The 53,567-nt window shown below is 38.1% G+C and overlaps 1 protein-coding gene across 1 annotated transcript; it reads left to right on the forward strand.

Moving 5' to 3' along the window:
- Positions 1 to 3,276: 3,276 nt before the first annotated feature.
- On the forward strand, positions 3,277 to 31,661 carry hdac3 (histone deacetylase 3). Its single transcript, XM_056472348.1, has 15 exons — positions 3,277 to 3,461; positions 13,274 to 13,356; positions 13,460 to 13,602; positions 13,748 to 13,829; positions 15,457 to 15,513; positions 15,676 to 15,731; positions 17,552 to 17,685; positions 17,878 to 17,958; positions 22,938 to 23,011; positions 23,084 to 23,148; positions 23,268 to 23,357; positions 24,081 to 24,139; positions 25,907 to 25,986; positions 28,682 to 28,839; positions 30,928 to 31,661. Exons 1-15 carry the CDS (start codon positions 3,407 to 3,409, stop codon positions 30,995 to 30,997), a joined length of 1,287 nt encoding a protein of 428 aa, XP_056328323.1. The 5' UTR covers positions 3,277 to 3,406; the 3' UTR covers positions 30,998 to 31,661.
- Positions 31,662 to 53,567: the final 21,906 nt, after the last annotated feature.

Here is a 53,567-nt window from a genome sequence, read left to right on the forward strand (position 1 = left end):
GAGTGGCACCTGGTGTGGTCTTCTGCTGCTGCCCATCTGCCTCAAAGTTTGATGTGTTGTGCATTCAGAGATGCTGTTCTGGATACCTCGGTTGTAACAAGCTTTATTTAAGTTACTGTTGCCTCTCTATCAGCTTGAACCAGTCTGGCCATTCTCCTCTGACCTCTGGGATCAACATCTCTGTAAACCTTAAAGATGGTTGTGCGTGAAAATCCCAGTATATCAGCAGTTTCTAAAATACTCAAACCAACCCGTCTGGCACCAACAACCATGCCACATTCAAAGTCACCTTGATCACCTTTCTTCCCCATTCTGATCCTCTGTTTGAACGGCATCGTCTTGAATGTCTACATGCTTAAATGCATTGAGTTGCTGCCATGTGATTTGCTGATTAGAAATTTGCGTTAATGAGCAGTTGGATAGCTGTACCTAATAAAGTGGCCAGAGAGTGTGTACTGTATATGAATAGAAATGCGTCATTTAAATATATTTGTTTTGGATGGGGAGGGATTTTATTTTTACTATAAACCAGGGGTAATATTTTTCTACTTTACACGATAAATATGAGGGTAAATGTTGTCTGTCATGTTACCTGACAAACTGGCCGCTGTATTTCAGTATCAGAGTTTTCGAAATATGGGATGCCTCTCCATGTTGTTAACATCATGTTGTAAGTGACTACATTGATCGTGGTCAAAGTAATTGTTGTAGGCAGTTGATGAACTGCAGCTATTTATGGGGTTATAATGTGTTATTTTACTCCATGTAACGAGATCTTTTTGTGCTTTTATAACTGGAAGTTGCTGTTAAACGTGCTAAACTGACACCAGCAGTGTGAAAACCAATGCTGTGGAAACCTGTGATTTTAAAATTTATAACTGATTGCCATTTTTTTTATATTGCCTTGCATTTGAAAACTTTTAGCTTTTTAAAATTATCTGCCAAAGTGCCTTAAGATATAGAGATTTATTGTGCGTGTTCATGTTTGAATCACACCTTCTATGATTTACAGTAATGTTTGTTTCTGATGACTAATTCCTGTTTTGATTTAAATTACATGTTACTGAACTTGCTGTGGTGTTTGCTAAGATGAAAAAATGGAAGGGAAATGATCTTGGTAATGAAATCTGTGCTAATGCTGATATCATTATCGGTGGGACTGTGTGCAGTAAATGATGGGTGAACTATTTTATATAATATATAATATACTGTTTTATAGTTGGTTTCATCTTTTTAAACTTGCATGCTATTATTTACAGGCAGTTGGCTTCACAAATCATATTGGGATGTGGTACTTCATTTGCACTGTGCTACATTCTTGCACTGGGATCTCAATTTGATCGAAATTTCCATTTTTATTACAAATTGTTTGAACTAACCTTGAAATAATTTCAAACTAATGCCAAATAAATGTTATGTATAATATACAATACTGGTGTGATTCATGTGCTCAGTGGTAATACTAAGTCAAACACTTGCACAAATAAATCACACCTAGGTTTCAAATGGTTCGATATCAACCTAACATCCTGACAGAAAGCAGAGGCAGCATTGCTGTTGACGTGTCAAAGTGAAGAGCACATATTTCTCGATTTCCGTTGCTGCTGCTGTGCACAAGCCACAACACAGTGCTGATGTTATCAAGACTTGCAATTGCACATTGCACAATTTATTACACAACTACATATGGTAGGACAGTGGGACACATTGCCTTGTAGTTGCATCTGAAAAGCGTCCTGTTTTAGTTAAATGATTTAGGTTCTATTTTTACACTTGAGTTGCAAATGTTTATTTATTGTATTCACAATATAAGAATTAAACTGAGGTTATTTAAACTTTCAATTGCTTATTTAATTATCCCATACAATGGATATGCTGTATTTAAGACATTTTTAAATCAGTTTCTTCTATACATTTCTTGAATGAATCTCTGCAAATTTGTACAAACCACCACAAAATGGATTACATGCAAAAACCTGTAACTTAATATCTTTAGTTCATATATCATCGGTGTTTGTGTCAATAAACAAATTGGTTCAATCATAGTGACAAGTAGTCCTTGTGTCAACATAAAGAACAAATGTGAAGTCATGTTAGTTTAATCATGTTACAGTGTAGGCCTAATGTCAACTACTGTCAACATTTCTTGATGAAACTCGTTAGGGCTTTAATGACAGTTTGCCTGGCGTAATAACCAAGCAGTTATTAAATTATATGGCAACAAAAATGAATTGGTAAAAAAAGGAGTTAAACATCTCTAATTAAAAAGAAAGTAGAACTGCAAAATAATGAGACTGCAATGACTTAATAGAAGAAGAAAAACAACACGACTAGGATCAAGACATTTTAATAAATTGAATTATGTGGTTAAAAATAAAACAATAGAACATACGATCACCGGCCACTTTATTAGGTACCCCTTACTAGTGCCTGGTTGGACCCCCTTTTTGTCTTCAGAACTGCCTTAATCCTTCGTGGTGTAGATTCAGCAAGGTACTGGAAATATTCCTCAAAGATTTTGATCTATATTGACATGCTGCAGATTTGTCGGCTGCACATCCATGATGTGAATCTCCCGTTCTACCACATCCCAAAGGTGCTCTATTGGATTGAGACCTGGTGACTGTGGAGACCATTTGAGTACAGTGAACTCATTGTCATGTTCAAGAAACCAGTCTGAGATGATTCGCGCTTTATGACATGGCATGATATCCTGCTGAAAGTAGCCATCAGAATATGGGTGCACTGTGGTCATAAAGGGATATGACATGGTCAGCAACAATACTCAGGTAGGCTGTGGCATTGACACGATGCTTAATTGATAATAATGGTTGATACAAGGCAGGATGGATCCATGACGCCAAATTTTTAACCTATCTTCCCTTTCTTCCCTATTGATGGTCGGTTTGAACTGCAGCAGATGTCAGCACCATGTCTACATGCCTAAATGCATTGAGTTGCTGGCCTGTGATTGTCTGATTAGAAATTGGCGTTAAGGAGCAGTTGTACCTAAAAAAGTGGCCGGTGAGCATTACAGTGTAGATCATAATAAAGAGAAACACATGCTGGAAACAAAGATACAACGATAATGTTAAAAAATATGACATTATAACCAATAGGCAATAGAACAATAAGAGGAATGGTTGTAAATAAAATTAGTAATGGACACGGTAAACTTAAGAGGATTTCCCCTCTCCTTCCCATTGCCACTCCACACTCCAGTTCAGTTGATGGCGGTAATGCACCTAAAGTTGGATTTGACACCGTCAAGAAGAAGAAGCGGATGTGAGTTTTTTTTCTGGTTTTAGAGAAAATGGCGGCGGCGTTGAACAGAAATTAGAATAATTAAAACATTTTTGTTTTCTCGTGCCAGAAATAACGGCCTTTATTCACACTCTACAGCAACATGACCAATCGAACTGCGTACTTTTACGATCCAGACGTGGGAAACTTTCACTATGGTAAGATTCTACAGTATCTTATAGCATAGGTTGCTAATGGATGATAACACTTAAGATACTGTTTACTCCTGTATGCGACGATCCCCAGATAAAATAAATGCTATAAAAATGTATAGTAAGAACTGTAGTATTTTAGAAACATAATTTAGTAAAGTTACTGTATATAGTGGCCTATAGTATTTACATCATTTTGTTAATGAATTGGACTTCGTACTGTAACACTGCATCATTTGAGGTTTTTACAACAATAAGCTGCTCTATTATAGTATCATTTACCCTTAGTTGTGGAGAATAGTGTAAGGGATTTTACTATGTGTACTTATTGTATTACAAAAGCTACTATTGAGGTAAAGTAGGTTTTATATTCGCACATTCAGACTTTCTTCTTATTAATATCATTTCAGCAAAGTATTATTAAAAAATTCTAAATATAGAAATAATATTAGCAGCCACTGAATATTAAAGTACAACGGTGTTCACAGTCAATTAAATAGTGCTAACATTGTTTTCAAGTCATACAGGTGATTTCAGACCCTATATTTAAATTAGCGTAGTAAATAATAACAGTTATAGGGAACGTTAAATGAAGGAATGTGTGAATATAAAACCAACTTTACATCAATAAAGCTACCGTTGAATTACCCCAAACTATTAATTCAAATGTTAATGTATTACTTATTATTGAATAAAATGCATTATTATTATTATTGTTATTAAATTAACTACAATTAATTTGCCCAGCTGTTTACATCAACATTGCCTAACCAATGCACACAGACTTCAGCACTACAAACATTTAAATTGAAAATTAGAGTACTCCAGAATAGAAGATTGCAAGATAAACATATTGACCTATATTTAAAATTTCACATTACAATTTCTTTTTTTTGTTGCTTTGGAAATTAACATTAAATTTGACTGTTGCATAAAACTAATAAATAACAAAATGGGTTTCAAATAACAAACAAGTTAAATATACTGATTAATTTTTTTTTAATGATAACGAAAATGAATTGATTATTAAAAAACAAGTTAATAGAATATAAAAAGAAAATGAAAAAACTAAGAACTGAAACCATCTCAAATGTTCTCTAATAATTCTCGTATTGCGGTAATGCACAAATGCTTATAGAGGTAAAGTTGGTTTTATGTTCGCACATTCGTTCATTTAGAAGTCTCTATATTGTTTACCATGTTACTTTGAATATTCGATCGGAATTAGCATGCGAGTATGACTTCGAAACAACATTAACGCTGTCTTATTGACTGTGAACAATGTTGTACTTTGACAGTCATTGGCTGCTTATTTGATTTACCTATTTAGAATTTGCAAAGAATACTTTTCTGAAATTATGTTTTTAAGGAGAATGTCTAAATATCTGAAAATAAAACCAACTTTACCTCCATCAAATGCTTGTTATTTGAGACATTTTTACTGACACTGCTCCTGCAAGATTCTGTCCTGCTTCCACAAATTTTTTTATTAATCTTTCATTTATATCTGTAATTAACGTTTTTCCCCGCTCCTGTTCGCTAAGCCTGCAGGTAAACTCGCAAGTAGCATATAGCCCAATGATTGTTTTGTCAAACACACATAATATTAATGTTTTAACTTAATGTATTTAAATTTATAAATTTATATTATGTCATATTTTTATGAAATCACCGAAACTGGTATTGGTATTATAGAGCTCAATATTGAGCTCATGTACTCGAATATGTGAAAACACACCGATAGCCAGGTGACGTCACTGGCAGAACTTTTTCAGTACACACAGAGGCTCCAGTAGCAGGAATACAATGTCACACAGCATTGTAGAAATATTTTAAACATGTATGACGACACTTAGGGTTTGGTGCGCCTTATTTCAGTGCCATTTAAATGCCTTAACACACATAATCGCTTGTTACTGCATCGTTGGGCTGTCAGAATCATCATGTTGTATATATCTTGCAGTCTCTACTGGACAGTTCTGGAACAACAGGATTTAAACCAGGGTCCTACAAACTGGTTCAAGGCTCTACGGTTGTGTGAACATACTATTGAGCTGCTCAAAGCATTTCACATGGCATGATTCTGAATAGCAGACAGCTTCAGATATTTAGCATGCCAAATATCTCATGGGTGTCGGTGACTCATCTGTGATTGTCTCAGATCATGTCTTTGATAGTTCACACTGTGTGATTGTTACTCACATGAACCAGTACCGATTTGCCTGTGATTTCAGCCATTTGTCGGCAATTGCTCAACCTGTCAGGGCTGAAATCATGCAGTCTGAACTCAGCATTAGAAGGAATATTCTAAATCAGGGGTGTCAAACTGAATTCCTGCAGGGCCACAGCTCTGCACAGTTTAGTTCCAACCCAGCTTCAGCACACCTATTTGTAAATATCAAACAAGCATACCGCACTCAGTTAGTTTTATTAGGTGTGTTTAATTTGGGTTGGAACTAAACTGTGCAGAGCTGCAGCCCTCCAGGAATTGAGTTTGAGACCATTGTTCTAAATGGTTTTTCCACTTGTTCAGGGCTTCTATTCGTTTAGGAGTGCAACTGTGCAATATATCAGTTTCATTTAGGGTGCATTCATATCTGTAGTTCGCTTCATTTGGTCTGAATCAAGGGCAATAAATGATACATTGTAGCATTTTCTGCCGTCTTTGGGTCGTTTTCAGACCACACTGATTGCTTTGGTCTGAACCAGTTGAAAAGAACCAAAATGCAGTCATCTGACAAAATCCACATCACTCATTGGCCAGATGTAGTTGATTGTTATTCCTAAAGTGCTTTTCAATTGGTCAGAATTCATGTGCGGGAAAATGCCAATAGAACTTCCACAAGTAAACAACGGGCAGACACAAAATGTTGCATTTGACTATGGAGGTACGACTGCGCTGGCCGATTGTTTCCCTTGCTACATTCACACCTACCCAAACGAACCGCACCAAGAGGGAAAACAAACTCTTGTGCGATTCAACCAAACTAAATAAGGCAGGTGTGAAAGAACCATTAATCCCCATCAAGCTGGGTTTTTCGCATTAAATAAATGTAATGATTAGAGTCCACTAAAATCAAGAACTAAAAGTACTCTTAGAAATATGTAAACGACAGTTTTAAACTTCCATTATAATGACAAATACAAAAACAAAAAAACAGAGCACTTCAATAGTAAAATTCCAAATGAAATTCAAATTCTTTTTAAAAGGAGAAAGAAAATTCTTTTCACTGTCCTAATTGCTGAAATCATAGGTTAGTATTGTGATGTAAGAATGTCAACATAGTAGGGCTGGACGATTAATCAAAAATAAACTGAAACACAAATTCACAACCAATAACCAGCGGTTATTTCCTTTTTAAAATCCTGTTAATACTTCCCTTTTAAAAACACAGTACATCATGTGGACAAACTGAGTGCTTTGAGTTTCTCTGACATTGCAGTGAGTGCATTGTTTAAAAAAAAAAAAGATAGCGTATTCAAGTCTCTCATATATAAGGTAAATCATAATCTTTGTTGCTGGTGTATTTGGTATTGGCTGCTCAGCGCTGAGCATAAACACTCATTCAGAGCCTGGCTACTCCTGTGGCATATCTGCAGTGCATAAATTTTATGGAAAGAATACGTTCTTTTCATGGGCTTTAAAATGAAATAACTCATTGATGAAACTCTGACACATTTCTAACTGGCATGCAACTCACGGTGATCGTTCTGCGCAGATTTCGCCCATCTCAAACGAGCCTATTTCGTTAGCAAATGGAAATGAGGTTGACGTCAGAACCCAATGTCAGGTCTACGTCCAACCTAAAAACAACAAAATATCAACTTCTAATAATGTTAAAGCTTGACATTGTGTGGACGTTACCACTATGACGTTTATCAGACGTTGGATTTTGTTGCCATACCTGAGGAATAAATGTCAGTATTTGACATTCAATATGACGTGGTTTAAGATGTTGCGTCAGAGTTGGATTTTGGTCACTCTCTAACACAACCTAAAATCAACCAAATATCTATGTCATTTGATGTTGTTATTGGACATCAAAATAATGTTGTCCTGAGATGCTAGCTAGACTTGAATTTTGGTCATCTGACATCACAACCTAAATCTAACCTAATATTAACGTCTTATGATGTTGTGTGCCTGCTGAGCAAATACTAAGTGCACTACAGAATGTTACGTTTACACACATCCACAAATTACATGTAAATGCATCAGCTTTTTACAGTTTAATACTCACTACTCTTGAGTACTTTTGAAAGCGCTACTTTTTACTCATACTTTGAGTAAGATTTATAAAAGATACTTTTACTCTACTTGCACTACTTTTTTAGGCAAGTAATGGTACTTTTACTTGAGTATGATTTTTCAGTACTCTTTCCACCACTGCATAAGCATAGGAGTCTGAGAAAAATGCAAATTTTCTATTGGAATTTCAGACGCCACATGCATCTGAACTCTTCATTACTTTCCCCGCAACTAACCCAACCAACGAAATCTGGTTGACTATTGACTATTGAGCTATTAGATGTCAGCCCTGGAATATACAGATAATAAAAATATTCAGCTCCAACCCGAAGAGGCATATGGTGTATTTATTTCTATCTTTTAAGTTATGTTAATTGGGAAATCTGTTGATGTTACGTTATCTAATTTTGCATGGTTCCACAAAGCAAGTCAGTTCGCTGGATATGTTTGTATTTTGAGTATTGTGTTTAATGCATGTTTAAGCATTGTGTCGTTTCACATTTACTGAGGTCGAACACAGATACAGAGGGACACTGGAGAATTTTAAAGCCATTAAGGTCAGTGGATTCATCAGTGGATCGATCGTATGTTATCTCATAGGCAGACCAGCTGATCTTTGTGGCTTTAAAACACTCCAGTGTTCCTGTATCTGTGTTTGCACTCTGTAAATGGTGAAGTGCAGTGAACCGATGACCTTCACTGTCAATGACAATAATTTCTGTTGAGCACGTGAAAACAATGACAAATCTGTGGTGTTTAAGAACGCACTCAACAGTACTTAAATGTTAGGAGGAAATGGACATTTTAAAAATTTCAGTACCAATCGGTACTGAAATTCCAGTATCATGACAATAATAATACCTACTATGAAGATATCAAAGAACAATTTATTGAATCAATGTAGTATACGCCAGTTTTAAGGATTAAAGTGTGTTAAACCTTGCATCCATGGAACCATCTGGGGTCATCTCAGTCTCCCACCTTTTTGAGATTTCACAACGATTATTGAAGTGCTTCTGACATCCGATTCTTTCAGAAAAGGACAAACACAAGAGTGAAGCATAAAAAAACAAAGGAGAAAATGATTCTTTCAGCAACCTAAAACATGAACAAGCTGTCATGTTTGACTATTATCATCGCCTTTTGGACAATTATAAACTGGGAATGACGGAATTACTTTTTAACAAGAGGTTGCATGTGCTGGCAAAGATTAAAGAGACAGATAAGAGGTTTTTGAACCCAAATAAGGACTAAATGTATGTTGTGTGTAGTTTTTCTGTAATTGATAACTTATCGGAGACTGGAAGGGTCTGTATGTGTTCATATAGGTTGCATTTATTTTATATAATTGCAGAGATTGATCTGCTGTTATAATCAAATCCTGTTCATTGAAAGGTCAGTAATGAACATTTATACACAAGTATTTGTCTATAAAGCCTCTGTTTTATGAGAAGTGCTTCTCATATGATATGTGCATGACCCAAATAGCTTTACTTTGACATTTCCTCAAGCGAGAATGATGTCGTCTGAAACTTTCTGCCGTACACCATGCCCACCAAAAGGGACATCCAGTCATTGAGTGATGCCAATCAGCTGTGATACTTATCACCACAATAAGCGGTCAGGGAACCAGAGCATATTACAGTGTCTGAGTTCATTCTTGAAAGATAACACACCTCTTTAACATTATTTTTAGATCTCTGACTGATGTGGCCGGACATCATTACCCCTGACATGGATTATGATCTTACTGAACTTATGTTCATATTCAATCAGCACTTTTAAATTTGGCATGGTATCAGGTGCTCCGGCTTCCAGCAGACATTTGACTATAGTGGCTGGTGTCTCAGTTTGTTAATTCCGTACTATAGAATGGGGTCGGAAATTAGTATGGAACTTTCATCAGGTGTTTCAGTGGGTGTGTCACTGAGGGGGCTAAACCTCATGCAGTGTTTTCTCCCACTTCTAGTGCCACTAACAGTAACCCGTCCGTCCCGCTGCAAAGAAGCAAAAAACTTAGCTGAAAAATGTACAGGGCATTACAGCTGCATGATTAATCAAAAAAAGATCTCAATTCGACCCACTAGATGATCTTAATCCAGCATTTCTACTATTCTGACATTCATATTCTCATGTTCAGGAGAGAAGCATAAAGGCAGACGCCCAAGTCCTCACGTTGTTTTACATGCGTTGCTCAGCGACATGGACACCTCCAAATGGTGTTGAAAGAGTCACATACTGTATTTATAAGGTGTAATTCTACTATAATACTTTAGTGAACAGAACCTGCATAGGCTGTAAATAACAGGCAATAAAGTTGTAAATAACATTCAGTTTGTGGCTCAGGGTGATCGTTTGGGAGCTGCGCGGGAAGTAAGAACAGCACTTAGCAGTGAAAATGAAACCAAAAACATGCACATCGTTTAAAGGATCATATCGCATTTTAGAGTTATGATTGCGACAAGCATTTAATGTTTTTTTTAATGGCAAACACAAAGAGTTGTGCATGTCTATTCAAAATTTAGCATTTTAACCAACAGTAGACCTACACAAATTATTATTATTGCTGTTTTACCATATGTTTGAGAAATAACAATAATGATAGCCTGCTCATTTTAACCTTTTGTTTACATCTACAGAATCGTGAGAATATCATGATCTTGATTTTAAGTAAACAATCTTGATTCTCATTTTAGCCAGAATCGTGCAGCGCTACAGGCCATGCTGGGCACATCCAAAACCTTATCTAGAGACCCAACTCTCTTACTATCCTCAATTCAAGTTTGAATGTGTGACTCTAATTCGGAGATCTTCTCTGTCGGCCTGACTATTTCTCTACATTTATGACATGTAAACCTCATTGCTGAATATAAAAGGGTACAATCAGGCACCAGTAAGTAAATAAACTGTATGGTGCATGTACAAGAGAACAGATGCGAGTCAGCAAACAAACTTGACAGATTTTAATCACAATGACTAATAATTAAATTTAGAACAAAAATAGAAGTTCAAGCAGAGCAAGGCAAGCTAAGCTAGAGCTACATTCAGCCAGAAGTAAAGTGATCAGACAGCAGCAGTTAGTGAGCAAGACAGCAGCCATCAAGCAAGACCATCCATTTAAACTAATTTTTGAAGTACTATTCATTACGCAAACCTTGCAAACTTAGTCAGATCCAGCTGTGAGATATAAAAAAAAGTGGTCATTTGTATCTCACACGAACAAGTGTTCAAACTTCCCAGAACACTGAGTGATAATGAGAATATTTACACACATTATTTTTACAGGTATGTCCATGAATATTTGGACATTGACACACTTCTAACATTTCTGGCTCTATACACCAACACAATGGAATTGAAATGAAATAAACAATTTCCATGTTCCATGGCCAGGTGTGTGTGTTCACTCATTATCCCAATTACAATGAGCAGGTCCAGAGGTCCAGAGTTTATTTCAAGTGTGCTATTTGCATTTGGAATCTGTTACTGTCAATTCTAAATGAGATCCAAAGAGCTGTCACTATCAGTAAAGCAAGCCTTCATTAGGCTGAAAAAACAAAACAAACCCACCAGAGAGATGGCAAAAACAATAGGAGTGGCCAAAACAACTGTTTGGAACATTCTTAAAAAGAAAGAACGCACCAGTGAGCTCAGCAACACCAAAAGACCTGAAAGACTACAAAAATAATTGTGGTGGACGACCAAAGAATTATTTCCCTGGTGAAGAAAACGCCCTTTACAACAGTTGGACAGATCAAGAACACTCTCCAGGGGGTAGATGTTTGTGTGTCAGAGTCAACAATCAAGACAAGACTACAACAGAGTGAATATAGAGGATTCACCACAAGATGTAAACTATTGGTGAGCCTTAAAAACAGGAAGGCCAGATTAGAGTTTTTAAAAAGCCTTCACAGTGCTGTAATAACTACCTATGGACCGATGAGATCAAGATCAACTTGTACCGGAGTGATTGAAAGAGTATGGAGAAGGAAAGGAACTGCTCATGATCCTAAGCAGTGAAGCATGGTGGTAGTAGTGACATGGTGTGGGCATGTATGGTTGTCAATAGAACTGGTTCTTTTGTATTTATTGATGATGTGACTGCTGACAAAAGCAGCAGGATGAATTCCGAAGTGTTTCAGGCAATATTTTCTGCTCCTATTAAGCCAAATGCTTAATAAATCGTTGGACGACATGTCACAGTGCGGATGGATTATGACTCAAAGCACACTGCAAAAGCAACCAAAGAGTTTTTGAATGAAAAGAAAGTGGAATGTCATGCAGTGGCCAAGTCAACCACCTGATCGGTATCTTATTGAGTTTCCACTTCATTTGCTAAAGACAAAACTAAAAGGAAAATGCCCCAAGAACAAGCAGGAACTGAAGAAAGTTGCTGTAGAGGCCTGGCAGAGCACCACCAGGAATGAAGCACAGTGTCTGGTGATGTCTGTGCGTTCCAGACTTCAGGCTGTAATTGACTGCAAAGGATTTGCAACCAAGTATTAAAAAGTGAAAGTTTGATTTATGATTATTATTCTGTCCAATTACTTTTGGACCCTTAACAAGTGGGAGGCACATGCAAACTGTTGTAATTCCTATACCGTTCACCTTATTTGGATGTAAATACCCTCATATTAAAGCTGACAGTCTGCAGTTAAAGTACATCTTGTTAGTTTCATTTCAAATCTGTTGTGTTGGTTTATGGAGCCAAAATGTTAGAATTGTTTCGATGTCCAAATATTTATGGACCTAACTGTATATTTACAACCAAATCATGCTCAGGTAGACCAACTATAATTTCAGCCTCAACTGCCAGGAAAATGGTTCAGCATGCAAAGAAGTATGCCAAGTATGCTTATGTCATTGATGATGATTGTAAAAGCGCTCTCGCTCTCTACAATGGAGATTGCTTTAGATATGTTGTTTTGTGTTATTTTGATTGATTTGAGATGCAGTGACAAACAGTCAAGTCTTTTGCTGAACAGATTCAGCAATTTTAATGCTCATAAATGAAAGTCACTGTTCTACACGCATAAGAAGGTTTGTTGAAGGTACGAGCTGACATGCAGCGAGGAGTTTGCATGTTTGATAAACTATTACAGCTCGCGTTCATTGATAAGTACGAATGTTTTAATGAATCCATATGAAATAGTCCTTTAAAAGTGCATCTTCAGTTTCGTGCTCAGGCTTTGCACTCATACTACAAGTGTACTGCGCCAAAGCCCAACCAATCCGTCCTCTGGCACACCTCTTCCAACCAGGCCAGGGCCAGCCAACTAAACTGCCTTTGCACAATTCTAAGCACTCACTTGTCAAACCAACCGGGAAATGGAGTCAAACGCTTTAACATATCTGCCATCTAGTGGCCATCTAGTTTAAAGAGTAACAACACGATCAATTGTTTTCATCACAGTAAAGAAGCTTTTTTTTGTCTAAAATCATGAGACTTTGGCAGTTTGATGTGTACTCACACAGAACATGAGGTGAACTACAAAACTGGCTTTTGTTTTTCATTCTTTCTTATTTGTTTTTCTGTTGGTGTTTTTTTTTTTTTATATATATACTCCAGGTGCTGGGCATCCAATGAAACCTCATAGACTATCACTCACACATAGTCTTGTACTTCATTATGGACTATACAAGAAGATGATGGTAGGAAAAATCTGCTGAAAAATCTGTTTGTTTGTTTTTTTGTTCAATCTCATTTCATTTTTTAAATCATTCACGTCCTTATGAGCAAAGCATTTCCTTTTAGGTTTTCAAACCATACAAAGCGTCCCAGCATGACATGTGCAGGTTCCACTCTGAAGATTACATAGACTTTCTGCAGAAGGTCAGTCCAAACAACATGCAGGGCTTCACAAAGAGTCTCAACACTTTCAATGTAGGAGATGACTGGTAAGTTTCCTTCCAGTTTTACAAATGCTTTTAAAGTAAATATTTAAGGTAACATTTTAACACCATGATTTATGTCAGTCTTTTTAAACATTGATAAAAAGTTTTTGGTTAAAAAAAGTAAGTAGCAACTCTGTTTTGTTCTTAGTCCTGTCTTTCCAGGTCTGTTTGAGTTTTGTTCAAGATACACTGGTGCCTCATTACAAGGAGCAACTCAGTTAAACCATAAGGTTTGTAGAATGTAGAATTGTTGTCCTTACACATTAATTGTAAACATTTTTCTTTAAATCTGACCAAAATTAAATAAACAGCATTTGCATAATTAAGGTGGGGAAAATAATTGCAGATGTAATAACATGGCCTTTTTTACACAATTGTTTTCTGTGGGCCAGATTCACTCTCATTTTGATTCTGTTTTGTATCTCTTTTGTATCTGTATCTATATTACAGAATAAAGAAAAGGTGCCATATTAAGCTGCTTTTTTAGGAACCATGCTTACCGAGCCACTGTGCTTCTCTGACATCCTGTAATCTACTTGTTTTTCACTGTTAAATTAAAGGTGCAGGAGGTGATCTCCTAAAATGCTATCCTGCTGTCCAAAGCCATGCCCTCTGAAATCATGAACGCATACCTTAAAAATGACAGTAGACAACCCGCTAGGTCATGTCATTTGCCAGTTAAAAAACTTGATAATACTTTATAATACTATAATTCCCAATGAAAAACTATCTAGCACGTTTTCAGATGTGTAGCAAGCAAAACTTGTCATAATGTTCAAAATTTCAAACCCACCCAACTCGCAAGGATTGCAGTAGTTACACTTATTACTGTGCCATACTTGCATGCTATTTCAGACGGAATATTCAAAGTAGCATGGTAAACAATATAGGGAGCACGTCACAGGTTGTCATTGTTCAAAAATGAACCAATGTGAATAGAACACTTAACATCCCCTCAGCAAAGCAGGCTAGGAAGAATATTGCTATTTACTTGTATTTTGTTGTTAATCTAAATAAAATTTACATTATCGATGCTGTAAAACTTACTAAATTAAAAATAGGCACATCAATCTTTTGCAGCGAGGTTTCAGTGGCTGAACAACACTTCTGTGCATATAACCCATTCATAAAAAATCTGCATAAGCTTTGCGTAACTAAAATAGTTTTAAAACATAACCTTAGCCATCTAAAAAATACTTCAGCCATGGTATTAACTTTCCTCCAGCATGCAAAAGTAACCCCAATATTGATTCAGGATTTTAAGAAGTTTTGATTCAGCATTTGTTTTTACTGCTGTAAATCTCTCGTGTGCACATGAATGCGGCACGCGTGCAGTCGCAAACGGCGGATCTGTTTGCGTGAACGGGTGTGCAAATGTACAAATCTACATTTGTTGAAAGACAGTTTGGACTACTTATTAGAATTATGGTAATTATCATCTCAACAAATGTTAATTGGATGAACTTTTATTTGTCTTATGCCTTACCCAGAATATAAAAATACATATAAATACATTTAGATCATTTACTTTAAGCATTACTGTTGGAATGTGAAGTCTTTCAACCAGCCCAACAAAAAAATGTTTCTGAAGACAATCGCCCACTGCACCTTTAAGCTTTTTCTGGGACTCGCTCAGTAAGGATTATATTTTTTGTCCTCGGCTGATCACATGCCTGATTGATTTCATATTCACATCCTGGTTTACATCATATGGTTTACTTTTTTTTACTTACAAATCCAACATGCAGAACTAAAAAAAGACAAAAAATATTTAGTAACTTAGTATTACAAATCTTGAACTGTTTTTGAATTCTGGCATTGTTTTAATAAATATTAATTCAGCTGTTTATTGCATAGATTTGTGACATTGCTATAAACTGGGCTGGAGGTTTACATCATGCCAAAAAGTTTGAGGTAAGCTTTTTTTAATAGAACAAAAGTTTAAGAAAAAATACAATTATATAATTATCATAAAGTTTTAGTAGTAGTGTATTATTTACCTTGTAAAGCTTTAGCAAGCACATGGTGTGCATTTGAAAGTCCTTGTCACTTTTTATATCTCAATTTTTTTTCCAGGCATCTGGATTTTGCTACGTGAATGACATTGTCATCAGTATTCTTGAACTCCTGAAGTAAGTGAGAGATTGAAACAGGATATCACATCAAATAGGTGTAGATTTTACTAATGTTTTGCTTTTCGGAGTTAGGGGTGCAGCAATACTACACCAGCACCATGTTTTTAATTGATTTGGTTCTCATAATTGGAGCCACAGTACAGTTTGGTTCGGTTCTGTTTGCTTTGAAAGCAGGACTCATGGTGTGGCACCAGCAATGTTAAAGAACACTAGATTCACTATTGGCTTAACTTTATACACTGAACTTAGATTTTTATTTTTGTGCAGTAGAGTGATCTGGGTAAACTAATAGACATGTATTTTTTTTATTAATAAAAGTAAATTAATAACTACATAAATAACTGCTGTTAAGAAATCATTTACAGGTAAAGTCTCCCCAACTTTTGCTTTTCAACTTTTTCAGCAAACAGTAATTGTCTTTTTTCATGTAAATACTGACCAGGATGGGCATTTCTGTTTGACAGCAGGAAATGTGAACTTGCTTCATTTCTTACGTGATATGAGGAGCTTTCTGTGCAGTAACCAAACAGAAGCCACTGCAGATCCATTTTAGTTCGAAATCTGCTGGGTTGGTTTTCAGGCTTGAAAATGATGCCATGGTTGTAAACAATCACTCAGAATCTTCTGGATCATTCTGTTTCCTTCATCAAGCTATTTATATGACCATTACAGCACATTTTGTTTATTTTGAGACTTAATTCTCTCTGTCATTTAACAATGACTGGTGGAAGTGATGAGTGGTAGGTAGGGCTGGGAGGTGTGGGGAGATATACCGTATGCTATGGAACTATAACGGTGTGTACTGTACTGGGTGTATTGTGGTTTTCAGTTTTGGTTTGAATATCATTACATACCTGTGCTGGGTCAAAAACTTGTTTGTAATTGAACTTTTTTATAATACTAAATCATATTCATTGTCGTTGTTTCAATTTAAAATAGTAGGGGCCTAAGGCATGCAAGTTACACTCTCCCTCTTGCAATCATCGTGAACTGTGATATACTGCTTAAAATTCTACTCTAGATATTACGCGCATGTACTTGTATACAAGAATACTTGCATAGATATACATGCAAAGCAAAGTCCACTCAAATAATAGGTTGACAGGATATTTCTATGTTATATGTATAAAGAATCTGATGGGTATTTTGAGATGAAACTTTGCAGGCACATTCTGGAGAGACACCAATGACTTATAAAAGAGGTAATGGAGGAGCCCTTTAATATTAATACAGTGGTGGCTTATAGAACATTTGATTGATCTGAAAACATTGACCTTTTTTGCCTCCAAAACCTGATTATATTTCAATAAAACCTGTAGATGGATGTAAGCACAACATCAGAGTGAGCTGTATGGTTTTTATCAGCTTTTAACTGTGGCAGTGGCACTTTTAGCTTATGATGGCTTTATTCTGTGGCCTATAGAGAAAAATTATGACTAACTTGAATTTTTTTTTTCAAATCAGCATCATTTAAGTAAAGTCTTAAATTTGTTAATGTGCTAGTGCTTAGAATTAAGATAAAGTGGTTAAAAGTGCAGTTGTGTTGATTTCATACAAATTTATCTTTAATTAAATGCATTATTTTTATTTAGCTTTTGCGTGAAATAAAAACTCTCCTGGGCTATATAATGATTATGACAAAGCATTTTTGGTTTAAGTTTTCACCTAAGTAAATCCAGAATTTTTGGATTTAGCCCAAAATTTTCATTTTGGTGAAATAAATAAAGCACTTTATCTGTGCATGTAGCTTGTGTAATCTCGAAACCATTCCAAATAAATCCACAGCTTTTTTTACACTTGCTGTTTGTCTCTGATAGGTATCATCCACGTGTGCTCTACATTGACATTGATATTCATCATGGGGATGGTGTACAGGAAGCATTTTATCTCACAGACAGGGTCATGACTGTGTCCTTCCACAAATATGGGAACTACTTTTTCCCAGGAACTGGTATGTTCTTATTGCCCGATAAAAATGATTGACAGTGTCTATCTGTTACTAGTACATACAAATCTAGTGTTTTCATTAAATAGCTTAAACATTGTTACATGGATATAGACTAAACAGTGTTGTCTTTACAACTTTACTGAGTGGCGTTAAACAGTTTGAATAATATATTAATTTCTTTTGTTTTATTTTAAGGTGATATGTATGAGGTGGGGGCTGAGAGCGGCCGCTACTACTGCCTGAATGTCCCACTACGAGATGGCATTGATGACCAGAGTAAGTTGACTTGTGGCCAGATAATCAAATTTGAATCTATGTAAAGTTTATAAACACATTTTAAATGTATAATCCATTGGTGTTAAACTAATTAAGTCCTTCGGGCTTGTTTGAAACCTGGAAGTAAGTGTGTTGGAGCAGGGTTGGAACTAAACTGTGCAGGGTTGACACCTCTGGCATAGTCAGCTTTTAACTGTGGCAGTGGCGCTTTTAGCTTATGATGGCTTTATTTTATGGCCTATAGAGAAAAATTATGAAATACTTGATATTTAATTTTTTTTCTGTGCTCCACATTTCACGCCTTTATTTATTAAATAAGGAAAAGATTCACGTGGCTTCTCCTACCGCAGTAAATTCCGTTTATACTGTTAATATTTGGTGCCAGTTAATCAGGAAGTGACGATTTTGTTCTCTTTGACTTATAAGATGGAAATGTTGTTTTGTTTGCACATCTTTTATGCGATATTCCAGTTTTGCGCATAAACTTAATTCACATTTCTGGATGGAAACATAGCTAATGATAATTGCTTAGCAATGACTAATGTACAACATCCTAAAAAGTGAAAAATCATTTAAAGCAGAAGCTATATCCTTGCTGATAACCAAGGGGGGAAACAAGCTTTGAAATTGTCAAGTATTGCTTTTACCATTCTTAGTTACCTAATCTCAACCTGGGGTGCGTTTCCGAAAACCAAACTTGTGCACGTGCAACTACACCTCAGGAGCTGTAGTTTGAAACATAGTTTCTGGCTGTGTTCTATTCCCAGTTATCCCCCTATGCCCTATTTGTTTAGAACATTTTAACATTTAAACTTGGAATGATTAAAAAAAAACCATCTGTCTTAGGTGTAATTTGCTTTCAAAGTATTTTTACAGTTCAGTTTTAGCGATCTTAATTTTTACAATTTCGCTCCCTTCGCAGTGCACTTTCAAAACATTGATGTCATTTTGAACACAGCCGAGCGGAATTTGTTACGTATCCAAAGCTAGTATATTTTTTTACAGTCATTGCTCCAAAGCTTGTGAAAACAAAAAAGCATAGCACAAGTTAATGTTTTTATTTTATAAAAGATTATCTATTAAGAAATGTAGCCTACTGTATATGACATAGGCCTGTTGGTTAGAACATTTCTGCAGTGGTTTGCATGTGTCAAATTGTAAAAATAGGCTTTTCGAAAAATAAAAATAAATAAACGGAGATAAAGTGCCACAGAAAGAAGCCAGTGAAGGCTATTCCAAAAAATAAATAAATAAATAAAAAATCCCACTGAACCTTTTAAAGTAGTTTTTCACTTTGTGACATACTGTGACTTTATTGCATAGCATTGAAGCTGCCAGGTTATTTATTACTAGGAATCTTCCTCTGTATGAAAGCTGTCCGATAATCCATTTCCATTTTTGGTTTTTACCAATAACACACTCAACCGTCTTCTCCAAATTCTTGTCAGTTAAAAAATGCATTTCAAGAAGGTTTAAAGCATGCATTTTTCTATGTTTTGTTAACTGAGGAGGGATTGCCAGTCTGATATCAGTAAATAATAAGATTTTTCCCAATGTATACATGCAAAGTATCTTTCTGAAAAATACTCAAAACATTAAACTATATTCTCAACATCATTTGAATTCATGCTTATCAGAGTTACACCATTTGTATTTGCTATTAGTTTTTATTTGTGGGGAATTTTGTGCCAACCAGGAACTCCAATACCACAGTCTTTTTTTTTCAACAGACTTAAAAAAGGTTAATTTGGAACAGCATAGTGTAAACCTGACAGCAGACATCCATGTCTTAATCCCCTTGACACTGAAAAAGGTCTTGTTGATATACAATTCACTCTTATAATGTAAATATCACTAAACACCAGACTAATATAGGACACAAAGGTATGTCCTAATCCAGAACAGTGAATTGAATAAACTAAACTGGCCGTAGTGCATGTGTGTGAATGAGTGTGTATGGATGTTTCCCAGTACTGGGTTGCAGCTGGAAGGGCACCCGCTGTGTTAAACATATGCTGGAGTTGGCGGTTCATTCTGCTGAATAGTTGGCGGACCCCTGATGAATAAATGGACTAAGTCGTAAGAAAATGAATAAATGAATGAATGATCACTGTGAATACATTGTCTGTTGATTAAGACGTTTTAAAAATATTTTCGGAGATCAGCACACAATAAGGAAAGTATGTAAAGTTATATTAATATGTTTCCCAAAGTAAAATCTTCTCAAATTCTTCCTGGCAAAGTCTCAAAACTGTAAAAAAAAAAAAAAAAAAAAGCTAACATCAATTTGATATGAAAAAAAAAACTTAAAGACTAACACCTAAAATTTACATCCTTAAATGGTTCATGTTTTACCTAGAAGGGAGAGGAACACTCGTCTACTGAAATAATCCAGAAGAAACGCCGTCTGCGCCGAGCACGCAGTATTCTTAGGGACACCTCTCACCCTGCTCACAGACTGTTTTCTCTCCTGCCTTCCAGCAGGCGCTTCAGGCTCCCCCAGACAAAAACCATCAGACTGAGGAACAGCTTTTTCCCCAGAGCTGTCTCCCTTTTAAACTCTGCCCCTCACTGACTCTTTTGCCCCCACGATACACCACACTCCTCTAACTTATACTCCTCACAATCACTGCACTGTTTAACATTTGCACATTTAAAATTTGCACATACATTGCACTACATTGTACTGATTCACTTATTTGAACTGTACATACCCACTGCAGATAGACATTTCTAATTATGTACACACCCACTGTACATATACATTTGTAATTGTTTATCAAGCTGCACAATTCTGATTACTAATAGCAACTTGTACATAGATTCATTTATTGTAAATCTCTGTTCATAGCCAATACAACCTGTATATAATGTTCATAGTACATCCATCTGTAAATATCACCATAGTTTTTCTATAACTGCACTTTATAACTTATACCTGTATCCTGCAATGCTGGTTAGACCTAAACTGCATTTCGTTGCCTTGTACTTGTACATGTGTAATGACAATAAAGTTGAATCTAATCTAATCTAATGTGCCTGTCAATCTGATACATGCTTTTCGCCGTGGGTCACTTAGAAGTGACCCTGAATAAAAATCAAAGATTTGATGCTTCGATAGGAGAAGCCTGATTTGACTGCCATTCTTTTAGTTTAATAATTTTTTTAAAGGAAACAAGGATAAAACCATTTTGGCTATATGGGGCTTCCTCAATGTCTGATTTCACATCCAGGGTTAGGGTTAGGTTAGGGTTTCACATCACATCCTTTAAGTTAGTAAATAGCCTCTTGTTGTGTAATTAATGCTGTAAAGATAAATGTGAACTTAAAATTTTGTAAGTCCAACCACCTGTGTAAGATTTAAGTTTCACTTTCCACCAGAGTAATAATGAATAATAATGAAATTACACAAGGAGAAAGAACTGATTTCTACTTAAACAACTAAAAGTTTTTAATACTTTATATAAAAGGCATTTGTTGGTGATGGCAGCTTAAAGACTCCTCTCATTTGGAGAATGATATCCCATGCATTGCTCATGCATTCTTTTTTCTCACAACAGAGTGTAAAAACCTTGATGGTTTTGTGGGTCTCATCTATCAAATCTGATCTTTAATTTGTATTTTATATTGGATTTAAGTCAGCTGACTGGCCAGGCCATTCTACAGCTTGAGTTTTTTTTCCCTCTGAAAGCATTTGAGAGTTTCCTTGGCTGTGGTCTGGATCATTGTCTTGCTAAAATGTCCACTCTGGTTTCATCTTCACCATCTTGGTAATGTAGATGTTGGACTAAAGCAGCTAATATTCATTTACAATGACAAAGGGCAGAGGGTTGATGAATAACTTCTGAGAGATTTCAGCTGCTGTCTGGGCTTTCACTGCCTTTCTATACCTCCTTTTTAATGTGCTCAATAGTTTTCCCTGCAACATGTCATTTTATTACACATAACTTAATTTGTAAACTAATTAGATTTGTTTTCTTTGCATATATGGATTTTTTTGGTTGTTACCAACATCTGGGGAAAATTTCAAGTCAATGTTCAATTCTTATTTTCCCTATTGTATCACTCAACAACTCCTCACACTTAAAATGGGTAAGTAATAAAATTCTCGCAAGACTGTTCCTTCTTTTACTTATACAGAAGTTCTATTTTCATTGTTATATTGATCAACAAATATAGCTTGACACAACAAACTTGACAGGTCTTCCTGATCCATCTAATGAATGACCGGCTCAATTCAGTGGATAACAAAAATATTGTTGGATTTGGATTAATTTAGGACGAGCATACAATGTTAGGACTTCTCAGTTAGATATATTTCTCTCTTTAGGTCCACTTCTTATATCTGAAAGATGATGACAAATATCCAGTAGTGCTGGACCAGCGCCAAACTAACTTTTGGTCTCAAATTTGAGACCAACATGTCTGAAAAGAGAAATCGAGAACAAAACTGCCTAATTTTGTTGAGCTTGATATGAGGCCAGTGAACATTGTTGGAAGGTTTTTAAAGAATTCATGCACACACTTGAGACCGGGTGCATGTTTGGCTAAGAAGTCTGCTGCACCAGTTCAGCATTATCTGCATTAAAATAACATTCTGGCTATAGGTTACTTTTGTAATTGTTATAGTTTGTTTTTTTGTTTTCAATTTATTGATTACTTATTGTTATCTTTTGAACTATTTTTGATTTACATTTTGAGTATGTACCCTGCACTTTAGGCATTTTTCACACATTTGTTCTGCACCTTATGACTTGATTCTGACTTGTATTGTTTATTTTTATTTGTTTATTTTTATTTATTAAAAAGATGGATATATTTTCTGTTCAAAATAGAATCCTTTAATTTGTTTGATTTATGGTTTTCTGCACATTGTTGCTCTACAAATAGGATTTATTTATTTATTCATTCATTTATTAATTGTTTCGATTGGCTTTACAGTGTATAAGCATTTTCTTTTCTTTCTTCCATAACCTCAGGTTACAGACAACTGTTTCAGCCAGTTATCAAGCAGGTGGTAGACTTCTATCAGCCAACCTGTATTGTTCTTCAGGTGAGAACACCTTCTCTCAGAGTTGTTACATGTTGTTGCTTTTATTGCTCATCTGTTTTCTTTTGTTGTCAGTGTGGAGCAGATTCTTTGGGATGTGATCGATTAGGATGCTTCAATCTCAGCATACGAGGACATGGGTGGGAAAACTAATATCTTTTAATTTATTTGTAATTTTTTTTGAATTACTACTTTAAATACTTTGCATGTAAAACTGATAATTAAAATCTTGTTTTAAACTTTTTTTTTTTGTTTTCAGAGAATGTGTGGAGTTTGTGAAGGGCTTCAAAATCCCGCTGCTTGTTCTGGGTGGAGGAGGGTACACAGTGAGGAATGTTGCTAGATGTTGGTATGTTTGTTTCTTTTTTTTTTTTTTTTTTTTTTCAATATATGTGGATAATCTAATTGGAGATTAAATTTAACTGAGAAATCATTCACAAAATTTATTATGTAAATGCTAACAGTGTCCAGTAGACATATCAAGAATCTTCAGAAAGAATTTTTCGATTAAACATACATTTATGACACTTTTTTTAATACAATTACACTCACCGGCTACTTTATTGGGTACACCTATTCAACTGCTCGTTAATGCAAATTTTTTATCTGCCAATCACAGGGCAGCAACTCAATGCATTTAGGTATGTAGACATGGTCAAGACGATCTTCTGCAGTTCAAACTGATCATCAGAATTAGGAAGATAGGTGACATGGTTGTTGGTGCCAGATGGGCTGGTCTGAGTATTTCAGAAAATGCTGATCAGTGATCTGTTCTGTTCTGCCAAAAGAATGACTCAAAATGCCTCTGGCCGCTGTGCAGGATTTCTATCTGTCATTCCCAAGAGGAGTTGATGCCACAAAAGGAGGCCCTACACCATACTAACTAATTATTGTGGTATAAAACCAGGCATTTCAGTTTCATTGTACAAACACCTGTCCATAACCTTCACTAATGGACTTTTGGAAGGACCTTGGTGAATTGACTCAGATGGTCGCTGTTAGTTTGGAAAGCACCCCTACACTGCCTCTAAAGCCCTTTTAATCATTCCATTTTCACTTGTGTTTTTTTCAGGACATTTGAAACATCCTTGCTTGTTGAGGAGTCAATTAGTGATGAACTTCCATATAGTGGTAAGCCAATAACTGTCACATGAAGAAAAGACATCAATAAATATTTGTTTTTGCATTTACATATTATCTAGTGCTGAGGTCCTTATTCGTGGCCATGAGATGGTTGCTTCTGGGACCCAGTTTGGATCTGTTCTGATCTTTTGCTAATTCTAAGAGCTAATATTGCTCATAACACATTGGGTGCGGCAGGTGAATTCGAATAGAGCTACAAACAAAAGTTAAAAGTGTTAATAACTTTGAAAAAGATAAATAAATAAGTTGTGGTTTCTTAATAAGAGGCTTTATAACAGCTAGCTTTAAAGGGAAGGTGGAACGTGGCCTAGAGATAAAGAAGAGTTAATAACATTTAAAAGGTTCTCTCAATTGAGTTGATAAATATATTAGGCAGGTGATGGTGGGGGGCCCATGTCAATATTTTTTCAAATCCCTGTTTGTAATCAAAATATTAAAGCTTAAAACAGATGGAAAATAAATTAGTTTAGCTGCCATTACAGCCTATAGTTTTTTTTTTTCCACGTGCACAGGTCACGTGAATAAAAACTATAAATAGGCAACCATAGAAAACATTGTATCACTAAATCATGAGTCACTGACCTGTTAGAAAACTTTATAGTACTTCATAATAGTTAAATTCTAAACTTAAAAACATTTAAAAAATAGTATTATATCTAGTACAACCGGTGGCACAATGGTTAGCACTGTCACCTCACAGCAAGAAGGTTGCTGGTTTAAGTCCTGACTGGGCCAGTTGGCATTTCTGGGTGGAGTTTGCATTTTCTCCCCGTGTTTATGTGGGTTTCTTATAAATGCTCCAGTTTTCCCCACAGTCCAAAGACATGCACTATAGGAGAATTGGGTAAAAAAAATGGCTGTAGTGTATGAGAGTGTGTGTGAATGTGAGAGTGTATGGGTGTTTTCCAGTACATGGTTGCGGCTGGAGTGGCATCCACTGTGTAAAACATATGCTGGAATAGTTGATGGTTCATTCTGCTGTGGCAACCCTTGATAAAAAGGCACTAAGCCAAAGGGAAATGAACGAACGAATGAATGAATAAATGAATGAATCTAGCACATTTTCAGTTGTATAGCAATCAAAACTTGTCCTAATGTGCAATATTTTATGCATGTAAGGATTTCCACAATGCCAGTGTGCTTGTCTCTGTAGAGATATCAGGAGAGACAAGCACTTTGTGCAATGTAAGCGTAGTGTTTGACACAGGCCGGCGGTGTACATAAATAATACTAATTGCTGAACGTTTCCCCATTAGCACCCAAAAGAGCGCTATTTACTTATGTCAGTACTAAATAAAAAATGAAAACTATTAAGTGATCTCTTTGATTTTGATAAAGTAATAATTTACAGATTCAAAACTTTTGACGTCAACTGTATATCCAGCCTGATCTCACGAGGAAATGTAACTATTTTAGGTTTTATCAGTTTAGTGGCTAATTCGTATGAATTCAGTTGTACAAAAATGTAGGATTTTAAAAAGGAGGCATGGCACCTAACCCTATCCCTAAACCCAACTGTCATTGGGGGTTAAGAAAATCATACGAAATTGTATGAGTAAGAGTGTACAAATTCATACAAATTAACCACTTAATCAAAAAGTTACAAATTGCCGTGAGATAGCGTTGGTATATCAGTGTCTGAGAATATTTAAATGACAGTGGTCCTTGGTGTACACAGCCCCCGTTGTGCTTTAAAACTATCCCATAGTACGTAGTTGGTTTTTTTTCTCATCTCTGTATTTTTTCTCTGCACAGAATACTTTGAATATTTTGCTCCAGACTTCACACTTCATCCAGATGTCAGCACAAGGATAGAAAACCAAAATTCTAGACAAGTATGTATAATTTTTCTTTATGTTTCTTTGTGACATTTACAATAGGTTTGGATTAACATGTACAGTGGGACTAAAGGTCTGACACCACATTCAAAGTCTGTGAAATTATCTGAACCTAAAAATTATCTAAATATATTAATAAATTATGTAAATGAATATAATAAAATAAAATTAAGTTTTGATATGATTTAAGACAAAACAATGCAAAACCAAGAGTTTAAAAGGGAATTAAAATGTTTCATGTTGTGGACTTACTATTTCTGTCACTGTAATGTACAGAGACCTCCACTAATATTGACAGCCTTGGTAAATATGAGCTAAGAAAGCCATAGTTTTTTTTTTAAAGCCTCTAATAATTTGCCCAAAATATTATCTATTAAATCCTCTGTCTCATTGACAATAAACAATTGTGAGAACAACATAGTTCTGACAAACATATATCCATGTTAAATATTTCACAGAATTTATGGTATTTCTGCCCAACGTTTGTGTTCCAAACAGAGCATGCTGCTCAACTGTCCAAGCTCTTGTTCTCTCCAGGCTGAACTATTGCAATACTCTCTTGACTTTCTTCCCAATCAACACAATCAAGCCTAAAAAATGAAAATAAATAAATATGCAAATAAATGTACAAAGATGAATATATTTAATTTTATTTTAATGTTTGTTTGTACAATTGTTCGCCTGTAAGGAAATGAGAGAGACTTGTTTTACCATATGAATTGCAATTGAGACAGAGTTGGTGTGAGTAACATTTGCAGCATCAATGACACCTTGTTGTGCTCAAATGAAACACAAGCTTATAATATGTGCTGGATGATAGTGTGGGAAGAATGACTTTAAGAATGTGCATCTCAAGAAAAGGAATCCCATGACCTGCCGCTGCAGAGGGTGGACTGTGGTGAAGTTCTCTGGCACACGATGAGCATTGCCTGTAGGGGGCAGTCAGTTGTGTTTCATTCTCATTAATAAGCAAGGGTGCACATAATTTTCTTGTCTGGTTCTAATAGAAATACCTGGATATTATGTTGCTTGGTCCTCACTCTGTTCATGGCACAGCCATACTGTATATATAAATATATAAAACATATAAATGTATATAAACCTACACTCACCGACCACTTTATTAGGTACACCCTACTGGTACCGGGTTGGACCCCCTTTCGCCTTCAGAACTGCCTTAATCTGCCTAAAGTTGTTGGTCCATTTTGACATGAAAGCATCACACAGTTGCTGCAGATTTGTTGGCTGCACATCCATGATGTGAATTTCCCGTTCCATCACATTCCAAAGGTGGTCTATTGGATTGAGATCTGATGACTGTGGAGGCTATTTAAGTACAGTGAACTCATTGTCATGTTCAAGAAACCAGTCTGAGATGATTCGCGCTTTGACATGGCGCGTTATCCAGCGGGAAGTAGCCATCAGAAGATGGGTTTACTATGGTCATAAAGGGATGGACATGGTTAACAACAATACATGGGTAGGCTGTGGCGTTAACACAATGCTCAATTGGTATTAATGGGCCCAAAGTGTGCCAAGAAAATATCCCCCACAAGATTACACCACCAGCCTGAACCCTTGATACAAGACAGGATGCATACATGCTTTCATGTTGTTGACGCCAAATTCTGACCCTACCATCCGAATGTCGCAACAGAAATTGAGACTAATCAGACCAGGCAACATTTTTCCAATCTTCTATTGTCCATTTTTGGTGAGCCTGTGCAAGTTGTAGTCTCAGTTTCCTGTTCTTAGCTGACAGGAGTGGCACCTAGTGTGGTCTTCTGCTGCTGAAGCCCACCCGCCTCAAGGTTCGACATTTTGTGCGTTCAGAGATGTTCTTCTGCATACCTTGTCAGTTTAAGTGTTGGAGGGTTTTTGGCCAATTTTGGAAAATTGCAGAATTAAATGTGTACCTCAACTCTTCTGTTTCCACCGAAACTGTTCATCGGGAACTCTGTAGCCGGGCTGCTGTAGCCAAACTTTTGGTCACTCATGCCAATGCCAATCACTGGTTGCAATGGTGCCAGCAGTGTACTTTTTTGGCTGTGGATAATGTGGAATATGTATTGTTCTCTGATGAGTCTACCTACGCTGTCTTTCCCACATGTGGGCAAGTTACAGTGTGAAGAAACCCCAAAGACTCATAATGGCTCAAAATCCCTCTGGGCACTACGCAGGACTTATGTCTGTCATTCCCAAGTGATGCTCCATTTGTAGCAGAAGTAGGCGCTTCATCATACTAATGAATTATTGTGGTCTAAAACCAGGCATTTCTGTTTCATTGTCATAACCCCGTGTGTGTGTGTGTGTGTGTGTTCGTTCTATTTGTAGCTGTATTTATAAACTGCTTGCTAATGTCTATTAATGTAGAGCTAAAGCTTGAATCGTAAACTAACAATTTGCTAATGTTTAGTAAATGATTCATAGTGTGAGGTTATTATACAGTGTTACCTTACTGCTTCTTAACTAAAATTATTTCAGTTTATCAAAATCTATTCACTTTTGTTTTCATATAGAAAAAAGTTGATCATAATCTATAATTGTTAATGTTAGAAGATTTTTTTTCCAATTAGATGGTGTTTCAGGTAAATGTTTGGTAAATGTTTTATATGTATATGCAATATTGTCTTTAGCAGTAAGGTCAGTAGCTAATACATTAACTTGTTTTGTTGTTCTTGTTGTTTTCTAGTATTTGGACCAAATTCGTCAAACTGTGTTTGAAAATTTGAAGATGTTGAATCATGCACCAAGTGTTCAGATCCATGACGTTCCCTCTGATTTGCTAAGCTATGAGCGACCAGACGAGGCTGATCCTGAAGAGAGAGGATCAGAAGAGAACTTTTCTAGGTGAAAATATGTAACTTTATTACTAGTAGTCATATGTTTAGTATCTGTGAAATGTTTTAAATTCTTTTAAAAGAGTAGCCAAAGCAGTAATTCTAATCATTGTGGTTTAATTAACAATAATAATTACAAAGCATTTTTGTTGTTGTTGTTGTTATCATCATTTGTGGATAATGATTATTATAATGTGTTAAGGTTGTTTTGCTTAATTTTTTTGAGGAAAGTGTTATTCAGCTCCCCCAATTTTGATTATTAGAAAGCTACAGGAAAGAACAACCTTTACCTCCATTTGTTTAGTTGTAAATGTTGAGTACATTTGATTTTTTAAATACAGTGCACCTGGAAAGTATTCATAGCGCTTCACTTTTTCCACATTTTTTATGTTACAGCCTTATTCCAAAATGGATTCAATCCATTTATTTCCTAAAAATTCTACACACAATACTCCATAATGACAATGTAGAAAAAGATTTTTTGAAATTGTTGCAAATCTGAAAAATCACATTTACACAAGTATTCACAGCCTTTGTCGTGAAGCTCTAAATTGAGCTCAGGTACATTCTGTTTCCACTGATCATTCTTGAGATGTTTCAACAGCTTAATTGGAGTTCACCTGTGGTAAATTCAGTTGATTGGACATGATTTGAAACACCTGTCTATATAAGGTCCCAGGGTTGATAGTGCATGTCAAAGCACAAACCAAGCATTAAACAAAGAAATTGCCTGTAGACCTCCGAGACAGGATTGTCTCGTGACTCAAGGCTGGGGGAGGTTACGGAAAAATATCTGCTGCTCTGAAAGTTCCAATGAGCACAGTGGCCTGTAAGTGGAAGATGTTTGGAACCACCAGGACTCTTCCTAGAGCTGGCCGGCCATCTAAGTTGAGTGATCGGGGGAGAAAGGCCTTAGTCAGGGAGGTGATCAATAACCCAATGGTCACTCTGTCTGAGCTCCAGTGTTCTTCTGTGGAGAAAGGAGAACCTTACTGAAGGACAACCATCTGTGCAACAATCCACCAAACAGGCCTGTATGGTAGAGTGGCCAGACGAAAGCCACTCTCCACCTGGAATTTTCTAAATGGCATCTGAAGGACTCTCAGACCATAAGAAACAAAATTCTCTTGTCTGATGAGACTAAATTGAACTCTGTGGAGTGAATGCCAGGCATTACGTTTGGAGAAAACCAGGCACCGCTCATCACCAGGCTAATACCATCCCTACAGTGAAGCATGGCGGTGGCAGTATCATGCCGTGGGGATGTTTTTCAGCAGCTGGAACTGGAAGACTTGTCAGGATAGAGGGAAAGATGGATTGCAGCAATGTACAACCATCCTGAATGAAAACCTGCTTCAGAGTGCTCTTGATTTCAGATTGGGGCGGCCGTTCGTCTTACAGCAGGACAATGACCCAAAGCACACCGCCAAAATATCAATGAAGTGGCTTCACAACAACTCCGTGAATGTCTTTGAGTGGCCCAGCCAGAGTTCAGACCTAAATCCTATTGAACATCTCTGGAGAGATCTGAAATTGGCTGTACACCGTCGCTTCCCATCCAACCTGATAGAGCTTGAGAGGTACTGCAAAGAGGAATGGGCAAAAATTCCCAAAGACAAGTGTGCCAAGCTTGTGGCATCATATTCAAAAAGACTTGAGGCTGTAATTGCTGCCAAAGGTACATCAATAAAGTATTGAGCAAAGGCTGTTAACACTTATGTACATGTGATTTTTCAGGTTTTTTATTTTTAATAAATTTGAAACAAAATTCAAAAACTCTTTTTTCACATTGTCATTATGGGGTATTGTGTGTAGAATTAGGAAATAAATGAATTGAATCTATTTTGGAAGAAGGCTGTAACATTAAAAAATGTGGAAAAAGTGAAGCACTATGAATATTTTCCGAATGCACTGTATATTTTACAACTTACTGCATCCTCATTTACATTTAAAAAAATCTAAATTCAAATTCCACGATTTGTCAGTGAACAAGAGATTGATTCTTAAGAGATGAGAACTAATGCCTGCTGCTTGGCTGTATGATGAATATCCTGACCTTGTTTATTAAACTATTTGCACAACTTCTGTTTCATCACAGACCTGAAGCTGCGAATGAATTTTATGACGGTGACCATGATCATGATAAAGAAAGTGACGTGGAGATCTGAAGACTCTTTTGTGCAGTGTACCTGTCTTTGGTCTTCAGCCATGAAGGTGTCCATTCCTTGCAGTATCTACAGTACTTCATTGTGATGTGTGGGTGAAAGCCAATCAGTTTTTTTAACATGCCGAAATTGTAGTTCACATATGTAGGTCTTTATATTGTATTTTTCTGTTTATTAAATCTCAAGTATAAAAGGGAACTTGACAATAAGTCCTGCTAACAATTTCTGCTGCATTTTGTATTCAGAGGGTTCAACAATAATGTGATGAAAAATGGCATTGTGTGCCTAATATCCAAGTGTTTTGATTCATAGAAAATAAAATCTATTTGAAATGAGCCTTTCTAACTAAAACTTCTATTTACACAGTCTTACCCTAAGAACTATCTAAAAATGTGGTGGATCACCAGTGCTGTTTGTTATTTTAATTATTTGGCAGCTGTCTTGTTTTGTTGTATTTTGTTATAGTACGTCTCATAGTTTGAGTTTTGTATGTTAAGAATATGACAAGCTGGAGGAAACAACTAGGAGATAAATGTGAAATTTTTCACAAAAATGGTTATTCAAAATTTCATGTCACGACATATAAAATGTCTTTTTGTATTCTCAACTGTAATGAAAAATTTTACAAAATGCTTTGTTCTTGTAATAAAAATGAAAACAAATCTTATATTCAGATTCAGGGTTTTTCCTGCATAGAGAATTACACGGCTTCACCTTATAACCAAAATCACAAGCGGTCAGTTACGACTACTGACAGACCTTTAGTAATATTTAAGAACCAGTTGTTGGTGTGTCCTGGATATGTCTTCTTAAGTGATGGTGGTAGATAAAAATCGCTAGCCTACCATAATTTTGTCTACATTTGGAGAGCAGAACTTGCTGACAGTAGTTATGTCTCCATCCAAAACTGGAATATCACATAAAAGATTTGCAAATAAAGCAGTTTCCATCCAATGTATATATATATATATATATATATATATATTTGTTGTTTATATATATATTTGCTGTGAAGTTTTGCATTTTGAGCAGGGCAGCTGCTGGCCAAAATGGTGCCCTAAGCAGAATTTTGCAGTGGTGCCCCCACCGAGGGAAAAAAATAACACATACACAAAAATCTAAATATGCATCGAAACATGTATTTATTTGTGTATTATTTATATATATATATATATATATATATATATATATATATATATATATATATATATATATATATATATATATATATATATATATAAAATAAGTGGTGGGTTAACCACTATTATTAGTGGTTAACTGCGTTAAAACGAGACAATTAAAAAAATATCGCCGTTAATCTATTCTCAAAGTTGGGTTTGGAGCTAGGTCTATTCTACGCAAGCCGTGATGACTTTCACCTTGATATTTCGATATTTCAGCGCGGATGTATACCTGACCGGTGAGCCGTCTGACAAAAAAGTGCTCTTCTGAATCTTTCACTTACTTCGAAGACACTACTGACTACATTTACATGGACGTCGGTAATCTAGTTATTTGTCTTAATAGACAATAATATAGTTAAGGTGTTTAAGTGAAGTGCTTTCATGTAGGAGTTTCCCGTAATTTTGGGTTACTTTAACTGCAGTTCCATCTTCACTCATAAACATTTCATTCATACCCTGTGACAAACTGGGGTATTAGATGCAAATAATGAGTAAGGACTGGTGAGAGTGTTATGGAATTTTATAATGCATGCCGAATGAAAAGAAAAAACTTCCACATTTCGCAATGTATGTGTGTGTGCGCAGTCCTTTACTTACGGCAGTGTGTGTGTGGATCTTGTCGGAAAATATGGTGAAAAGTCCTACATGATGTTAATACTTTGATTGCGGTGTTTACTTCAATAATGCCACTAATATATGCATACTCCACATCTTAATTTCATTTCTGTTTAGTTCAGATATGACTTAAGTCAAATTAGGGTAATCAAAAATCACTGTTTTGAGCTTATGTAGGCCTACAGTTCAAAATTCATGTTTAACTAAATAAACAGTTAGGAAACACAAGTACATCTCAATGAACATAATTTATTTTCTTCACGAATTATCATAACAATTTCTCAAGCATTTTGTGATGCATTTTGGAAATGAGATGAGCCCCTGGTCAAATTCGCCACCTGGCTTCAGAAACCCGTTCTTGAGACTTGGTTAGCAAACACATTCTGAATGCCCTCAGCAGAATTCAAATGAGCCAATTTAATCTAGATTAAATTTAATCTAGTAAATCTATGCCCACCTTTAAAATATATGAAAATTATACTTAAAATTAAATAAAATCTTTACATTATAAAATTGCTTTACATAAAAAATAAACAGACATGTCTTCTGCAGGAGCTTTTTTAATTTTAAATATTTGACAGCAAAATCATCAATTAGCTCATCATATGATAATGTCTATGCTAATGTCTTTGCTAATTCAGTGTTGATGCTTATTATTGCCAGTCCACTCAAGCGCTCTTGTGCCATAGAGGAGGATGTATGTTTTGATGAGCTTCATCTTAGAAAAACTTCGCTCAGCAGAGCCAATGGTCACGGGAAGTGTTACAGAGAGCAATCCAAAGGTTTGGGTACAACTCTTGCAAGTGGTTGTCATGAAGAAATGATAACATCTCCAGAGCTGTTGTGAGTGTTAGCAACTTTAGGATGTTTATGAGATTGTCTTGAGCCACCTCTTGACCATGAATATTAGAACCTGCCTCCCCCAGTGTCAGAGTTTTCTCTAACTCAATGCAGTGTTTCTGTGAAGTCTCTTTTGACAGTCCTTGAACTTGGCTGAAACTAAGGAGCACTCCAAATCTTGCTTTCCTTTGCTTTAAAAATTTAAAATCTCTCTTGAAGTGATGCCAAAGCAGAGTCAAAAACTCTGTTAAAAAAAAAAAAAAGGTTATCTCAAGCTTTTTGGGTGCATCGCTGATGGGCTCATCTGCTGTCTCGTAGACAAAATGTCTTTTTGTGCTCCTTAGCTGCTTCTCTTTAAGCTCAGGCTTTATGTTTAGGGTCACACAGAGTTGCTTTGCAAATAATTGAGCATCTGCAAATCCAGACAGTCTGTATTTTGAGAGAGAATCTTTTGCACTTTCAGTGAGTTGAACAGCAACATCCATTTGCATTAGACTGCAGCATCTTGCAGCAGAAGCTATTTTTTCTGCCAGGGCCTGAGCCTCTACTTTGGCAATGGGATCATTCATGGTTTGCCGTACTTCAATGAGAGCATCTCTGATCTCCTTCACTTAGTATCTAACAGCTGTAATGCTTTGCAGCCTGCTTTCCCACCTTACGTCACTACAGGACTTTAATGTGAGATGGACATGCTTTAACAAGATGGTCCATCGCTGTGTAGATCCTGAAAAATATGTGAAAAATTTCTGCACATAACCAAGTTATACAACAGCATCCTTTGATGCCTTTGCTGCATCTGCTATCTCAAGATTCATTGAATGTGCTCCACAAGATGCAAAGCTCTTGGATTGTTCTTTAATAGCCTGGCTTGCACACCTTGACTTTTCCCTTTCATATTAGCACCATTGTCGGAGGCCTGTCCCCTGCACTTTTCAAAAGGAATCTGAAGTTCCCGAAGCCTGTCAAATATCACATTTGACAGATTCAATCCAGTGGTTTCCAAGACATCCATATAGCCTAAAAAGTATTCATTAATCTTTGGCTTTGGTTCTAAAGTCACAGAACACAATATTACTGACATTTGTTCTTTGTGACTTGCATCTGGTGTGCAGTCAAAAATAATGGAGTAGTATTTTGCCAGATTTATATTGGACACAATGGTCTTCAGTATTTTGTTGCTTATCAGCTCTATCGGCTCATTTTGGGTTTGCTGTCCAAGATAGTGTGTGCGTGTGCTTTTGTCCTTCATTCTTGACAAATAATTTTCCATCACAGGATCAAATAGTGCAAGAAGCTCGACCTCCTTAAGAAAATTCCCAGTGTTTGAACCATAAAGATGTTCTGAAGAGCCAATAAAAGCAAGATTTCGTGATGCCAAAGATATTGTAATGCTGACTAACCATGTGAGGACATCTTGCCATCTTTTCCTCTTTGCCTCTAAAAGAGTCGGTTCTTGATGATCTATTGTCTTTAGGGATGCTCATTTTGGCTAATTTTGTTAACCAACAACCGCCGCTCGTTAATTGGATATAAATGGTTAACTTATCAGCATCAGTGCTGGTTTGGCATCAACTTGTCTGTATCAAACAGCAATATTCTTCTTCCATTTTGCTTCTTTGGCAAATATGTCTGTAGGGACGTGTGGTTATACGTTATCATGCCGCGAGTTAACAAATATGTGTTGCAGATGTGTTGCAGCAAATGCGCTTTTCCGTTTCAAAAACGTGAGGCGCACCGCACTGCCTTTGTTGACAAGGAAAAAATAAGCACGGTGCTCTTTTTTTTATGTCACTAGAAAATGACTGAATCAGCTGGTATTGATTGTGCAAGAGTGTTGCTGTCTATGTTGTTACAATTGTAATATTTAATAATATTGTAATATTCAAGACCTGTAAAGTTATACAGCTCTGGATTACTTGAAACAGCGAGCACTAGTCTCAAATTCATATTCAATGTTTCCTCTAGGATTTTTTCCAGCTGTGGCGGCACACCTTTTACAGAAATCTACCAACTACCTATGGCGTTATTTCAGTGACAAATGGAGAAATGTCGTGAGCACAGTAAAGTAGAGATCTTTTTGTTTGCATGCCGATTTCCTCTGCTCGTCCACAAAACCTCTTGCACATCCCCTCAAATATACACAGCTCCAGCGCAGATCTACTTGTGCGTTTTCAAATAAACCTTGCAGAAGTTACATTTTAGCGTGTTTATGTGGTGAGTATGTCTCCAACATTTATTAGATTTGCTAGGAATATTTCTGAATGTCTTTAATAGATTACAGAGCGGCATTAATGGATCCTGAAGTAAAGAGAAACGGCTATAAACTCCAGCAAGATAAAGTCACTATGCAGAACCACAGACCTTTATCTATAAATAAATTTAAATTATAGAAACTGTGTTCTTCATTACTGAAAGCCATGTCGTGTTTGCTGGCCTCACGCATCACGCACCTGTCAGCCAGTCAGTCAGCACGTAACCTCAAAGGGTTAAACAAATAACGCACAGCACTACTACGGTTACAGAAAGATCACGCTGTTATAATTCACTTACCTTTTAATACGTTTTGGTGTGATTACAACCCGCTATTAAAAACAACAACAACAATGACTGATTGTTTTAATTGAGAAGCTCTAATGTAGCTGTGGAGGGATGCATTTTGGTGTGGCCACTTGTGGCCGTTAGTAAACCATTCAAAAGATGCCCCTCTTAACGCAAAAAAACGCATTCGATTGGCCCCTTATGCAGCCAAACTCTAAAAATATCTAAAATATTATTTTTCAGCGTTTAACTGATACCATTAATCGGTTACAAACGCACCCTTTTGGTTAACGGTTAATCGATTTTTTTGAGCATTCCTAATTGTCTTCTTATTCTTTAAGCAGTTCTCAAGTTCTCTCTATTTCAGCATAGATTGTGTGTGGGTCTATGCTATTGTTGTGACTCTTGAGAGTCTTGCTGAGGTTGGACCAGTCACTGAAACCCTCCTTTGACAGGTTTGTGTCTTTTGAACTGAAGAGTTTACAGGCAAAGCAAAAAAAACACAGTTTTTTTTCTTTGAATACATGAGCCAGTTTCTTAAAAACTTATCTCCATTTGAGAGTACACGGCAGAATTGTATATGATTAAATCCTCGTCCATCTTTGTCTTTTGGGAAAGAAAAATCTAAATCTATTTTATGTGGTCCTCTCTGTACAATTTCAAGGTGATCCAAACCTGTGAGGTGAGTTGGCCAGAGAGAAGGATCAGCTGGAAGAGCAGTTGTAGGGGACACCTCATCAGTTTCAACTTCTTTATGGGCTGGTGGTCTCTCTGTGGTCACAGAACTTCTGCCAGAGTGTAGAGTGACAGTTGTGGCCACTGCACCTGTACCTGCATAGCTGGTAGATGGACAGTCACCAGTGCTGCATCCTGTTACTGCATCTGTGCGACTACTGGGTACCTCTGGATTAGTGTTGGATGATGCCACCTCGTCATCTTTTGTGACATATTTCAGCATTGAACCTGCATGTACAATGCAGAAGAAATTAGTAATAAAAAACTATCAAGAAAAACTCACACACTTTCAAGGCAATAGGCTAGTCAAGCACTCTTCATAATGTTCCTTAACTACAACCAAAATGTGGATTTAACTTGCACTATAATCCATGATGACAAAATTACTTTCAGTGTCAGTATAAATCCAAGACATTTGCCAGTTTTTCTAAGAATGAATGAGGGATTTTGAGTTATAAATTCTGAAATCTGAGAAACTATAAAGTTATTAAGTCACAATTATAAGTTAGACTTTATATCTCACAATTTTGAGGAATAAAGTTGCAATTGCATGATATAAAATCAGAATTGATGGTTATAAAGATGTTTGAGTGTGTTATGTAGACTAATTTTTTTTTTAACTAAGGCATTTGGTCTAAAAGGACTTATAAAGCACCAAACAGACCATCTGAAACCAAGCTGTAGGTTGTGTGATGCCTCAAAGATTAATTCTATATTATTTATCCACTATTCATTTTCTTTTTGGCTTAGTACCTTTATTAATCAGGGGTCATTACAGCATAATGAACCACTAACTTATCCAGCATATATTTAGCATTTCGGATGACTTTCAGCTGCAACCCAACACTGGAAAATATTCATCCATTATGTGTAACAATATGATTTACATTTTGTTGATGTGAATTTTTCCTGAATTTAGCAGCTATTTATTTCATGTTGTAAGGGTGTGCTCATCGGGTTTACTTGGGAGCTGCAGACATATATATTGTACATAGAAATATGTATATGGTATCATAGATGATGCAACACAGTGGTTTCTATGTCTGCTGCAGCACAACACCCCTAAAAGGGCTGTAGGTTATTTTATTTTTCAGTTCATTAAATAAAGTGTCAACCAAATACTGTATCCTGGCCTTTATTGGGAGAATTGTGCTCACAAACCTAGAGTCTATGACACTCCATTTAAGATCCGTCTCCTTAACAGGAAAAACTCCTTTATATGACTCGCAAATTCACAATTGTGACATTTTATCTCAGAATTCTGCCTTTTTTTCTGGCAATTGCAAGTTTATATAAAACACTTGCAACATTATATATCAGAATTGCATGACTTGGAATTGCGACTTTATATCTATATTCTGGCTTTAAAACTTGGAATTTGGAGTTTTTTACGCAATTCTGTGATAAAAGGTTGTAGTGTTAACAACTTTTTTCTCTTTTTTTTTTATTCAGAGGTGGGAACTTCCTTCTACAGAAAACAGCTTGGTTTATTATGAAAAAAGTATTTTAACAAAAATACATTAATGTCTTGCTATAGCTCAAAACGATGAATGACAGCAAAGCAAGAAATTACTTCACTTAAACTGAATTTACACTACGAATCAGGCAGATTGGTTGGAGTTGTGGCAATGTTGAGGGTTAATTAGCCTCACTAATGTAATTTTACTTCAACCAAAATATGATTTCCAAATTCATGGATGAACATACCTGAAAGTTATGCACGGGATTTATCTTGTGCTTTTTTCTTCTCTTCTCAGCCCCATACTGTTGTTGTCTTTTTCTGAGCATTGTATTGCATCAATCAATCAGCTAGCAGCCGTAAAGCCACGAACACAGCTGGACCAGGGCATGTGAATGCGTGATTGCGCGTTTTTAAAAAATATTTATTATTATTATTTTTTTATATTTATTCTTTTGTTATTATTAATATACAAGAAAGAATTTTTTTTTTGAGCACCGGAGATGGTGCCCCCCTCCGGAGTTGATGCCCTACGCAACCTGTGTACTCTACGTATAGGGAGTGGCGGTATTGATTTTGAGTGGTGAGATGTTTCATAAATTGTGATTATAAAAACATTTTGTGTGTAAGCAGTTTGAAAAAACTGTAAACCACAGCTGCCCAACTCACTGCAGAATTAAATGTGCACCTCATTTCTTCTTTTTCCACCAAAACTGTCAGTTGGGAGCTCCACAGGGTCAATATACATGGCAGGGCTACAATCACCAAACATTCGTTTACCTGTGTCAATGCCAATCCAGAATCAGAATCAGAAAGAGCTTTATTGCCTGGTATGTTCACACATACTAGGAATTTGTTTTCGTGACAGAGCTTCTACAGTGCAACAGCATTACAGAGACAGGACAAAAAACAGATAATAAATATATTTTAAAAAATAGAAGTAAGTAGTGAGTGCAAATATACAGATTGCCAAGTGTATGTACATGTTTATTACTATATACAACGTTATATGTGCAGCTGTTATGTGCAAATTGGCATGTAAAGTGTGTTGTTAAATAAGTGTATATGTGTATAAAAGTGTATAGCAAGTAGTGATGTTGGTTTCGCAATTATTATCATCAAGTGTTCATGAGATGGATTGCCTGAGGGAAGAAACTGTTTCTGTGTCGGGCTGTTCTGGTGCGCAGTGCTCTGTAGCGTCGACCAGAAGGTAAAAGTTCAAAGAGGCAGTGTGCTGGGTGTGAGGGGTCCAGAGTGATTTTGGCAGCCCTTCTGCTCGCTCTGGATAAGTACAGTTCTTGGGGAGTAGGAAGGGTTGTACCAGTGATTCGCTCAGCAGTCCGAACTATTCGACGTAGTCTTTGAATTAGGCCGATAAGTGTGGTGTTGTCTGCAAACTTCAAGAGCTTCACAGAGGAGTCTTTTGAAGTGCAGTCATTCGTGTAAAGGGAGAAGAGCAGTGGGGAGAGAACACACCCCTGGGGGGCGCCAGTGCTGATTGTGCGGATGCTAGATGAGAATTTTCCCAGCTTCACCAGCTGCTGCCTGTCCGTTAGGAAGCTGTTGATCCACTGACAGACAGAGGTGGGCACAGAGAGCTGAGTTCATTTGGGCAGGAGAAGTTTTGGGATGATAGTGTTAAACGCCGAGCTGAAGTCAACAAACAAGATCCTCACACCGGTCCCTGGTCTGTCTAGGTGTTGCAGAGCATAATGCAGTCCCATATTTACTGCATCATCCACAGACCTGTTGTCTCTGTAGGCAAACTGAAGAGAGTCCAGTGAGGGTTCAGTGATGTCCTTCAGGTGGGCCAGCATCAGTTTTTCAAAGGACTTCATGACCACAGATGTTAGTGCTACCGGTTTGTAGTCATTTAGTCCTGTAAGTTTGGGTTTCTTTGGGATGGGGATGATGGTAGAGCGTTTGAGGCAGGAGGGCACTTCACACAGCTCCAGTGATCTGTTGAAGATCAGGGTGAAGATGGGGGCCAGTTGGTCAGCACAGTATTTTAAACAGGCTGGTGTTATAAAATCTGGGCCTGGTGCTTTTTTCCTCTTCTGTTTGCGGAAGACCTGGCGCACCTCATCTTCGTTAAACTGCAGTGCAGGTATGGGGGAGGCAGGGGGTGGTGGAGGTGTTAATGGTGGCGTGAAGAGCAGTTTAGAGTGGGTTTGGGGGGTTTTCTCAAACCGGCAGTAAAACTCATTCAGGTCGTTTGCAAGTCGTTCATTGTCTACAGTGCTGGAGGATGGTGTCTTGTAGTTTGTGATGTTTTTCAGACTTTTCCACACAGATGCTGAGTCGCTGGAAGAGAACTGACTCCTTAGTTTCTCAGAATAGTTCCTTTTTGCGACTCTGATCTCCTTTCCAGTGTGTTTTTGGCCTGCTTATACAAAGCCCTATCCCCATTCCTGTAAGCAACCTCCTTGGCCTGACGTAGCTGTCTGAGTTTTACAGTTAACCATGGTTTGTCATTGTTGTATGTGAGTTGAGTCCTGGTAGGAATGCACACGTCTTCACAGAAACTGATATGTTACAGTCTCTGTGAGCTCATCCAGATTGTTTGCAGCAGCTTCAAAAACAGTCCAGTCAGTGAGGTCGAAACAGGCTTGTAGATCCCGCTCTGTTTCGTTAGTCCATCTTTTCACAGATCTTAATACAGGTTTGGCTGTTTTCAGTTTCTGCCTGTAGGTTGGAATGAGATGAATCAAACAATGGTCAGAGTGTCCCAAAGCTGCTCGTTGGACGGAGCGGTATGCATCCTTTATTGTAGTATAGCAGTGATCCAGAATATTGCTGTCTCTTGTGGGACATGTAACATGCTCTCTATATTTGGCAGTTCACGGGACAGTTTTGCTTTGTTAAAATCTCAGAGAATGATTAAAACAGAGTCCTGGTGTTGTTGCTCTATCACCGTGATCTGATCAGCTAGTTTCTGTATCGCCAGGCTTGCGTGCGCGAGCGGAGGAATGTAAACACTGACAAGGATAAACGAGCAGAACTCCCGCGGGGAGTAAAAAGGCTTACAGTTAATAAACATTGCTTCGAGATCTGGACAGCACATCTTCTTTAAAACTGTTACATCTGTATACCACCTTTCATTGATGTAAAAGCACGTCCCGCCACCGCGTGATTTCCGCGTTGATTCTTCGTCGCGATCCGCTCTGAACAGCTGATAGCCCGGTAGGTGAAGCGCGTTGTCTTATATGGTGTCGTTCAGCCAGGTTTCCGTGAAACACAGAGCAGCTGAATGCAGAAAATCCCTGTTTGTCTGAGAGAGCAGAATGAGTTCGTCTATTTTGTTGGGTAGAGAGCGGAGATTTGCTAGATGGATGCTAGGCAGCGCGGTCTGAAATCCGCGCTGTCTGAGTTTCACAAGCGCGCCTGCACGCTTTCCTCGTCTGCGCGCTTGAAAGCGTTTGAGTAGCACTGCGGCTCCGCCGACTACAATGTCCAACAGAACATCAGATAAATCCAGGTATGGAAAAATATTCGGTGGTGTATGTGCCCGAATGTCCAACAATTCGTCTCTGGTGAAACTAATTGTAGGAATATGACTCGAGACAGGACAAACTAACAAAAACACAAACACTACTGCAGAGTACGACACGGAGGCTGCCATCGTCATCGGCGCCATCTTGGAAACGTTGGTTTTAATAAATCTAGCAGTGAAAATCTTGAGCTTTGGACAATATGAAACATGTATTATTCTCTGATGAGTCCTTCTTCACTGTTTTGTATGGTTGTGGTGTGGAGAAACCCAAACAAGGATACAACCCAGACTGCTGCATGGGGTGGACACAATAAGGTATTCAGAAGGACCTTGTACACTCAATGGTTCAAACATTGCACAGTCATCAGATCTGAATATTACTGAGCCACTTTGGGGTGTTTTGGAGGAGCGAGTCAGGAAACATTTTTCTCCATCAGCATCAAGTAATGACCTGGCAACTATTCTGCAAGAAGAATGGCTCAAACTCCAAAATGGCCAATGTACAGCACTTGTATCTGTCATTCCCAAGATAGATTGATGATGTATTGGCTGTAAAGGAACACCCTATACCATACTAATGAATTATTGTAGTCTAAACACAGGAGTTTCAATTTCATTGTCTAAGCCCTGTATGGATGTTTTTGTGTGTGTGTGTGTATATATATATATATTATATATATATATATATATATATATATATATATATATATATATATATATATATATATATATATATATATATACAGGCGCTGGTCGTATAATTAGAATATCTTCAAAAAAGTTGATTTATTTCACTAATTCCATTCAAGAAGTGAAACACGTACAATGTATTCATTCATTTCACACAGAGTGATATATTTCAAGTGTTTATTTCTTTTCATTTTAACTATATTGATGACAAGGAATGAAAACCTTAAATTCAGCATCTCTAAAAGTTAAATTTTGTGAAAAGGTTCAGTATTTAAGACACCTGGTGCCACACTCTAATCAGCTAATTAACTCAAAACACCTGCAAAGGCCTTTAAATGGTCTCTCAGTCTAAAACTGTGGTCACACTTGACTTTTCCTCCCATAGACTTCCATTCATACGCACGCGAATGCGTCAGACCGAAAACGCAAGGTCACGCGTCAAGTTTCGCAGGTTGCTGCGGTGCAAAGTTCAAGCTTGGTGAACTCTGACCTGCGAAATCGCATCACTTGACTGTGTGAGACTAATTGAGGATCAAAACATGACCTCTCTGAACAGAAATTTAAAACATGGAGCAAATCGCTCGCTTTTTTAATGTCTTAACATCTTGTTTAATCCTGCCCTTTTTCGCAGCGCCACACCACTGAATTTCGCATTATCAAACTCTAGTGTGACCGCAGCTTAATCTGTTGGCTGCACAATCATGGGGAAGATAGCTGATTTGACAGTTGTCCAAAAGATGACCATTGACACCTTGCACAACCTTGCACAAAAGGTCATTGCAGAAAATGCTAGCTGTTAACAGAGCTCTGTGTCCAGGCACATTAATAAAGAGGTGAAGGGACAGTTTCAGTGGCTCAATCATATTTAGATATGATGGCTGTGCTGACATGGAAGATGTTTTAACTTCACTTTCATGTTCATAAAAACCACTGTCACCAGTCTTGCTGTGTGTACTGGTGCATTATCACTCTAATACACGGCACCTTGCCATGATATTGCAGTCCAATACCAAACCATCACTGATCCACCCCATACTTCACTCAGGGCATGCAACAGTCTCGGTGGGATGCTTCTTTGGGGCTTCTCCACACTGTAACTCTCTCAGATGTGGGAAAGACAGTAAAGGTGGACTCATCAAAAAACAATACACATTTCATATTGTCCACAGCCCAAGATTTTAGCTGCTGGCACCATTGAAACTGACGTTTTACATTTGTGGTAAACCTAGTTTGCATTTTTAAAGTGTTGACAGTTAATTTTACACCGTTAATTTTGAACACATTGCTGTCTAGAATCCAGGAATGAATAGAATCAGTTTAGAGATTGTAAATTAAAAAGTATTCAATTCAATTCAATACAATGTTGATTGTGCCAAACCAGCTTAACATAGAAGTTCTAGTTATTTATATTGAAACTGTGTCAGTCCAGTTTTTAAAGTTAAAGTTTAATTTAGTTCAGTTCAGTGTGGTTTAATTTACACTGCTGAAAGTCCAAACACTGAAGAGCAATTCCATCAACGTGCATCTCCACAAGTCCCAAACCAAGCAAGCCAGTGGTTACAGTGGCGAGGAACAAAACTTCACCAATTGACGAAAGTAAAGGGGGAAAAACCTAGCGAGAAACCAGTTTGAGATGGGCACGAACATTTCCCCTCTGGCTAAACCTCTTGTGCAGAGCTGCAATCTAGACGCCAGGGCTTGGAGAACGCCGAACGTCCATCGTAGAGAAGCTACAGGTGTAAGGCACTGGCAGGTATTCAGGCTAGCCCACGAGATCAATGTGGGGACTTGTCTATCACTTGGTCTTTCTGGAATCAGTCTCTCCACTCCTCCATGACTACCATAGCATCTGCTCAGGATACGGCCTGGTCCAGGATTATGGGGACCTCTAGAAGTCCTCTATGGTTGGCATCATCTCTTCACAGGACTTGGATCACATCAATGGTGCTGCACAATCTCTAGAGACCTCAGGACGAGGTGAAAATAGAGAACAAGAAAACAATTAGCGTAGCTGCTGTTCATAGTGTATTTGAACAAGAGATATTAAATATAAATGCATAAAAGACATTCTATGAATGAAAATAGTAGTTATATCAATAAACATGTAAAGCATAAGAGTGTTTCTAATGAAATGTCTGGTGCATTAAGACAGGAGGAGTATGTCCTAGAGGTGGTTTGTCAAGCCCACTCACCAACATGGAGCACACTCATGCATTGTGCCGTTATGTGGTGCATTGTGTGAATGCTTTACTAAAAAGATAGGTTTTTAGTTTAGTTTTGAATTGAGAGAATGTGTTTAAGCCTCGGACATTATCAAGAAAGCTATTAAAGAGTTTAGGAGCCATAAATGAGAAGGCCCGACCTCCTTTAGTGGATTATGCTATTCTGGGTACTACCAGAAGCCCTGAGTTTTGAGATCTTAAAGAGCGGGTTGGATTGTAGTGAGAGAGAAGCTCAGTTATACAAACAGGAGCTAGATTATTTAAAGCTTTATAGGTAAGCACCAATATTTTATAATCCATAAAAAACTTAACAGGCAGTGTAAGGAGGAGATATGGTCACTACTACATGATTCACAGTATAGAAAGTGTTGTAAAGTTACCTTCAAATGGGACCCTTTTTCTGAAACCGCACTTCTTTGGGTGTGTTGTGGAAGACGAGCGCATAGTGAAAGGAGCTGCCGATGACTACGGGTGTGTGAGAGCTGTGCGCATTAACAGCTGAGAGGACATTTTATGCCTGTTTGCTTTCAATGATTGCTGCAGATGCAATATCTGGATGCTAGTCACTGAACTCAAAGTAAGCCCTTTCATTATTTAATTGTTTCTGTGTTACCCAAACAGCATTATATGTATCTTTAACATACGAACATGCCCGGACATGTCCCGGAACAATCATTCAGTTATTCAGATTGCCCTTCTTATTCTCCGTTGAGATTTTCCTAACAGTTTATATTGTTATGTGAATCTGATATGTTATAAATCAAACGTGGAAAGGGGCTAGTATTGCTGAAGCACTGTTTAACAGCCTCACAATTTGTAGTATTGCTGGGCATTCAATGTACACCTGAATGTGAATGAGTATTCTATTGACCCATAAATGTTTAATCTAGACCTTTTTTCCCTGATAAATCTAATTTCTACTGATCTAATTTGTTTAGTAAAGAAATGTCACTAATGTTAATGAGGAATACTAGTTTATTACATAACAACAAATGTTATTATTGTTGTTTGTACATTTGTAATTTATTCATCATTTATTGTACTTAATATTTTTCAGACTATGTACATCCTTGCATTTGCATCTGGGGTCCACTCCTCATTGTTCAATATAAAGTGTTAAAACGGATAACCTTTCATCTTCTGAACCTAAACCTGTAGAACAAATTGGTCCTTTCGAGCTGGATTGAGTATTCCTTTCTGATCATGCATCCTGAGGAAGAGATTTTCAGAGGAGTTTGTCCTAAACACCAGACTCTTCCTCCAGCGTACCTACAGCAGTATGAGGTTCAGTATACTCAAAGTAGACCTGCAGTAGATTATCATGCCTCTCCCATCAGGGAGTCACCTGTCCACCGGACACCTCCCTTAACCATCCAGACTCACACCACTCCACCTATTGGTGACCTGGTATCTGTTGGTGGTCCACAGATTATGTCAGCACGTTATCAGCATCCACACTGTTTTGAATTCCAGCAGTATGCATACTCCTCACCTCAAGTGGCTGGTTATGACACTCCTGCACATGATGGTGAACTACAACATCGAGCATACACAGTTAATGCAGACTTGTCAAGCTTTTCAGGCAGACCTGATGAAGCTGAGAGAAGTCCATGCAGAAGTCAGGGAGTTAGTTGACATGCTAGAGTCCAAAATATTTCACCAGTCCAGCCACCAGTCTGTCCACCTCCTACCCCTAAAGAGCTCAGAGAGTTATGTAAACCTGCAGCGATGCCCATACCCACTCACCGTACAACAGCGCCTGCTTCTTTGAGGTTCACTTCGGTGCCTGCTTATTCACATCCTCTAGCCCTTGTGCCAAAAGTCGAGCATGGCCTATGCTCTCTGGTACCAAATTCTGGACGTGAGTATGTTTACAGGGGACCTAATCCTATGATACATAAATTTATCTCAGCCTTCCAGAGGTTTGCCCACCAGGTGCAGTCATTGACAGTGAGCTGGAGCTGAGTTGTGGCTCTCATGTTGCCCGCCTCCAGGGTAAGCTACCCCCTGAGCAGCGAGCTGACTTTCGCCGCCACATGTTTCTCCAACCTGGCACAACCCCTAATCTGGTTGACCTTTCCAACTGGCTTCGATATGAAATGTGGTGCCACAGTTACGATAATGAAGCACTGTCTAAGGGCTCATCTGCTAAACCAGATACGGGACAAAGAACTGTGACCATATTACATGGAGAATCTCCAGTTGAAAACCCTGTTGTTAGGAAAGGTCCTGTATCACAATCCAAAGGTGCCAAAGTGAAACGCTTTTGTCCTTTCTGTGATAAGAATGAACATTACTTGAGCCAGTGTGCCCTTTGCTAAGCTTACCACCGACCAGGTCAAGACATGGATTCGCAATAACAACCGTTGTTGGTGTTGTGCCAGGGCCCACCGTGCTGCTCATTGCGACCTTAAGAAGCCCTGCAACATCTGTCAAGGCACTCATTTCGGCCCTCTCCATGAGGTAAATGCCAGATCATCACCTAAGGAAGATGTCAGTAGCATGGAGAAGAGCTGCCTGACATATTCCTCCTCCGACAGGTTCTGCGTTATGAAAAACGAACAATGGACACCTTTGCTCTGCTTGACGATGGGTCAGAGAGAACCATTTTGCTCTCCGCTACAGTCAAAGCCTTGGGAATTAAGGGTCTTCCAGAAAACCTTCCATTGCGGACAGTGAGAGATGATATTCAAGTCATTCATGGCTGCTCTGTATCCTTTCACATCTTTCCCCTCTGTAAGCCTCATACCAGTTATAAGATAAATCATGCCTTCTCAGCTGATTGTCTTAATCTTTCAAAGCAATCTTACCCTGTAGAGCAGTTACAACAGAAGTACCGCCATCTGCATGGCCTTCCTATCCCTACTATTGCTAATGTTCAATCGTTACTCCTCATTGGTTCAGATCAGCCCCATCTTATAACCCCAACAGAGCCTGTTCATTGGGGCAGCCCGGGTACACCGGCAGCAGTTCACACACGCCTGGGATGGACGCTACAGGGACCTATTCCCCCTATGGGGCGGCCTCCTACCTCACAGCAATGTCTACTAACCTCTATGGCTCCCATGCAGGATGAACTACTACACCATGTTCAACGGCTGTGGCAGTTGGATACAGTCCCACAATGTGAAGGCAAAGACGTTAATCGGCCTGAGCAGGATCAGGATGCTCTTCAACTGCTCGATAGCAAGACTTAGCTACACCCTTGCTATGGTGAAAGGACATGCCTACTTTGAATGCTCTGAAAGAATCTGTATTACCTACCCTCCGTAGTGTGGAAAGGTGTCTGTTGAAGGATCCTGTAAAGGCTGAGATTTACATGGATGAGATAAAGAAACTCATCGATACAGGAGCTGTTCAGGAGGTAAATGATTCAAAAGTTGATTCGACAAATTGCTGGTACCTAGCCCACCATCTTGTTAGCCACAATGAAAAGTTCCGCCTAGTCTTCAACTCCTCCTATCAATACAGAGGACAAAGCCTTAATCAACACCTACTTCCAGCACCCACCCTTGGAGCCTCATCAACTGACAGATGAGGCAATCCGGTTTTCAGTAGAGAAGTGTTTCTATGTCGATAACTGCCTGCAGAGCCTATCTACTGCAGATGAAGCTCAAAACTTGATTAATAAATTAAGGAATATACTTTCTGGGGCTGGATTTGTAATTCGCCAATGGGCCTCCAATGATCCTTCTGTGGTGAATCACCTACCTTCCAATGCCCAAGCCGCAAGTGTGGAATTGTGATTGACTCAGGAGAAGTCTGATATTCCTGAGTCGACGCTTGGTATGAGCTGGAACTGGCTGCAAGACACTTCGTCTTATAAGCATCGACCTGTGGTTTATGAGACTCCGACTTTAAGGAACATCTATAAGGTCCTAGCTACCCTGTATGACCCCCTTGGTTGGCTTTTACCCTACACAACTAGAGCCAAAGTGATCATTAGGCAGCTATGGATCAAACAGAAAGGGTGGGATGATCCCAATTTACCACCTGAGCTCCTCCAGTCCTGGAAAACCTGGGAGGATGAACTACAATACCTTCCTAGTATATCCTCCCCTCGGCCCTATGTACCGCTTGATGTTAGAATGGATGGAACTAGTCATGAGGTGCATATCTTCTCAGATGCCTCTGAGCAAGCATATGGCGCTGTGGCTTACCTCCGGACTACTGAGCTGGATGGTCGGACCAACCTGTCATTCCTCATTGCACGGTTCTGTGTCAGTCCAAGACGAGCTCATTCCATTCCAAGACTGGAACTTTGTGGGAGCCTAGTTGCGGCACAGTTGGCTAAACTACTCGAAACTGAGTTAACCCTATCTATCAAGTCTATCACCTTGTGGACAGACTCTACCACAGTCCTCCAATGGCTGAATTCTGAGTCTTGTCACTACAGAATCTTTGTGGGACACAGAATAGCGGAAATCCAGGAGCTGACCGAGAAGTGCTTATGGCGTCATGTAAGTTCCATAGACAACCCAGCGGACGACCTCACAAAGGGAAAACATCTCCAGTATATTGCAGCACCAAATCGTTGGTCTCAAGGTCCCTTCTTCCTCCTCCTGGATCCCACAGAATGGGCAGAAAACCCTCCGGCTATGGAAAATAAGGCAGAACTTCGGAAATCTGCTTTCTGTGGGACTAATACTTTTCCTCCTTTGTCTGTTGACCCTGATAGATGGAACCACAACACATGGCAGAAACTATTAGACTCCATTGCCCAAACCTTCAGAGCTAACCTTCATCCAGGGACTCCTCCTGAGGCTGAGGATTACTGCCAGGCTGAGGTGCATATCCTAAAATTGGTCCAGCAGGAATAATTTCCTGAGGATTGCAAACTGTTACAGATAGAAAAGTCAGTCAAGTTCGGAAGTTGATTGGTGAATCTGGCCCCTGAAATGGACAAGTCTAGTGGTCTTATCAGAGTCGGAGGACATTTAAGAATCAATCAGTCCGTCTTACACCCTCTTGTTCTGGATTCTAAACACCCTGTCACTCGCCTGATCATTCAACATTATGATCAACAGTTGCATCATCCTGGTTCAGAACGGCTTTTTGGGGAGATCAGGAGCAATTACTGGATCATACAAGGACATGAAGCTATTCGACGGTTTCAGCACACCTGCCCCGAATGTCAGCAGTGGAGGGCCAATCCTACTGTCCCCAAGATGGCAGATTTGCCCTTTGCACGCCTTCGGCTCTGCAAACTTGCCTTTTATTCTTGTGGAGTGGACTGTTTCGGCCCCCTATTAGTCAAAATCGGAAGACGTGTAGAGAAACGTTGGGGTATTCTCTTCAAATGCCTGACTACCCGAGCAGTCCACTTGGATCTACTCCCTAGCATGAGTACAGATTCTTACCTATATGCTGTTTTGGGTGCACAGTCCGTACCAGAGGAGGTCTTAATGACAGTCTTGCTAGAAGTGGAGGCCATCCTGAATTCAAAACCCTTAGGATATGTCTCGTCAGACGTGGCAGATGCTGATCCAATAACTCCAAGCAATCTTCTCATGGGGCGGCCAGATGGATCACTGCCTCAGGTTATTTATCCAGAATCGGAGATGCTGAGTCATCACCACTGGAGACATTCACAAGTCCTGGCTGATCGATTCTGGTCGTAATGGACTATCTCCTAAGTCTTCAAACCCACCAGAAATGGCAAGCTTCTCCTCCTAACTTGAGGGAAAAAACTGTTGTTATGAGGGTTGACCCTCATCTACCTCGGAGCCTATGGCTGGTCCCTACTGAAAAAAATATCTTAAACCAGCCTAGACTGGTTGGCTGGTTTTAGCTGGTTGACCAGCCTGGTTTTAGAGGGGTTTTGGCCATTTCCAGGCTGGTTTCCAGCCATTTCCAGCCTGGTCTTAGCTGGTCAGGCTGGAAAATGACCAGCCAAAACCAGCTATGTCCAGCTTAAACCAGGCTGGTCAAGCTGGTTTTAGTTGGATTTAGCTGGTCATTTTCCAGCCTGACCAGCTAAGACCAGGCTGGAAATGGCTGGAAACCAGCCTGGAAATGGCCAAAACCCCTCTAAAACCAGGCTGGTCAACCAGCTAAAACCAGCCAACCAGCCTAGGCTGGTTTAAGCTGGATTTTTCAGCAGGGGTGGGACAGTTAGTCAAGACCCACCTAAGCCCAGATGGTCAAATCCGGTCTGCTGATGTAGAGATTAAGGGCCAAGTTTATACACGACAAGTAGCCCGTCTAGTCATCCTGCCAGCTTTACCTGGAAATGGGACTATAAGCTCTAGCCCCAAAAATTGAAGTCCTCTTTACATGGAAGCAAAGATGCTATGCGTCTTCGGGGGCGGCTGTAGTAAAGTTACCTTCAAATGGGACTCTTATTCTGAAACCGCACTTCTTTGGGTGTGAAGCCCTTTCGTTATTTATTTGTTAATTGTTTCTGTGTTACCCAAACAGCATTATATGCATCTTTAACATACGGGCATGCCCGGACATGTCCCGGAACAATCATTCAGTTATTCAGATCGCCCTTCTTATTCTCCGTTGAGATTTTCCTAAAAGTTTATATTGTAATGTGAATCTGATATGTTATGAATCAAACGTAGAAAGGGGCTAGTATTGCTGAAGCACTGTTTAACTGCCTCACAATTTGTAGTATTGCTGGGCATTCAATGTACACCTGAATGTGAATAAGTATTCTATTGACCCATAAATGTTTAATCTAGACCTTTTTTCCCTGATAAATCTAATTTCTACTGATCTAATTTGTTTAGTAAAGAAATGTCACTAATGTTAATGAGGAATACTAGTTTATTATATAACAGCAAATGTTATTATTGTTGTTTGTACATTTGTAACTTATTCATCGTTTATTGTACTTAATATTTTTCAGACTATGTATTTGCATCTGGGGTCCACTCCTCATTGTTCAATATAAAGTGTTAAAATGGATAACCTGTCTCCCCATCATTTGTGCTCTGACCAGCACCCTGAAGGGTTTAGTCAAATTATTCATCTTCTGAACCTAAACCTGTCGAACAGAAAGCCTTTTTAAAGTCTAAAAATACTGCTCCTATAACCTTTGCTTGATCAACTGCTTTTGATAATATCTATAAAGTTACATCCCCACAGACATTGATTGGACAGCAACGTTATCTCCCCGGTCAAAAGTGGTCTTGACAGGATAGCAAAAAATGGTGTAATGTTAGTCCGAAGGCAACATTGGCCCCACCGGTCAAAAATAGTCACAGCTGGACAGCATGAATGCACAACATGTTCGAAAATGCATTAAAGGGTACCTATGGTGAAAATTTTACTTTTCAAGCTGTTTAGACAGAAATGTGTGTAAGTATAGTGTATAAACTGTCATATTGGGGTGAAATAAACACACCCAGTCCTTTTTTTCAAATTTAACAACATAAAAATGGTGGACCAATTGGAGCTGTTTTCAGATCGACCGCAACTTTACGTAGGAGAGCGGTCCCCCCGCCCACCAATATTGATTGACAGCTGCGCGCATTAACATGTCCGGTAGTCACGTGTATAATCATATAATCAAGACAGGACGAGCACAAAGCAGCCGGGAATAAAAGGTGTGTTCAGTTCGCTAGGATCATTAATCATCATCAAATGTGATCAAGAGTGAGTTTTACAAGTTTAAAATGTTTTAAAACAGAGCATGTGTGTCATGAACTACAGCGATTCACTTCAGATGCACTTAATCAGCACAGCCGCGTGTCAGAACAATTATAAAGGAAGACGCTTCAATCCCGGTTATTAATATACATTAATATAAGAGATATCCATACAGCTGTGGATATTACCAGTATCATGTCACATGCGTGCAAAACGAGTGCAAGGCTTAACGCTCTCTCTCTCTCTCTCTCTCTCTCTCTCTCTCTCTCTCTGTTTGTGTGTGTGTGTCTTCGTGTCTGAGCTAAGTGTGTGTGTGTCCGCGTCTGAGCTATCTGTGTGTGTGTATGTCAGCGCTACGTTTGTGTGTGGGTGTGCACGCTATGTGTTTGTGTCTTTGCTGTGTGTGTGCATGAACTTTGTAATGACATTGTGTGTGACTCATTGTTGCAAATCCACAAAAAAATGCATCAAATAGTGATTGTTAATGTTCTTACTGTAGTATTTCTCACACACGTTATGTGAGATCTGCTTCCTGAGGCAGCCGAGGGCGGCGATTGCTGACAGGCACGTGGGAACGGTGGGCGGGGAGGACTAGCCTTAAAGGGCCAGTACAAAAAAACAGCAAAACCTTTTTTCCAGCTATAATATAGACACTTCAAACAGCTATAATAAATAATCTGATGGGTGTTTTGAGCTGAAACTTTACAGACACATTCTGGGGACACAAAAGACTTATATTAAATATGAAAAAAGGGGTAACCTATGTGCCCTTTAATATATGGTTGTATACATTTGTGCATGTCTATATTTTATAGATATCTCTTATGCGTAGTTAATATATCGTGCTTAGGTCCACATGTGATGTCCAAAAAACACAAGAATAAGTAACCTCTCTTTTAAAACATATTTTAATGCCACGTGTAGAAAAAGGTGGGAAAGGTTGCCACTTTGCCATTGTGTAAGTACAGTTTCAGTATTATTATGCTTTGTTTTATATTTTAACTAAGTTTTGTTGGCATGAAGCAATTCAAAGAAATGATGTGCTGACTATTATCAGCCAATTTTATATTCTGGTTGGGCTGAAATTAGCTGTCTGGCTACAAGTTAGCCTTTTGCTTTGCTTTGAACAACAAACTGTTCTTCTCATTTGAACTTTTATTCTGGTCTTTGATATTTTTTAATAATTAATTATTAAGAA

Source organism: Danio aesculapii, chromosome 14 (assembly GCF_903798145.1).
Source record: "Danio aesculapii chromosome 14, fDanAes4.1, whole genome shotgun sequence".
In the NCBI taxonomy this organism is placed as follows: Eukaryota; Metazoa; Chordata; class Actinopteri; order Cypriniformes; family Danionidae; genus Danio; species Danio aesculapii.

Bases quoted from the DNA above. Each gene is read 5' to 3' on its own strand.
- hdac3 (XM_056472348.1), top strand. From the start codon at position 3,407: ATGACCAATCGAACTGCGTACTTTTACGATCCAGACGTGGGAAACTTT. The intron at 23,012-23,083 runs GTGAGAACACCT...TTTTGTTGTCAG, and splicing joins CAACCTGTATTGTTCTTCAG to TGTGGAGCAGATTCTTTGGG. The intron at 23,358-24,080 runs GTATGTTTGTTT...TGTTTTTTTCAG, and splicing joins AGGAATGTTGCTAGATGTTG to GACATTTGAAACATCCTTGC.